Consider the following 72,089-nt stretch of genomic DNA (forward strand, 5'->3'; position numbering starts at 1 on the left):
TTTTTAAAATTAATTTTGAAAATTGTTTTTTACATGTAATTGGGGGAAAATAAAATGCTAAATTAAAAAAGGTAACCTGAAAATACTTGGCACATAGTAGGCACATAATAAATGGTTATTGACTATAACTGGTTAAATGGAAGTTTAATAAAAATTTGTTGACTTGGCTCTAAAAAGAAAATCACAAAATCCAAGGCTGCATCAATGGAAGAAAAGAGATACTACCCCCTCATCCTCCTCAGAGTATTTGAGAATTCTGGGGTGGATGGATGCAGGGAAGCAGAAATGGGGAAGTGATATACCTGGTTCTCAGAGAATGCTACCTGAGTAGATACATGTTGCACTGAAGTAGACAGAAAGATAGAACCTTAAGAGATGAACTCACAAGGTCCATCTCTTTGCTCTTAACCCAATTTTATTATGTATGTCTCAATGTGCATTGTGTTAAGAAAACAAACTGGAAGCTTCCACACAATGGTCCTTTACATATTTTTGGAGGGTTGGGGTAGGTGAGACTCACTTGTGATTCCATCAGAAACTCTAACAATGTATGTTGATTTTTTTTTTTTTTTCCCAAGGCAATGGAGTTAAGTAACTCAAAGCCACACAGTTACTAAGTTTAAGTATCTGAGGTCCTCCTGACTTCAGTGCTGGTGCTCTAGCCACTATGCCATCTAGTTGCCCCAATCATAACTTCTTTTGCAATGAAATGTTTCAAGATTATTTTCCTTTGTGCTTACAAATTCAATAACATTAACATTTTAAAAATAAGAAATAACAATTTCAGATTCTCTTGCAGTTCTCATCCCTGCTTTTATATTTCATGCACATGAGGCTTGACATAAGGAAAAGCTGAATAATTAGAGCTCCCCCTGTTTTACATGAGTTGATACAAGGATATAGATTTCCCCTTCCAGCAGGTGACCCAACAAGACTACATGACCACTTACTGGGTGGGTTGGAGTGGGGATTTCTTATTCAGGTATAATTTGGACCAATAGTTTCTGAGATTCCCTCCAATTTGGAGCTCCTGTAAGCCTGTAAATATGCAGTCTGTCATTTGTCAGATATCCCTTGGCTCCAATTTTGTCAAGATAATTCCACTCCAGAGACCAGGCAGCCCTCCTGGACATAACCTTTTGTACATTCCACAACCAGTGAAAGGAGTCTTTGTCTCCAGCCCGGAAACAAATGACAAAGGCAATTGTGTATTTCCCCAGCAGGAGCTGAACCAGGGACAGGGAAAAGTCATTTCCCCAAGAATCCAGTTTTGCAAGATTGCTGTAGCTAACTCTCGCAAAGAAGGCTTTGGAGTGGTATTGATTTAGCTGAATGTCTCATACCAACACTGAGATAATTATGCCCAAATTAATGTTACCATGAATTATAAAGCAGGGAAGGAGCTAAAGCCCTCTTTTCCTCTGCTTCAGGAAGTATTATTAACCCCATTTTCCAGATGAGGCAATTGAGGCTCATAAGAGATTAAGTGGATTGAGTAAACTCAGCGCCACACAGCTAATAAGAATGGATATGTTCTAGTTCAAAGTTGTTTCTACTTCATCAAAATGGACCAGCTGCTATCTTGTGCCCAGCCTCTTGATAAGCACATTGGCTGGGAGTCCCCAAGAATGACAGAAAAGCGGAGGGAATTAGTGTCCCCCAAGACAAAATTCTGATATTGAAAAGTGCTTTCTTATTGGCCATATCTGTAGTTCTAGACTGGCTGGAATTATTCACTTTATTCTGTCAAATTGTCTGAAATATCACCACCTTGAGCTATATTGTTGGGCAATACTGGACAGCTACATGTGACAGTGGATAAAGTGCTGATCCTCAAGTCAGACAGATTCCTCTTCCTGAGTTCAAATCCAGTCTCCAGACACTTACTAGCTGGGTAACTCTGGGCAAATAAATTATCCCTGTTTGCCTCAGTTTCCTCATTCTGTAAAATGGAGCTGGAGAAGGAAATGGCAAATCATTTCAGTATCTTTGCCAAGAAAACCTCAATATGAGGTCACAGAGAATCAGACAGGACTGAAACAACTGAAAAACAACAACTTGGATGGTGAAGAAAGCATTAAATTAGAAAGCAGGAGAACAGCTTTTAGTTCTAACTCTATCATTAACAGAGTGACTTTGAGCAGATTCTTTTACCTCAGCTTTCTACAAATGCCCTTAGGGGGTAAGGGGAGTGGGAGGTAGAAGCTAGCCATGTAAATTAGTTTAATTTTCCTTTGCTGGCTTACCAAAGCATAATGAAGTTTCACTTGGGAAAGAAAATTTTGATTTAGGTGAAAGGACTGGAAAGAGAACTAATATGAGAATTTAGGAAACTAGGAGCAAGGACAAGCTTACTCTGTCTTTCTGTCTGTTGTCTTCATTTCTCTTTCTTAAATTCCTGTCCCCCAAAATGCCACCACGGCCCCTCTCCCCATTTTCCCTTCCCTTTATTTTTTCCCTGTTAACTAATTATATGGAGCTGAAGGATATTTTAAATTCTTTATATTAATAAAGGAGCAATTGCTATTGATTATTTTTGAAATATAAAAAGCAAATGAATGAATTTTTTTCTTTTAAGAGTAATAATTCACTTAATCGGTGCTTTAAGGTTTTCAAAGTTTCTCTACCCGCTTAATAGAATTTTGGATAATGTTTTGTCTTTCTGTGTATAACCCCACAGCCTAATACATAAGGAGAGTCTACTATGTTGATTGGTTGATTAATTAAATCACCTCACATTAATTAAATGGTTTCACAGCTAGTGAGTAAAAGCCTGTCTTTTCTTAGTAGAAATCAGTCTTCCTGATTCCAAGCCCAGCATTCTTTCTACTACACCTTGGTGTTAAATTCAGTTCTTTACTCTTATGCTCCTAGAATCTAGGACCTAGATGAAATGTTTATGTAAATCAGCAAGCAAGGATAAAGCTTCCCAGTCCTGTCTCATCTGAGCAACTTTGCCCCCTACCTGAAGGACCTGAAAATGCAGAAAAAATATCCTTGGCTTCTGTGATCTCTTACTTCTACAATGTGGAAAGGTTTATAGGAAGAGGAGGGAAAGAGAGGGAAAGTATTAGTAATCTATGTAGTTTAAAAGAAAACGTTGGGAGGTAATTCAGGGCAAGTCCAATAGCCTTGTGATGGAAAAAGGTATCTGCATCCAGAGAGAGGATTATGGGGACTTATGTGGATTACAATATAGTATTTTCACCTTTTTTTAGTGTTGTTTTTGCTTGCTTTTTTTTCTCATTTTTTCCCCTCTTGATTTGATTTTTCTTGTGCAGCATGACAAATGTGGAAATACCTTTAGAAGAACTGCACATGTTTAATCTCTATTGGATTGTTTGCTGTCTAGGAGAAGGGGGAAGTGGAGAGGGAGGAAGAAAAATTTGTAATAAAAGGTTTTCCAAGAGTGTTTAAATGAGGTGATTCAGGCCAGTTCTTGTGATGGAGAGAGTCATCTGCACCAGAGAGAGGACTGTGGGTACTGAGTGTGGATCACAACATAGTATTTTCATTTTTTATTGTTGTTTGCTTACATTTTGCTTTCTCATTTCATTTCTCTTCTTTTTTCCTTTTTTATCTGATTTTCCTTGTGAAATATGATAATTGTGGAAATATGTATAGAAGAATTACGCATGTTTAACATATTGGATTACTTGCTATCAAAGGGAAGGGATGGGAAGAAGAAAAGGAAAAAAATTTGAAGCGTAAGGTGAATGTTGAAAATTATCTATGCATATGTTTTGAAAATCAAAAACTTTTTAAAAAGTGAATGTTGAAAACTATCTTTGTATGTATTTTGAGAAATAAAAGCTATATTATAAAAAAAGAGGGGAAAAAAGAAAAAATATCAATCTAAGAATTAGGAAATCTGAAGCTCAAAACCTAGCTTGAATTCCTGGTATATACTTTGAAATTCTGGGTAGAACATTCCCTTCTAGGGCATTACAAAACAAGGGGGGAAAAGCAGGATAATCAATTTGGCTCATTCCCCTGAATGAAATTAGAATTAAGAAGTCTTTGAACTTCTTTGAAGAAAATTACAAAATCTTATACTATGGTATTACCTTAGCCTTTTAATTCACAATATCACACTGTTAAATTATATTGAGTTTGTAGTGCATAAGAAGCCCTCAAATTATTTTTCAGATGAACTGTTGCCTAGTCTCATCTTCTCTATCTTGCATTTTAGAAGTTAATTTTTTAAACACAGTACAGAAGGTGACATTAATGCCTATTAAATTTCTTTGTAAGGGATTTAGGACAAGATTTCTTGGATCAATGTGATAAATTCCTCAACCAATTTGACAAAGTTACAGGCTGTGAATCTGTTTGGAGGCATTTAAGGAGAATCTCTCCATTAAGTGTGATTATACTTACCGGTGTTTTTAAGAGACTGTGAATGTCTTGTAATGATTGGCTTTTTGAGAATCAGCTGATGTTCCCTATAAACAATCAAAGCTAGTTGATTTCTTGAATAAGAATAGACCCTTGGGGTCTCGGCTACCTTACTTCAAAATGACAAGGCATTAATAATTACTCTTTGGAACTAGTCAGGCTACCTGTTGCAAATACACCCAACTTTATTCTCATTTAGCCCTCACCTCTCCATCTTGACTATAAAGATAACATGAGAGACTGTCAAAAGCTTTCCTGAAATCTAGATAACTAATATCTAAAGCATCCATTGGTCTGTCAGTATTAAGAAAGGAAATTAATTTAGTCTGGCATGATTTATTTTTAAAGAAATCATGGGATGGGGGCAGGGGAAGGGAAGGTCTTTGTGATAACTGCTTCCCTTCATTGATGTCTACAGCTATCTCTTTAATAATTTGTTTTAAAATATTGCTAGGAATTGTAGTCAAATGCTTTGGTCTAGAAGTTGCAGATGACTCCCTTTTCTCTTTTTTGAACATTGGTACAATATTTGATTTGCTTTCAGTCCTGTGGATCCTCTTCCATTTTCTATGTTTTTTCAAAGATCATTGACTGGCTCAGCAATCACATTTGCTACTTTTTTTGGTAATTTAGAATACAGTTTCTCTGCGCTTGGCAATTTAATGGAGTTTTATACATTTTTTTTAAATAATCTCCTGACTTACTTTGTATCATCGTTAACCATTTTTGTGCTATCTTTTCCAGTTCAAAGATTATTCTGGTTCACTTATGAAAGTCTGTGCACATGCATGCACACATACACATACACACATACACCAGAAGTTAAAAAAAAAAAAAAATTGACTAATTTAGTTTTCTTTCTGATATTTATTATAGTACCATGACTACAAAGGATATTTATTTCCCTCTTTTCTTTCTTTTTTAAAAAAGTTTTATTGATAGCCTTTAAAAATATATTTTATTTTACCCCATTATAAAAAAAAATTTTAATGTTAAAAAGTTTTGCGTTTCAAATTCTCTCCCTTCCTCCATTCCCTCACATTTTCTTCTTCTTGAAATGGTAAGCAATCTGATATAAGTTGTACATCTGCAATCATGTAAAACATATTTCCATATTAATTTGTGGAAGAAAATTTATACTAAAAAACAAAAGAGAGAGAGAGAGAGAGAGAGAGAGAGAGAGAGAGAGAGAGAGAGAGAGAGAGAGAGAGAGAAATAGTATGCTCCAATCGGTATTCAGACAATATCAATTCTTTCTCTGAAGATGGATAGTATATTTCCTCATGAGTCATTTGGGTTTGTCTTGGATCATTGTATTGCTGAGAATAGCTAGAATTTGTTCATAATTCTTTATTGTACAATATGACTGTTACTATGGACAATGTTCTCCTGGTTCTGTTCACTTGTAAGCTCACATAAGTTTTTCCAGGTTTTTCTGAAATCATCCTGCTTGTTCTTCCTTATAAAACAATAATGTTCCATCACAATCATAAACCACAGCTTATTCAGTCATTCTTCCCCAATTGATGGGCATTTCTTTGATTTCCAGTTCTGAGCCACCACAAAAACAGCTGCTATAAATATTTTTGTACATCTAGGTCCTTCCCCCCTTATTAAAAAAAACAAAAACAAACAATTTTGGGATATAGAGCTAGTAATAATATTGCTGGATTAAAGGGTATGCATAATTTTATATTCCTACAGGCATAGTTCCAAATTGCTCTCTAGGATGGTTAGATTATTGATGGCCATTTAAAAAAAAAAAAAAAAAAAATCAGATATTTCCCAATAGCCCTTCCTACTTTTTTTTTTTTTTTTCTCATCAAAATCCTTTATGGCATCTCTTCATAATTTAATTTTGAAAGTGCACCAACCTTCTTGGGCTAACTTTCCCCACACAATCTTAGGTCATGGAACCTTGGCTTAATTTCCTCAGAACCCTTTAAAACTCAAAGTTCCCAGACCAACTATGAGTCAGACTAAGCATGATTTCCTTCTCTTTAAGAATTCTAAGGTAGAGTAACCACTTTTTCCGAAGGCTTCCATCATTTCTACTTCACCAACCACTTCCTCTTTGTTGAGGAGAATTAGATTCAGAATACCAGTTCCCTTCCTTTGCTTCCCTTACCTTTTGAAGGATGGATTTTTTTAAAAGGAGAATTATTTTTATCAACTACCCTGTTTTCAGTATACAGCAAATATGGGATATCATACATACTTACTTAACTTTATCTTGTAGATATATATCACTTATAATAAAAAATTCCAAGCCCCTGTGACAAACATGTAGTCGTCAAGCAAAACAAATTCCACTGTTGGCCATACTAAAATAATAATAATATGTATCAAAATGTGCTCTGAGTCCAGCACTTACTTTTCTGTCAGGATGTAGGTAATATGTTTATATATATAGATATATTTAGGAAAATACTGAATGCATTTCAAAAAAGAAAAAAAAGTTTTATTTTTATATTGAAATATTAGGAGAGGCAACTCTACCTATAACTAGCAGATTAGACCTGAGATGTTTGCTTCAATAACTACAATATATCCCTATTCAGAAACCTCCAATTTTTTTTATAAAGGGATTTCCAAACTTTTTGATCATATAGCTTTATCAAAAAAAAAAAAAAAAAAAAGTTTAAGCACGCCTATAACATATGTACTTTTATTTGTTTATTAATCATGTATATGTATTACTAATGAGGGAAAGGAAAGAGGGAACCCCATTTCTCGGAGCATAGATAATCCCATGAGGCACAGTGTTCCCTGTAAATGAATTTACAGGCCCGAAAACCTAGATTGATAAATAAAAGGTTTATTACAGAAATTTGGAAGTAAAGCTCAGTTAGAAAGACACCAGGGCCAGAGGTGGCTGCAGGGCAGGCAGGAGCCCTTGCATGGCTGGAAGGATACCACGTGTTGGCTGGGAGGGCTCCTGCAAAGAGCACTCTGGCTGGTTTCTTTTATACCTAAAAGATGATAGGTGGTACCCCTCAAGTTCTTGGTGGGCTTTTCAGTTACTCAGATCAGGTCAGGGCTGGGGGAAGCTGAGCTGATAGTGGGGGCTAGGCCCAGATATTCAAAGGGTGCCTTTGACCAGGATTTGTGAATCAAGGTCAGCCATGGGTTGGGCAATTAGAAAGGAATCTGAAAGGGACCTCAACCCCATCATTACTGTGCTTATATATCATATTCATTATAAAATATCATAAAAAAGAAATTTAAAGAATGAGATAAAATGGAAAAAAAAGTATCATAAAAGTTAAAAAGAGAAAAATTAATGTATGAAGTCAGAATAATCTTCCTAACTAAAGAGTTGTTTGGTTCCAAGGGTGTTAAAATCTTTCTCCTTGAAGGATCTGCAAGCAAAAAGGGATGGATGAATCTCCAGGAATTTTGCAACCTCTTTCAGTTCTGAAATTCTGGGATCCAAGGCAGAGTTTGTAATCCAAGACAGGGAGATTCACTGGAAAGACCACTGAACCAGGAAGTTCAAGGTCAGGTTCCTCAGCTCAAGCTCCTCTATTAATTTGCCTCCATAATCCTTTGATTGTCTGAGATTTAGTTTGCTCATTTCTCAAATGGGGATGATAATACCTGCTCTACTTGATTCTCAAGGTAGTAGAGAAATCAAAGATCATTTGAAAGAACTTGAATGAGTGCTATGCAAATATAAAGTCTTTTGTAAAGTTACTTCCTAATCTTGATTCTGATGGGGGTGGGGATGCAGAGTATTTCTTATCTTTAGTGTGTATACGGTTGCTAGGTGGTGTAGATACTGCACTGGACCAGGAGTCAGGAAGCTCCAAGGTTGTTGTTATTGTTTTTTTTTTTAATTATAGCTTTTTATTTACAAAGCATATGCATGGGTAATTTTTCAACACTGACCCTTGCAAAACCTTCTGTTCCAATTTTTCCCTTCCTTCCCCCCACCTCCACCCCTTGATGGCAGGTAGTCTAATATATGTTTAAAATGTTAAACTATATGTTAAATACAATAAATGTATACATATTTATACAGCTAAATGCTGCACAAGAAAAATTGGATCTAGAAAGAAAGAAAAAAACCCAAAAAGGAAAACAAAAATACAAGCAAACAAAAACGGAAATACTATGTTGTGGCCCACACTCATTTCCCGTAGTTCTCTCTCTGGGTGTAGCTCTCTTCATTACTAAATAATCAGAACTAGTTTGAATCCTCTCATTGTTGAGAAGAGCCATGTCCATCAGAATTGATCATCTTATAGTCTTCTTGTTGCCATGTACAGTGATCTCCAGGTCCTGCTCATTTCACTCAGCATCAGTTGATGTAAGTCTCTCCAGGCCTCTCTGTAATCATCCTGATGGTCATTTCTTACAGAACAATAACATTCATATACCACAACTTATTCAGCCATTCTCCAACTGATGGGCATCCATTCAAATTCCAGCTTCTGGCCACCACAAAGAGGGCTGCCACAAACATTCTTGCACATACAAGTCCCTTTCCCTTCTTTAAGATCTCTTTGGGACATAAGTCCAGTAGAAACACTGCTGAAGCCCCAAGTTCGAATCCTACCTTAGTTCCTAGTGGGATGCTAGGTCAGTCACGTAATTTCAGTTTCCTTAACCATAAAATGGGTATAATAATAGCAAAGTGCTTAGCACCTAACAAGTATTGAATAAGTGTTTCTTCAATCATAATATTTCTACCTCCCAGGATAGTTATGAGGATCAAATGAGATGTGTAAGCTTAATAAATATGTTTCCTTCATGGAAGTCTTTTGCCTTCTAGTTTTAAATACAGAAAGTAAAATATATAGGATTACCAAAAAACCCAAATTTATTGCAATAATTATTTAAATTTTTTTTTTTAATGTTTAAGAGATCTCCGAGGTCTCCTAGTATAAGATCATCACTTTACAGGTGAAGAGATTGAGTCAGAAAGTTTTTATCCTGTTCCCCTAGATCGCACAGGTAAAGGCAGAGACTGCATTTGAACTCCGGTTTTCTGAGCCATTGTCCACCACCCAGATAAATCTTATGAGCCAGGCAACACTTTTGTGAGAATGGGCCATACAGATGTCATGCAAGTCAGTGAACAAGCACAATCAAGACAAATGTACATCAAATAGTGTGGTGACTTTAGAGGAAATAAGCGAACATTGCCGAGCGGTGAGTAAAAGGGAAACCCAGGGAGTGGCCGGTTTAGACCAGGTTGGGCTGGACTGGGGTGGGGAATCGCCTCCCGTTTCCCAATTAGCTCGGGATTCCTTCCTGCAGTGGGTGGAGTTGCCTGGCTCGGAGCCTTTCTCCGAGGACTTTGGATCGAAGAAAGGGGAGGGGACGGGGCAACAGAGATCTTTTTTTTGGTATTGTTCATTCATTCATGCAATTTTGCATTTTAAAACCAAATGACTTAAGGAAGGCTGGGAATAATAACGACACTAATAAAGACAATCAGTTATTGCTTTAGGGGAGCCATCTTGTTCAGTTGTTTGCCTTCTGCAAAATTCCGCAGGAATTACGTGGAATTGAGCACCTGAGTGCTTGCAACCTGAGCACGTGGTCCTCCCAGGAAATGCTATTGGGCAGCTTCGATGGGTCCTGTGGTTTTAAAACGGCCGGCTTCCGCAGCAGCCAGGAGAGAGCTCTGTATTTCTCAGCCTGTTGAGAAATACAGAGCTTTACTCCGCGCACAGTGTTCATTCTGATCTAGGAATGCTTCATTCAAATAACCTGCCCACTCAGCCTGAGTTTCCTTCCTCTGCCATCTCCATTGAAATCAGTAAACAAAGGTGTATATAACACTTATGCATTATTGCTATTATTGAGCGCTTTTATGACCTGCCCAAGCCTGTGCTCATATGCCTAGGTTAGGAAATCTAGATTTTGCCACTTGTTACCTGTGTGATCTTAAGTTACAAAAAAAATATGATACAGGACCCCCGAACTGCATAATCAATACTTTTTTTCTACTGGTGCCTTAGGACCCTAGGATGGTATAGTGGAAAATTTTCCAATTTTCAGGCTTAAAGTCATTAGACCATGTTCTGCTGTACTCCCTTAAGACAAATTATTTAGTCCCTTTAACAGTTACTTCATCTGTAAAATGAAGGTAATACCTGTACTTCTGACCTCATTGAACTTTGGTTATTATTAAATTAAATAATGTTAGTAAATTATATAAGTGACATGAATTTATTGAATTTTTCTATACTGAGTTGAAAAAGACCATCTAGGTTACTTAATTCTATTTCTGGTCTCATTCCATTCCCCCCAGCAAAAGAGTCACGATCCTGTGTTTTCGTGTTAGTAAGATAAGAGGGTTTGTTCTTGTTTTAGGTCTTCTAACAATTTCTAAAATTATAAATTTGATAATAATATTGTGTGGCTCAGAAATGGTGAGTGGTCACTATTTAATAAAAAAAGCTGGAGAGATCTCCAGAAGCAAAGCAAAGTTTATTATACCTTCTGGAGAGAAGGGCATCCTACTTGTGGAGCAGGCTATATGGAAGAGAAGAAGGACCTCCTGTGAGCAAGGTTAACACTTTAATCCCTATCTCAAATGCCCCCTCCCACTACTGACCCTCATCCTCATTGGCTGAGGGTCTCACGTGCAAAGTGTTATATCCAAAGATGTATATAACACTTATGCATTATTGCTATTATTGAGCGCTTTTATGACCTGCCCAAGCCTGTGCTAATATGCCCAGGCTAGGAAATCCAGATTTTGCCACTTGTACATAGTTGCCCATATTTGATTGCAATAGGGAGAAAATGATGTCATGGGAGGATAGCAGGAAGGGGACTCAGGTACGCTCTTGGATCAATGCTCAAAATCCTTCAGGCCTACTCCAACTCTGAAGTAGATGAAGCCTTACTCGATTTTCACAACTGTCTTGAAAGATCTCACCTCATCTCGTTCAATATGAACAATTAATTACCCAATGAAAGAAGAATAACTCTCTAACTAAAACATGGAATTGGAACTATTGACATTTTAATAAAGGCAAAATTTGTTTACCCAAATGACTTGTGATTATATTAGTAAATGGTTTTATCTCTGATTCTTAGACTCTCTAGCTTTCTTTAAATCAATGAAACACTATCCCCTATACAAGATCTTTTCTAACTTCCCAGTTTATTTGCTCTCTCTCCCTCTTGAATTTACCTATTTTACCCTTGTTTTATCCCCTAGTATAATGTCCTTGAAAGCAGGGATTACTTCATTTAGCTTATATTTTCAGCACTTAGCATGGTATCCTGCACATATTAGACAATTAATAAATGTTTGTTAGGGACAGCTAGATGGAGCAGTGGATAGAGTACCAACTCTGAAGTCAGGAAGACTTGATTTCAAATCTAGTCCCAGACACTTTTGACACTTCCTAGCTATGTGACCCTGAGCAAATCACTTAACCCCAATTGCCTCAGCAAAAAATTATTTATTTATTTATTTATTTTTCTGAGGCTGGGGTTAAGTGACTTGCCCAGGGTCACACAGTTAGGATGTGTTAAGTGTCTGAGACCAGATTTGAACTCGGGTCCTCCTGAATTCAGGGCTAGTGCTCTATCCACTGGGCCACCTAGCTGCCCCCCTCAGCAAAAATTTATAAAAAATTTTTTTTCAAACGTTGAATTATATTAAATTTGTTGTTGGTAATATTTTTAGAGACATGACTAGGGCTGCCACTCTCAGAAGCTTCTTCAAGAAAATCCCTAATCTTGCATCACTTTCACTCCAAATATATCTTTCCTGATATCTCTTCCATGGCCTTTTCAACCTCACCCCACTTCCAGGTATAGAAGCTTGCTCCAGTGTTACTGAATGAGGTGTGCCAATCTATTTCCTTGTGGCACTGCTCAGCCCAGTAACTTTCTAGTCCAAAGGACCCTTCCCTAACTAGAATGGTTTTTTATGTATGTTTTTGTTGTTCATTTATGTCGAACTCTTCACAACATGGTGGACCATACTGTTCATGGAGCTTTCTTGGTAAAGATATTGGAGTGGGTTTGCCCTCTCCTTTCTCAGTGCTTAAAGACAATCAGAAGTCAAGTGACTTGCTCAGCATCCCACAGCTAATAAGGGAGGTCACATTTGAATTCAGGCCTTCCATGACTCCAGTCCCAGTGCTCCACTTACTCACTGAGTCATCTAGCTGCCTGGTCTTGTTCCATATTAGAATGTAAATTCCTTGAGGTCAGTGATTGTCTTGCTTTTTAAAAAATATATATATTTGTATCCCAAAGTGCTTAGCATAGTGCTTGGCTTTATTGCTGCTCAGTAGTTTTAGGCTCTTAGAATGGTGCCATTTTGGGTTTTCTTGGGCAAAGACATTGGAGTGGCTTGCCATTTCCTTCTCCAGTTCATTTTACTGATGAAGAAACTGAGGCAAAATTGGGTAAGTGACTTGATCAGGGTCCACAGTAAGTATATGAACCTGGATTTGAAGTCAGGTCTTCCTAATTCCAGGCCCTGAGTTTCTATCCACTGTATGCCTCACGTGGCATTGGGTAATTACTTAATAAATGCTTTTTCTTTCATTCTCCAGTATTAGACTCTTCCTCCTTCTGGAAGAAAACTTGATCCATACAATTGAGGAAAGAGCGATGGCTTTGCTCTCTTATCCCAGCTCTGCTGCTCACTACCTGTGTGATGCTAGAAAAACCATTTAAACATGTCTTCATATCCTCTTCATTAAAATGAAGGAGTTAAATTAGATCAACCAGTAAATATTATTAACCACATATTTCATAAAAGACTTTTTCTATATAAACTTTACTACCATTTCCTTAAGGTAGCAAGTCAAATAAACTAGCTGGAGCTTGCAGAATTTAGCTAAAACTCAAATTTTAGCTCAGCTGATTAATAGATTAGTGATAAAATATTTTCTGACTCAGTTTAATTGCTTATGAGGATGACTAGGTATCACTCTGGTGTTAATGGTTAGTCTGCAAATTCCACTTAGATCCCTATTGCTTACTGACCACTAGGTAATTTTATCTGATATAGATCTACTATCTGTTCTTTGATGTGTAAATCTTTAGCTCTCCCTTCAGCCCTCAGTCAAATTCTTTCCATCCTGCCTTTGAAACTAAAATCTACATAAGGTTGCTGGACCCTGATTATTGCATATTGTGGGTCCATTCTCCAAATAATAAACCACTTATTAAAATGTTTTTGTGTGTTGGTAAGTAGGATTGGCAACTATCTATAAAGGAATTTTGGGGACAATTTTTATGTCATTTACTGTGTGAAAAATGAACTAGTCCCTGCCCTCAAAGGGCCTTCCACTCAGAGAAACAATGCATGTAGACATCCTCTTGGATTTCTTCTCACTCCAAATCTATGATCCAGTTTCTCTCTAGCAATAACAGCATGCCCATGCTCTTTCACCAATAAACCTGGATCTCTTCCTACAGTACAAACAAAGTTAAGTAACTAGGATCAAAAGAAGCTATTGGCACTCTCCTATATCCTGGGAGGATGAGGAACAATGTTGACAATTGTTACAGCTGTCTGATTTTACTTCTCTGTCTCTCTCTCCATTCTCTCTCCCTTCAAACCTAACCAACCTTAGTTCTAGGCTATAAAGTCCATAAGTGCAGAGAAACGTCTTCTCTGAACTTTGGATGTCTCTAGTTAATATATGATTCTGCACATTCAGCATCTATGTGCTAATTGGAATTTTTCTATGCCCAGATCTTTACTTTCTCATCCTTCCTTTCTACATCCACTTTTCTAACTTCACCATTGGACAACAAAACCATGTCATCCTGATCTAAATGAATTGCTTATGTTTGTATAGCATTTTCTTGAGAAAATAAAGTATATAACATAATTTGCAGCTTCTTCCACACATCCTCATCATTATTCTCTAACTTATAATTGAGCCTTTTAAAATGTGATGCTCAAAATGAAGCATGATACTCAAAGTGTGGTTTGACCATAAAATGTGATGTTGTGGTTAGTTGGTCCAGCTCTTCATGACTGGGCCCAACACTATCCATGGTTTTTGTTTGTTTTGTTATTGTTGTTTTGTTTTTTCTTTTCCTTCCTTCTTTCCTTTTCTTCCTCCTTCCTTCCTTCCTTCCTTCCTTCCTTCCTTCCTTCCTTCCTTCCTTCCTTCCTTCCTTCCTTCCTTCCTTCCTTCTTCCTTCCTTCCTTCCTTCCTTCCTTCCTTCCTTCTTTCTTTCTTTCTTTCTTTCCTTTCTTTCTTTCTTTCTTTCTTTCTTTCTTTCTTTCTTTCTTTCTTTCTTTCTTTCTTTCTTTCTTTCTTTTCTTCTTCTTTCTTTCTTTTCTTTCTTTCTTTCTTTCTTTCTTTCTTTCTTTCTTTCTTTCTTTCTTTCTCTTTCTTTCTTCCTTTCCTTCTTCCTTCCCTCCCTCTCCCTCCTCCTCTCCCTCCTCCCTCCCTCCCTCTCCCTCTCTCCCTCTCTCCTCTCCTCTCTCTCTCTCTCTCTCCTCTTCTCTCTCTCTCCTCTCTCTCTCTCTCTCTCCTCTCTCTCTCTCTCTCTCTCTCTCTCTCTCTCTCTCTCTCTTTCTTTCCTTTCTTTCTTTCTTCTAGCTAGTAAGTGTTTCAGGTCATTTGAACTCAGGTCTTCCTGACTCCATTCATTGCCTCCAGAAATAAGATGCTAAAGCACTATTGCCTCCCTAGTTTTGAACTTGGGAAAGAAGGCTTTATTATTCCTTGTTTTGCAGATAAAGACCCTACACAGACTTTTCCTGGCTGCTCACCTCCAACTCTTCTTATCTCCAGATCTCTGGATGTCCTACCTCGCCCTTGGCTCTCTGGATAAAAAAGACACTTCACTTGTTTGCCTCCAAAGTTTCTCTTTGGCCCCTAGGCTAACCTATTCAAACAGACCTTTCAGCTCCTTGCTTCAGGCTTCCTGGAGGTGTCAATGTCTGTGAACCCCTGGAGGTGTTCTGGCTTCTAGCCAGCTATTGTTGAATTAGATTTGCCTAAAACATTTTCATTAGCTACTGGTTCTGTGAAGTTCTAAGATCCCTTTCTCATTATAAAAGTATATAATTCAATTCCATAAACATCTCTTTGTGTAAGTCACCAGGCTCTAGATATACAAAGACAAAACAAAAACAGTCCTTATCATTAAGGAACTTATATAAACATCTACCTGGTTGGGAAAGTGTTTTGCAAAACATTAAAATTGGGGGATGGGATGGGTGGAGGGGAAGCCTCAGATGTAAATGAACCTGCCACCAGAGCTTCTAGTCTCTGAATCTAGTTTCTTTTCCCTATAAAATGAGGAGATGGGCTGCCTCTAAGGTCTCTGCAAGCTCTGACATCATGTGATTCTGTGATCTATTCATTATTCAACGTTCCCTTTTTTTTTTTTTTTTTTTTTTTTCCTGAGGCTGGGGTTAAGTGACTTGCCACGGGTCACACAGCTAGGAAGTGTTAAGTCTCTGAGATCGGATTTGAACTCGGGTCCTCCTGAATTCAAGGCTGGTGCTCTATCCACTGCGCCACCTAGCTGCCCCTCAATGTTCCGTTTCTTAAGATTTCACCTCTGCTCAACTATACCTATTAAATCCTCATCCAAGTCTAGCTCTAGGTTTGCTTTGAATGTGTATAGAGGCAGCTGGGTAGTACAGTGCACAGAGTGCGTTGTAAAACACTTAGCACAGAGCCTAGCACATATAAATGCTACCTATTATTGTTCATTGTAGGCATGTATATATACATATATATATATATATATATGTATATATATATATATACACACACACACACACACATAGAATACATACAATGTAGGTGGTTTATATATTTCTTGTTAATACATCTATGTACACACATATAGACCACATATGTTGGATATAAACACACAAATCAATCCAGACAATTCTCATTTTTCTCATTATCTATCATTTGTCTATCCATCCATGCAAGTATTTATCTATCTTTCTTTCTGTTTATCTGTCTGTCTGTTCAGCCCATCTATCTGTCTGTCCAGTCTGTCAATCTATCTATCTGTCTGTCCATCTATTTATCTGACTGTGTGGTCTGTCAATTTATCTATATCTCCTCAATAGAATGTAAGTTCCCTTACACAGTGTCTGGAATATAATAGGTACTTAAATGATTGTTGATCATCCCTCTAATGAGAAAAAAGGGAATAAGCATTTATATAGTTCCTGCCTAGTGGCAGACACTTCACAAATATCATCTCCTTTGATCCTCCCAAACCAGGGAGGGGAGTGCTATTATTATCCTCATTGTATAATTGAGGAAACTGAGGCAAACAGAGGTTAGATGACTTGGCCAGAGTCACAAAGCTAATAAGTGACTAATGTTGAATTTGTTCTCAGTGCTTTCTCTAGATCAGGTGTTCTATCCACTGAGCCACCTCTAATAGATGTCAGGTTAGAACCAAGTCTTCTTGACTACACTGCCCTGTTCCTAAACTATAATTAGGAAAGTAAATCTGTCATTCCTCTTTTCTGTTCTCATCCAACCTGGCAGCTCTTTCCAATTCATGTATAATAATGTAACTGGAAGCCAAAAGAAAAGTGTATCTATTGTTGAATATCTATTAATATATTATGATAATTAGTGGATAATCGACAACAGACATATTTTCTGTTACATATTAGACCTTGTACATGTTTATGTGAGTATATTACATATAGATACAAGTAACATATAATGAGATGTACTATTGTGTGCATGTGTATATGCACATGTATGTATATGTATATACGTATACGTCTATATACATACACACACTACCAAGTCCTTCTAATTTCACAGATAATTAGATAATTTAGAATTGTTTAAAATAATCTAGAAGGAAGGATTATACTATCAATCAATCAATAAGTATTTATTAAGGTAATAACACTCAGATGCCTTGCTATATACATAACTTGTCCCAGATAAAATTGATTGTTTAAATATTTGATTATCACTACAGGGGAAGTTAGAATTCATTTTCTCCAGGCTCCATTTGGCTCTTTCTGCCAGCCTGCTTGGTCTTCTCTGAGGAGTGCTACTGACCTTCAGTGGGTGAATAAGGAATCACAGGTTTCTAGAAGGAACCCTCTCTGATGAATGATGCAGTCATATCGAGACTATATCCTTCTCAGTGGTAATCATTACCACCAGCCATAGCCCCTATAACTTACCTTTAGCTCCTCGCACTGTCACACTAGAGAGGAGGTAATGAGGATGCTTTGTCTCTGCCTAATCCTGGCAGATTCTAAATTAGGTGAGTTTTTATTTGTTCAGCTATGAGCAAAAGCCATGCTCAGAGAGTTTGGAAACAGAGATCCAGTCTTTTTTCATTCATACTAGGAATACTGTCATCTGTGTTCCTAGAACCTTAGAGGACAGGTTCCCTGAAATCCAGAAAGCTTAGTACTCTAAACCAAAGTAGGACTGGCACTTGGTAAAATTGCAAAAGAAATACCATTTGTCTTCAGGTCCTTAAATATCTCCTTTCTGCATCCTTACTCCCAGCTGTCCCTTACTTTAGACTCCCCACTCTGGCTTTTCTCTGGCTCATTTTTTTTTTTCTTTTATGTCCATCCATCCATTGGCAAACATTAATTAAGCACTTTCTGTATACCTACCAATGTTAGTTAGGGGATGTAGTGGTAGATGAGGATTTTGACTTATAAAACCAAGAGTTCAAGTACTCTCTCAAATGTTTGCTAGTCATGGAACTTTAAGTAGAAATCATTTAAATTTCTCTTCAACTTTATTTTCTGCCTGGATAAAATGGGGATAATAGCACTTGACTCCCAGAGTGGTCATAAGGAGGAAATTAGATAATATATGTAAAGCCTATTGCAAATCTGAAAGAGCCATATAGATGCCAGCTATCATTATTGACATGTGCTAAGCATGGGGATGCAAATACAAGAATGAAACTATCTCTTATGACAAGAAACTTAAAAAAAAAATCTATTTATATACTTAATTTTAACATTCTGACTTTTAAATTCTGAGTTGCAAATTCTCTCTTCCATCCCAGCCTTTCCCCCTCCCAGGTGAGAAGGCAAACAATGATCAATTTACATGTGAAATCATGCAAAAGATATTTCCATATTTGCCATGTTGGTATGGAGGGGGCGGGGCAAGAAAAATGAAGTGTACAAAAATTATGCTTCAGTTTGCACTCCGAGTGTCTCTCTAGAGATGGATAACATCATTCATCATAAGTTCTTCAGAATTATCTTAGATCATGGTCTTGATTACAGTAATTATGTCTTTCATAGGTGATCATTGTCACAAAATTGCTATTACTGTGTATAATGTTCTCCTGGTTCTGCTCAGTTCATTTTTGTTCACATTCATCTTCCTAGGTTTAAGAAGCTTACATTCTAATGGAGAAGACAGAAACAAGTATATTTACACTAGGAAATGCAGGTTAAAGATAAGGGAAATAAATACAAAGTCATTGTTAAATAGGAGATAATTTGGAAGAGAGGGCAGCTGCAGATAAGGGGATCACAAAACATTTCAAGCTGAACTTTTTTGTGACTTTGGCATTCTGATGAAATCTACAAACCCCTTCTTATAACTATATTTTAAATGCATAAAATAAAATTCTTAGGATTAAAAAGGAAATCAATAATATTGAATAACAGTTATTAAAACACTTTAAAAATATTAACTCTAAGGATTCCAAGTTAAGATGGTGGTTCTTGGTAAGAAAGACAATGAATTCAGGTTTGGACATATTGAGTTTTGGATGTCTCCAGGACATCCACTTTGAAATATCAACTTGGCAATGGATGATACAGATCTGAAGCTCAGGAGAAATACTAGAGCTGGATATATAGATTTTGGAGTCCACGATGTAGAGATAATAATTAAATGCATGGGAGCTAAAGAGTTCACAGAGAGTATATAGAGAGAGTTGGGAGAGAAAAGGGGAGCACAGTGCAGGACTTTAGCAAACACCCACAATCAGGGAACATAATATGGATGATGAATCAGCAAAAGAAACCCAGAAAGAAGGGTCAGACCCGTAGGAACCAGGAAAAAATCTTCCTATCAGAATCTGCCATCTTTTTCTTTGTTTTGTGAGGCAACTGGGGTTGTGACTTGCCCAAATGTTACACGGCTAATAAGTGTTAAGCAGCTGAGGTTATATTTGAACTTAGGTCCTCCTGACTCCAGGGCTGGTGCTCTATTTATGTGCCATCTAGCTGCTCCTATCATAATTTCCTTTTATGTAGTTCTTAGAATATACTAGGCTGTGCTCAGTCCTGGGTACACAAAGACAAAAGTGAAACAGTCCCAGTCCTCAAAGAGCTTACATTCTAATGCAAGAGAAAAGTCAAAAAATATATAAAAATATGCATGATGTTTACAAAATGAAAAGGTGGTAGTTAGCAGCTGGGGATTGAGAGAGGGGAGTCCCGGAATCAGGAAAAGCTTTATGTAGAAAGTGATCTGGGTCTTAAAAGGTCCTGGTTGTGAAGAAACTTAAAGACAAAATAGTTTCTATTTTAACCTAGAAAAGATAGGAAACCTTGTCAAATACTACCTGTATGATGTAAATATCTGATCTCTAGATTTTTCCCCTCCCCAAACTCTCCCAAGCTATGAGGAAATGGACATGCTTTGCTGTTGATGAGAAAGCACAGATGGGATGTAACAAACCTTATGGGAGCATCAAAGAAGCCTGAGCCCAAGTGTCTTGGGAATAACAATCCCCACATAAGTATCCCAAATGTAAGTTCTTCCAATCCAGCCATGATTGAGAGTAGAAATCATTCTCTCCTCTCAATCACCAGCAACAGCTAAACAACTGCCATCAATTAGCAGAGAGGCAAAGAAAAGCATCGTTCTGGCCCCCTTTTCCAAAGTATCCCTCACAGCCATCATCCAAGGAAGCATCTCTTGTGGAAAAGGGACCAATAATCCCTAGCAACTGCCAACCAACTGCCAAACACAGAGCAGGAAAACCAGCCTAACTAAAAAGAGTATTCAGGATCAAAGTTGATTTTGATTAGGGAAATGCATAACAGTCATCCCCTAGATTGTAAGTGGTTGATGTGTCAGAGAGATGGAGCTTTGGGGATAAAAGAGTTGAAAAATAAAGGGCTCAGCCCTTCTGTAGAACCTCTTCTCAAATGCTTATCACTACCCAGTGATCAGGAGACAGGATGGAATAGGATGTAGGTACTGGCAAACAGTGTTGTTTGGTTGTGGGAAATTAATAAACTGAAATTATCTGCTCTTAAAGTGAGGGACAAGTTACTTCCCACCTCCTAGCCTTTGTTTCTAAAGCTATGGCTTCTAAACCTTCTGGGTACAGCCTGCCATCTCACCTCCTCCTCCTCCAAGGCTTAGTCATTTACAGTCACTACCTCCCTTTCCCCATCCTTTCTGCCATGCTTGGACTGCCAGAACGGGATGCATTAGTTCTTGCCAAGGGAGCTCTTTGAAGTGTAAGGTAAAATATAATTATCAAAAAGCAGGAAGGAAAAAAGGATGTTCAGCCAACCTTTCATTTTAATTTCAAATCATGCAGATTAATGTGCAAATGAGATACTGCTCCCTGCTTCTCCTCCTTATTGCAGTTCAATCCCAGAAGCAAACAAAGCAAAGATCCATGGGCCTGTACTAAAAGTCCTAGCAGCAGCCACTTTCTTTAAATATATATATATATATATATATATATATATATTTCTTTTTGTCCTTACATCAGAGTCACTTTAATTCCCTTTCCAGAATGAGCCATCCCTCAAGACAAAGACATGCAGTTAAGCAAAAACCTTTAAAAGTGACCACATGTGCAAGTATACATAATAGTCACTCTTCCTAGTCTCTTGCTTCTCTGCAGTGAAGGGAAAGCTGTTTTTACCTAGACCTTCATTACTTCCTTTAGTGAAATTTTCAAATACATTGTTATAGTTATTACATATCTTGTTCTCTTGGTTTGTTTATATTTACCTGCATCAATTCATACAAATCTTCATGTGTTTCTCTACATCCCTCAAACCTGGAATTTTTTTTTTTTTTAAACCATCATTACCTTTATAGATGGCAGGGTTTCCCCACACCCCTAGTCATTCCCCTATTAATGGGCACCTTCCTTGTTTCCAGTTCTTTACAGCCACAGAGTCTCAGCATCTACTTTCTTAAAGGGAAAATTTTATTTCCAACTTGACTTTTTTATTCCTTAGGACACAGTGGTAAACTCATTTTTTGGCGATGGATTGCACACTGGAAAAGACAAAGTAGTGTTTTCTCCTTCTTGCAATTATACTGTTCTAGACACCCAGAAGATTTGTCACCCAAAAGGCCTTCCTTTAATAAAAAAGAAATGGCAGGCCCAAGTTTCACAGGAAATCCAGGCTACAGCCCCAGAATAATCCATCTAGCTTTCAGCTCAGGGAGAGGAGCTGTTTGTCCTGAGCTATTGGAACATGTTGAAAATGCCACCTCGCTCCAGGCTGCCTCTGCCATATCCGGTTAAGCTGGTGTGACAACCATACCAGTACAGGGGCTCCCGGCCCAGAACTTTTTTTCCATTAATAAAAAAAGAAAACAAAGGGCAGTCAGTTCCCCTATGCAACTGATCCTTCACAATCTTTTAGAAACAGAACAAGAGCAATGCACAGATAACCTTTCCTAGATCCCTTCCCCTACCCCAGTCACTATGAAAAATAGATTATCACCTCTGAGAGAAATAATGGCACTGGGAAATGAGTAAAGCAAAATCCACATTTATAGGCTGTTGAAAGATAGAGGAATTAAGCTACAAAATGTAATTGTAACAAACATATTGTATCTGGGGCTCTCCAGATTGGCTCTCTGTTCCCATAGATGAGGGCAAATTCAGGTTAATGGTTGGTGTGTCTCCTGGAATCAGTTTTTTCTTCTGTTTATTCTGTGCAGTGCTCCATATTTGAGACCAATGACCTTGTATTTGAAATATAATAATAACATGTAGTCCTTTCGGCATAAAGATAATGCTATTATCGGTAGTGTTAGCCAAGCATTTGCTCTGAATTATTTTTCTCCAGCTGAATTTTTCTAAAGTACTACCTTTCATCATGTCAAACTACTCTGATTAAAAACATACAATAGCAACTAACTCCTCTGCCTGGCTGTTCAAGATCTTCCCCAATCATAAGAACATAAATCTAGAACTGGAATTAATCTTAGAGATCATATAGAGTCCAAGAGTCCTTAACATTTTTTGGTGGACAATCTGGGGGACCACCTCTATGAACCAGCCTTTCTAAAAACCATGTTTGTCAAATACACACAAAAAGTGCACAGGATTGGAATGGGCCCCAGCAGGACCTAGCAGGAATTAGGAGCAGGAGGAGGAAAAAAAAAGTTGATGTTGCCCCTCAGGACAGGTGCAAGGATTTGGGGTTATCATAAATAGGACATGGTTAACTATGCACTCAGGTGCAAGGAGCTTGAGTCCTAGTTAACAGGATATTAGGAAGCTTGGATCCTGCTACTTTTTTTCTATTCCTTGTTTTTCTCAAAATCTGGCCAATGGTTAAGATGTAAACATTTCTCTTGAGAGGACCTAACCAATAAGCAAACATCTCTCCCTGAGTCCTACCTTTATCTACCCTGAAATTCCCTCCTTAGACCAACTAGTCTTCTGATGCTGCTTGGTCTCAATTCCACTTTACACTTTTCCTTTGAGAAACCAGTCAGGTCTCCAGGTCTCTTCAAACCTGCTCTTCCATTGCAATTAAGATTAAATTGAAATAAAAATGCATTTTTTTTATCCTTTCCAAGTTCATGGGTCCCTCCCCTGAAATCTATCCTCAAATCTACATGTGGGGACCCCAGGTTAAGAACTTCAGAAATTAGCTAAACCCTTCATTTTATAGAAAACAGAAATTAATGGTTAGAAATTCCATGAAGAGTTACAAAGTGGGTAAAATTAAAATTTGAAACTAAATCCATTACACTGCCTTTCTGAGTGCATACCTTCCTGACTGCTGACTTACAGACTTCCCTTTCCTTCAGCTTAGTCTCCATTATGTTCTGTACAGGTCTTATGCATTCCTCTTTCTTTCTGTTCCCCCACACTTTGTTTTTCCGGAATTCTCTCACTCTCTCCTCTCTGACTTGCCAAATGTCCTGCTCATCCTTCAAGGACAAGCTTCCTCCAATGCAGGCTTCCTGAGGTCCTTTTGTTAATGCCTTGAGCACTCAGTTAACTTTCCTGTACTCACTTGGAACAGATTTAGCTGCCTTGCATTCTTATGCTCTTTTATATTATATTATTAATATAGTAATATTTTATTCATTCTTGTTTTTCCAATTAGGTGAAAGGCTTCTTGAGAACAGGTAGCCTTCATTTGGGGGCCATACTGGGCAGATAAGAGGCACAGTGGATAGAGCACCAGACCAGGGAATCAGAAGCCTCATCTTCCTGAATTCAAATCTGGCCTCAGACACTTACTAGCTGTGTGGTCTTGGGCAATTTACTTCATCCTGTTTACCTCAATTTTCTCATCTGTAAAATGAACTGGAGAAGGAAATGGCAAACTCTAGTATCTTTGCCAAGAAAAGCTCAAATAGGATCACAAACAGTTGGACACAGTTGAAACAACTCAACAACTTAGCCTACAAGGGAAAAAAATACAAAATAAATGTTAAATTAGGACCACTCATATCATCTTTTCTAGGATGCAGTTTTAAGAAGCCTTCTCTTTGTGAATTCCAAGAGCTTAATAATGAAACTTGATCAGTTTTTCCTATCCATTTAAATTTTTATGTGTGATGGTTGAAGGCATCTCAAATGATTAGAGTGACAGTAGGAAAATTGAAAATTATCCAACCCAAGTATGAAATTTACATATTGGAATGGGAATTATTAAAGTAAGAATTCTTTACCTTTTTTTAATACTTGCCTGAATTTATTTCCTTTTTTGTTTTATGTCTCTTTTTTTGCTTTAAAAAATTACTGTTTATTTATTTTTAGCATTTAAAAAATTTTTTTTGAGTTTCAAATTTTCTTCCTCCTTTCATTTCTCTCTGACCCACTGAAAAAGCAAGAAATATATTGTCAATTGTATATGTGAAGTCATACAAAATATATTTTTATATTAGGCATATTTTTAAAAGCAAGAAAAATAAAATGAGAAAATTATACCTCATTTTCTGGAGATGGATAGCATATTTTCATCATGAGTCTTTTGGAATTGTTTAGCATCACTGTATTAATCCATATAGCCACATCTTTCATAGTTGATCATCATTACAATATTATCCTTATTGTATACAATGATTTCCTGGTTTTTCTTATTTTACTTTGTATCATTTCATATTGATCCGGCCATCATTTTTTCATAGCACAATAGTATTCCTTCACAATCATATTCCACAACTTGTTAAGCCATTCCCCAATTGATGAACATCCCTTGATTTTGAATTCTTTGCCACCACCAAAAGAGTTGCTAAAAATATTTTTGTACAAATAGATTCTTTTATTAGATTTCTTTGGGATACAGACCTAATAGTGATATTATTGGGTCAAAGTATATGAACAGTTTTATAGGCCTTTGGGTCTAATTTCAATTTTTCTCCAAAATGGTTGGACTAATTCACTCCTTTACCAGTAGTTTATTAGTATCTCTGTTTTTCCCTCATCCCCTCTAGCATTTGTCATTTTTGATAAATATGAGGTGGTGCCTCAGAATTGTTTTAATTTGCATTCCTTTAATCAATAATGATTTAGAGCATTTTTTCATATGGCTATAGATAGCTTTGATTTCTTCTTTTAAAAACTTCCTGGTGATATTCTCTGACCATTTTTTTAACCATTGGAGAATGATTCTTATTTTTATAAATTTGGCTCAGTTCTATTTTTAATATATAGTTGAGAAAGGAGGCCTTTATCAGAGAAATTTACTGTAAAATTTTTTGTTATTACTTCATTGTCTATGGTACTTTTACCTCTTTTGATTAGGTTTATTTTTGCTTTTGCTTTGTCTGAGATCATGATTGCTATTTCTGCCTTTTTTACTTCAACTAAAGCATATTAAATTCTTCTTCAGGAGTTCTTTTCTTCAGTGAATTTTTCTAACTCCTTTTCCATTTGGCCTATTCTGTTTCTTAAGGAATTTGTTCTTCAGTGAAATTTTGTACCTCTTTTACCATTAGGACAATTATATTTTTTAAGGTATTGTTTTCTTCAGTAGCTTTGTTGTTGTTATTGGTGAGGCAATTGAAGTAAATAACTTGCCCGGCGTCACACTAGTAAAGCTTGATTTGAACTCCAGGTCTCCTAATTTTAGGACTGGTGCTCTATCCATTATGCTATCTAGCTGTCCCTCCTCAATAGTTTTTTTTGGTGTTTTTTTTTTGTTTTGTTTTGTTTTTTTGTTTTGTTTTTACCAACCTGTTGTTAATCTTTTCTTAATTTTTTTGCATGTCTCATTTCTTTTCTAATTTTTTTTTTCCTCTACCCTTCTTATTTCTTTTTTTTAACTCTTCCCAGAATTCTTGTCGAGTTTAGGTTAATTAAGGTTTTTTTTTTTTCCCTAGCAGTTTTTACATTCTTATCTTTTTCTCAATTATGTTTTGGTCTTCCCTGCCACTATAGAAGCTTTTTAATGATCAGGTTTTCTTTTTTGTTGTTTGTTCATTTTATTTCTTAATTTTGAATTTTATGTTAAAATTGGGTTCTGCTCCCTTCAGGTTGGTGAAGGCACCATGCCTTTAGACTTTTTCAGGCTACTGTTTTCAGAGTTAGTGGTAAAGGTCTGCAAATTTCTGGTGTATGTAGTATAGTCCTGGAAAGGGGTGGTCACTGCTTTCTAGAGCTGCACTCTGATCTTTAGCAAGGTGATACTGGTGAACTACAACTACAAGTGCTAGCATTCCTGGTTACCTTGGAAATATAACCAAGGCCCTTGCTCCCTTGTGATTCATCACCAGCATTCCTCTCTGCCCTCCAACTGCAACCTAGAACTGCACTGGGGCAATAGTATTGCCATTCCGCATCCATTCCACCCAGTGCCATCAAAGGATCCCCTGTAATCTCTTTCTGACCAGTTATCCTAACCCTTTACCTTATCTGGGTTGAGAACTACTAAAACTTCTGTTGCTGCTGTAACTGGAGAGCTTCAGACGGAATTCTAACCCTGTGTCACAAACTTCTCCTCTTGACCTCTTAAGTTTTCTGTGCTGGAAAAATGTTTCACCTTAAATTTTGTTGGCTCTGCCACTTCAAAATTTGATTTAAGGTGTCATTTTTAAAGTTATTTGGAAGGGAATGTTGGGAGAGGTCAGCTGGATGGCTGTCCTAACCTTGGCTCTGCCAATTCTTAAAACTTTTTAATGTCATGAACCTTTCCAGTGGTTCAGGGAAGCCTATAGACCCTTTCTGAGAATAATTATATAAAATAAAATACATGACATTACCCCCCCAAAAAAATAAATAAATAAATGCAATTTTCAGACTTTTATTTTAAATATCATGGATCTAGACTAAGAATCTGTGTACAAAAGGATTTTCCATATAATCTCCTTAGAGGAACTTCAGATAGGAGGAAAAGGGTTACAGTCCTCCAAAACTGCATCTAAATTAGTGGTGGTAATGTGAGAATTCCCAAGATGGTTTCCCAGTTTTCCCCTTTTGTATAAGAATAGTTCCATCTCTGACATATGCTAGGGATGCTCCCTCCTTTTAGGGGTTTCCACGGTGATGACTCGTGGGAGCTCTGTTACTTCATTTCTAGATTTATAATCTGGTATTCTATACTGTTCTCCCATTTATGTAAGGTCAATTAGCATGATAGATGTAAAGGATCTTATCTATGATCCAGATGTCCAGGAAGCATATGGGTAGAGACAGAAGGAGACTTTCTCAGCTTGTTTTAGAGTATAAAGAAAAAGAAAAGGAGAAGTAATTAAAATTACTTAGGTAAACCTGATGGTAGCTAATTAGTATATGTTTAAGTCTTTCCCTCCTTTCACCTCCCACTATTACTCCTCTGCATTTCAGCCTCTCATTGTAATGCCGGAGAAACTGAGCAAGATAGAGATTAGAGAGCAATTTTACAATTTATTAAATGGAAAGATTTACTGGGACCAAATGGATCCATGGAAAAAGACCTTTATCCCATCAAACATTAAGAGGGAATGGCAGAGTACTCCTGAGGCAGAGTAACTGAATAGGACAATTAGGGAAACTGGATCAAGACTTTAAAAGAGAACTGTGGCACAACATCTTCTGGCTGCTGAGGTTGGGGTCCCAGACTGGTGTTGTGAGGTGTCTCAAAAAAATTTGTAGGCTTGAATAATCTCTTAGTCAAGAGGCAAAGCTTTATTGCAATATATGCATTAGGCGAACTGAATTGTAAGGGATTTTAATAAAGAAATAGAAGCAAGGAGATACACTTATACAGCTTTCAATTATAGATAAGCTAATTCTATGGCTCTTAGGTAGGAAGAAGTGGTCTGGGGAGGAGTGGTTCTCAGATTGTTACCCACAATATCAATCAGCTGATCAGCTGAGGAGTGGTCTTTTGTCTCAGGAGTTTGATCAGTGGGAGTTTCCCGAGGCCAGAAGCTATTTGACTAAGGAGTGGTCAGAATCAGATTGAGTGTGGGAGTTTCCTGAGGTAGATTCCAAAACTAGAAGATTTAGGACTATTGACTTATTGTAGGACAGAAACCCTCCCTAAGATCAGGGGACCCCAAAATTATTGCTATATTTCCTTAGAAGCAATAACATATCACAACCATGTTTCCAAGAAAATGGTTTTGAGTTGTTCTGTCAAATGCATAGTAGGGGTCTTCTGATAGAGGAGCTTTGTAGCTTTTTTTCTCTGGGAGATTCTTATGAATTTTAACCCATATTTTATGAGGGTAGGGAGTGAATATAAACTTCCAATATACAAAAGTCCTATTATGGGGTGAGGGAAATACTAATATGTGAATATTAGTTTAAAATGGTGTATTCATGGATGTATTATTCTCTGGCAAAGCAATATCAGCCTATTTGCAGAATTCTGAAGACAATACATACCATAGAGCATTCTAATTAAATATTAAAGTGCTCTAAGGCGAGAGCTCTTCAGTCAATTGTTGCTCCTTGAATTTTAAAACTGGGAGGAATACTGGCTTATGTCAGTGCCTTTATGTCTTCTTCAAACCTTGCCTTTACCCTTACCAAAGACTTCACAAAATAGTACGAAATTCATCTCAAGCACCAACATTACTGCTTGAGCCAGAAAGCCAAAATAGACAGGGAAGTTTTAATGAACAAAGCTATTTGGAAAGACTAGGTCATTGGTGTGGTATTTCAGGGGCATGGGAAAGGCCCCTCTCTAATATCCTCTGCCAAAAAAACTGTCCTCTCTTCCTCACTCACTGATACTTTAGATTAAGGCTTTATCTCCCTTTAGAATGCAGATCCTCTAGGTGAGTCACGTATCAAGTATCTTCAATCATCTACACCTTTCTGGGAACTTAGTCCAAAAACAAACATTTATTAAATCTCTACCCATATAAGGCATTGTGCTAGGCAATAGATTAAAAAGCTTGAAAATGACACAGTCCCTGCTCCCCAGGACCTTCCATACTACTAGAATGAGAGGAAAAAGAGGGATCTAGGACAAATTCAGACCCAGTGCTCTAGAAGAAGAAAGAGCATTTTTAGCTAGGAAGATAAGAGGAGACTTTATAGAAGACATGCCATAGGAGTTGAGTCCTAAAGGAAATTCTTTACAATATATCCCCTTCCTCTTTTTCTCAGCTTTTTTCTCTTCTTTTTTTATTTTTTATAATAATAGCTTTTTATTTTTCAAAATGCATGCAAACTTAAGTTTTCAGCATTCACCCTTGAAAAATCTTGTGTTCCAAATTTGTCTTCCTCCCTTCCTGCAGGCCCCCTCCCCTAGATAGCAAGTAATCCAATATAGGTTAAACATGTGCAGTTCTTCTATACATATTTCCACATTTATCATCTGCACAAGAAAAATCAGATCAAAAGGTAAAAAAAAAAAAAATGAGAAAGAAAAACAAGCTAGCAAACAATAACAAAAAAGGTGAAACTACTATGCTATGATTCACACTTAATCCTATAGACCTTTCTCCTCTATCACAAATCTATTGGAATTGTCCTGAATTATCTCATTGTTGAAAAGAACCAAGTCCATCACAGATGATTATCATGTAATCTTCTTGTTATTATGTATAATGTTCTCTTGGTTCTACTCCACTCCACTTAAGTCTCTCTAGGTCTTTCTGAAATCAAACTGCTGATTATTTCTTGTAGAACAATAATATTCCATTGTATTCATATACCATAACTTACTTATTCATCCATTCCCCAACTGATAGACATCCACTCAGTTTCCAGTTCCTTGCCACTAAAAAAAGGGCTGCTATAAACATTTTTGCACATGTGGGTTTTTTCTCAGTTTCTTACATAGTATTCTCCATCCATCCATTTTACAATTTAGTCAAACTGACTTATTTGCTGTTCTTCACACATGATGCCTTTGTATTCAATGTCCCCATGCTTCTCCTCCTCACTTCTTTGAATCTTTGGCTTTGTGCAAAACTCAGTTTATACCTCATTCTCTGCAGAATATCTTTTTCAGCCCACCCCACCTACATCCCTCCACCCCCAAGCAACTAATGATCTCCCCAGTAAAGACATTTTCCATCCACTGTTCTATCCTTGTATATATCTTGTCTCTGCTTAGAATGTAAACTCTTTCCCCAAAGAGACTGGTTTTTACTTGGTGTACTTAGCACTTAGCACAGTTCTTGGCACAGTCCTGGAGCACAGTTTCTGGCTTAAAAAATGCTTATAGATTGATTAAAAAATGGAAATGAGGAAGAGGTATATTTCAGGCCTGGGGAATGCCTATTTGAATGTGGGATACTTTGTAAGTAGAGGTCAGGGAAACAGCTACTAGTCCAGTCTACTAAGAACAAATAATGTTAAATAAAGCTAAAAAGATAAGCTGGAACCAGATTGTGGAGGGTCTTAAATGTTACTCTAAGGAGTTTCTGCCCACAAAATGCTCCAGGCTCTGTTGGAAGCCTAGTTACATGTATAATAAGCCTGGAAAAGTAGGTTGGAGCCAGATTGTGAAGGATTTTAAATGCCAAATAAAGGAGTTTGTGTTGGATCCTGACAGGCAATGGAAATCCACTAGAGTTTAGTGAGCAGGAAAGTAAAATGATCATATCTGCATTTTAGTAATATCTCTTTGGCAACTCTGTGAAGGATGGATTAAACAAGAGGAAGAAATGAGGCAGAAGCCAACTAGGGATCTATTGCAATGATCCAGGAAAAAGGTGATGAGTGACTGAGCAAAGGTAGTGCTTATATAAGTGGAGAAAGGGATTAACAAGAAGAAATGATGTGAAGGTGGAAATGTCAAAGTATGTAAGGTAAGGGGCAATGAGGAGCCAATGAGTTACAATATAGGGACCTGGAAGGATGTGAGAAGGTTGATGGGAAAAAGTCCAGTGAGTCACAAGTAAAATCAGTAGCATTGGAAAAGGAATAAAAGACTGAATAAGAGGAGAAAATAGTGTCATAAAAACTCAGAGAGGATAGAATGCTCCGGAGGAGATAGTGGTAGATAGGTGGGAAGGAGAATAGATACGATGACTGAAAACAAGAAGGAGGGGAATGATTGATGGGATAAACTCCCAAAGGAGAATAAATAGATGTCTTGATCTTAGAAAAGAAAGAGATGTGTAACAAGATCTAGATATTTTATGGCACAGGGGAGGGGAAATGAAGGAAGCAAGGAGGGATGGTTGCAATCTTCACAGTAAGGGTAGGTCATTTGCAGAGAGACAGAGACAGAAAGAGAGGGGAGAGAAAGGAGAGAAATCGATATTTAAAGAGAAAGACAGAGAGAGATAGAGAGAGAAAGGGGAGAGAGAAGGGGGAGGGATGCAGGGAGGGAAAGAGAGATCGGGAGAGATAAAGGGAAAGAAAGATATGTTAAGTTAAGGGATTCTCTTTTCTAGGTTATAAATATCCCAATTCCTTCCTTCAACTAAAAGTCTGGAATAGAAACTTTGAAGAGTATGATTAAAAAGTCCATCAGAGATAAATAAAAAGATTGCTTTGTGCTAATGAAGACCCAGTTGAAATGAGATGACATGAAATTGTAGTTTGTTTGCTCTACATGATTTCATGACTTCTATCAGAGGCATTGAATGGCTTGGGAGCCAGAATAGAAAAAAACAAAAGGTAAAAGTTCCTGAGGGATGAGATTAGACAGGTCTGAACTACAGAAGGATGGGAGGGTAAAGGATTCCAGGATAAAGGAAAGTGCTTTGTTGATGTGGATGCCTCTAGGGTCAATATTCTGAAGAGGAGAAAATGCGGTCTGATCAGGGATGGAGAACAAGGAAAGCAATATGAGGGTAATATGAGTTGACAGTGCAAAGAGCAGTTTTGGGAGGAATGAAGCAGGAAGAGAGATAGAACTATAGAAAATTGTGTTAAAAGAAAAGAACAGAGCTCAATATCTTGAACATGACACAATTTTCAGTGGTGGTAAGATCTAAGGTACAACAATCCTGGACCTTCCTTTAGTTGGTTGGTTGCTGTTCAGGACCAAAATGACATTACTATGTTAGAGTCAAGATTGTATGTCCAGCTGTGGCTGATTAGATCAATACAAGCTCAGAATGCTCTACCACAGGTCAAGCAAAATAGTTCCTATAATCACTGGTCTCTAACTTTGAGCATCATGCATTTCTTCTGAACTAATTCAGTTCTGTTTTGCTCATAGATGCTCTTTAATGAGGGCAGTCATGCTGGGAAGTCCTGTGTCAATATTTCCCATGTCATATAATTGATTCTAAAGTTCTTAAAAGAGACCTTGAGAGTATCTTTGTATCATTCTCTTTAGCGTATCCTTGTATCGTTTTTCCAAACCACCTTGTGAGTGCTTGCCAATGAGTTCTCCATAAAATAATCTTTTTGGTTAAGAGTACATTTGGCATTTGAACAATGTGTCCATTCCAATGGAGTTGTGCTTTCTGCAACAACAGTTTACATGCCTGACAGTATTTTTATCTTGCCTGGTGATCTTCAGAATCTTTCTAAGACAATTCAAATGGAAGGAATACAATTTCCTGGCATGTTTGATTGTTGCATTGTCCAGGTTTCAAAGGCATATAATAATGAGGTCAGCAAAATGACTCTGTAGAATTTCAATTTGGTAGCCAATCTGCTCCTTTCCCACATATTAAATATTGTCATTTCTCTCTCTTCTCTTTCTGTCTCTCTGTCTGTCTTTCTGAATGACTACTTTGTGTGAATATTTCTCACATATTCCCACCTATTGGAGGCTCCCAAACACTGAGTTAGCTCTGGCAATGAGTAGGTAAACCTCATTATATCCCTGTGTATAGAAAGTATATTGCCAGGATAAGTGAACGTATCCACAGTATTCAAAACCTCTCCTTTTGCTGTAACTGATGGTTTCATGTATGGATGGTGTAGTACTGGCTGATGGAGTACCTGTGTTTTCTTGGTGTTAATTGTTAGGCCAAAATTAGTATAACCTACAGAGAATCTGCTTTGTTGCATTTTAACTTCAGAGGCTACACTGAGCACACACTCATCTGCAAACAAAGAATCGTGCACCAAACATTCTCTCCACTTTGGTTTTAACTTGTAATCTTTTCAAGTTGAAGAATTTAACATCAGTGCAGTAGCTAAGTTTGATAGCATGTATTCCCTTAGTGAAGGCATTTGAAAACACCATGTTTAAAGGCACAAGAGCAAACACACAGCTTTGTTTCACCCCATCCACGATGGGAAAAGCATGAGAGCATTGCTTGTTGTCTAGAACCCAGATAAGCACACCATCATGGAACTGACATACTATACTGATGAACTTCTCTAATCAATCAAATTTTGACATAATTTTCCAAAAATCTTCACAACTGACAGTATCAGGCCTTGGTCAGACCTACAAATGCTGTATACAGATTTCTGTTCTGCTCTTAGCATTTCTCCTGGCATTATTAGGCAGCAAACACCATATCACCTTTAGGTTTAAGGTAGAGTCTTCTATGGATGGCTAAGGTTATATGGAAGAAAAGGCCATGAAATTTGATGAACTGGAAATCTCTAGTATTCAAAAAGTTATAAATGAGAATATTTGTCACCAAAAAAATGAGGTCAGGGGTTAGAGTGGAAAACAAGACTGTGAACTTTTCTTTAAGTCACAACTCAGGTAGAAGTAGAAGTGGAAGTAGACCATTGGAATTTTCTCCATTCTCTAAATATAGTTTCCTACCTACTTTCCTATGCAGCACCTCATCTCCAGGAGAATATGAGTCAGGGACTATCATTTCCTCCAGAATCTAGAACATTATCTTCCATGTAGCAAGTGCTTAATAAATTGAATAAATCAAAGGAATCAATAAATAAAGGACTGAACTCCTAGAGAAATGAAGGAGAGCAACCTAGACCTACATACTAGTAAATAAAAAGCACAAAGATCTAGAGAGGATTAGGGTAAACTTAAAAGGAGAAGCTGCTGAATCATGGTGGCAGAAGGAATATATAGAAATTGTGTTAAGGAGCAAGAAATATGGCAATTCCTCTTGCTCCTGTGCATTGAAGTGCATGAGAGAAGGATCACTTACTATTACAAAGAACAGTGAGGGATGAGGTATCTTTAGGAGAAAACCAATTTTCAGTTAGTACTAGTACATGAAAGCTGTGTGAGAAGATATCTGGAAGCAAGCAAATTATTAACAGTAGAAGCATATAACTAAGGAGAAGAAACAAAGCTAAGACCTAAGCAGGGAAAGGGCTGAGCTGGATAGGGATAAAAATAAAGGAAGAGGCTTTCCTTCACCATCACCATCTTCCAGTGGCTAACAAAATGGCTAAAGAAGAAAAGGACAAACTACATGTTCTCCAGACTATTTCACAAACATAGAGTTTTCCCTTTGACTATATAAATGTGAAATTATAAGAAGAGTAGTATTATAGGTATCAAAGTTATAACACAGTTTAGCAAGGATTACCCCGTAATAAATGTTAGGACAGGAAGACTGGAAAAGTTAATGATGTTACTTAGATGCTGTGGGCACTGTTGTCAATAAACTAAGATTCTCAGCGAGAGAATTAATATGTTCAACAAGCATATCTCTTAGAGCTATGAGAGCTTCTTGAAGTGCATGAAGAATGATCAGAAGAAGGAGGAAGCCAAAAAGAAAAGCACTTGGATTCATCTGGCATGTCAGCCTGCCCTGCTCAGAGAAGCACACTTTGTTAAGAACAAAGAAGGATGATCTTGAGCAGTTGGAACCAATCACCAATGAATGGATGATGACATAAGAAACTGTAAAACAAAGAATAATGAATGTTTTAAATTATGAAAACAAAGAAAGATAATGGAGGGAGGGACAATAGGGAACAAGGATTCTTGCCTTGACAGATGATGCCTCTAAATTACAGGGATTAGAAGAGCAAAAGGTAGGAATCTGGGCAAGAGCAGTATCAGGTAGAGAGAAATTTGAGGACTAAATTGACTCTCCCAAAGTTTTAATTAGGATGTTGATATGAAAGTAATATTAATAATTATTATAACTACTAATATTTGCCTATCACACTAAGATTTAGAAAGCACTATCTAGCTATCATCTATTATCTCATTTGATCCTCAGAACAACCCTGTGAAATAAGTGCTGTTGTTTATTCTATTATATATACAAAGGGGGAAAATGAGGCTGAAAGGCTAAGTTGAGTTACCCATAGTCACACAACTGATAAATGTCTGAGTCTTCCTAACTCTAATTTCAGTACACTGTCCAATATACCATTTGACTGTCTTTAATTCTTGTGGATTAGCAATAAATACCATGAGTATAACATTTTAAAGCTTGCAAAATATTTAGCCTCCATTTTATTTTATTCTCACAACAGTTTTGAGAGATAGGTATCCTAAGTATTATTATCTTCATTATCAATCAGAAAGATTAAATGATTCACTTATGATCACAAAACTAATGTCCAAAGTGGATCACAAAACTACAGAAATACAAAATCTCAGAAACAATGGGGCCAAACCCACCCTTAACCAAGGATTCCCTTTAAACTAACAAATAGTTATCTAGTCTTTGCTTGAAGATTTCTAATGAAGGGAAATTTCATACCTACAAAGGAGCCCATTCTTCTTTAGCAAAGCTATAATTGGTAGGAAGTTCTGCGTGTCAAAATTAAATTTGTCTTTGTACAACTTCCACCCATTTCTTCTAGTTCTAGGGTCAAGCAAAAGTCAAAACTCTCCTCCAAATGACATCCCTTTATATGTTTGAAAATAGCTATCATGGCTTCCCTTGTCCAGACTAAATTTTATAAGTTCCTTCAACAATGTCTCATATTTCTTGAATTTGAAGTCCATTACCATCCCATTTGCTCTCTGGACATTCTTAGGTTTCTCAGTGTTCTTTCTAATGAAAAGTATCCAGATCTAAGCACAGTACTCAAAATGAGATCTGAACATGGCAGAGGGGAGGGAGACTTTCACTTCTCTAGACATGTATACTATATTTCTCAAGTTAGCCATTAGTTGTTATGACTATCATATCACAACACTTACTCATTTTGAATTTACCATGCAGCCAAACCATCAGACATTTTTCAAGATTGAAGCAAACTACTTCCTAGTCTGCCTCTCTCATATCACATATGTGAAGTTGATTTTTAAAAAAACCCAAATGAAAGACATTATGTGAATGCCAATCATAATCTATGGGTCTTTCATGATGGTAGATCTATCAGGCTTATCTCTGACTGCAAAGAAGGCAGTTTGATGCAAATGGAGGGGGAGGGTCAGAAAAGGGGAGATCCCTTGAGGAGGAGTGGGAAAAAAATTTTGAATAAAGAACCTGATATCATCAAGGATGAATAAATATTGATAGTTTCACAGTTTTATGGAATCCCAGATATTTGATAATTTTTCATCCTGTTTCCTCAATATGTGCATATTTATGTGTGTGTGTGTATGTGTGTGTGTATTAAACAGAATACATTCTCAAATCTCTGAGATGGTTTAGTTGCTGTCTCAACGAGACAGAGGAATAGACTAAATAACCTCCTATAATTTTTTTCAACTGATTTATTCTAGAAGTTATTTATTTGGAATAGTTGGCTCTCGGTCTCCTCCTTCTGGCCACTTTCTGTATTTCTTAAACCTGAGAACTGACTTCATTATTATAAAGCAGGAAATATCTTATCAGTCATAAAGACTAGATTAGGGGCTTCAGTGCCCCTGTTGCTGTGCAAACAAAACTATAACTGCTCCATCCTGGTCTTTTGTGAGCTTTTTAATATTCTTCCCTCCAAACATCCCTCATTTCTCTTCCTATTTCAGCAAAGTCACAATTCTGTTGGAACTTCCTACCACTGCAATGGAATTTTCAGTCATTCTGGCAATGAGAAATGAAGCTGCTTCCAATGTCAGCCTTTACCCAGTGGTGCAGTAATGAAAGTGTCTGTTTAGGGAAGTTATCATTGCCCAGTTGCAGCATTGTAGATTTTTAATTCACATCCTTGCCACTCACTATTTTCTCCTAGATGTTTTAAAGCCAAACTAAAGGAATTAGATTGGGTTTTTTTATGCCTATTTTTTTTTTTCCACAAGAATTGCTTACATTTTATTTGCTCTTAGGAACTTTAAAAGCACTTGGTAGCAGCAAATGAAGTTGGTGCCAAATTGCATGTTTGCCACTTTATATTCCTAATATACTTTTTAAAAAAAATCTGCATAGACTAGATTTTTCTCCTAACTAATGGAATGGAATGGGGAGGGGGGTAATTACTGGACAAAAAATAAAGAGCTCTGTCTCTTCCACCTCTTCTAAACTATGGAATTTAAGGGCAGTTATTTGAGTTTTGTCTTTTTATCTATAAAATGGGAACAATAGCTGCCTGACTAACTCACAAGATTGCTATGAAAATCAAATAAGTGGTCTTGCTGTTGTTGTTGTTGTTTTTATTAAAGCTTTTTATTTTCAAAACATAACCATGGACAATTATTTACCATTGACCCTTGCAAAACTTCTGTGTTCCAAATTTTATCCCCCTTTCCCTCACCTCCTCCCCCAGACAGCAAGTAATCCAATATATGTTAAACATGGTAAAAAATATATATTAAATCCAATATATGCATACATATTTTCACATTTGTTATGCTGCCCAAGAAACATCAGATCAAAAAGGGAAAAAATGAGAAAGAAAATAAAATGCAAGCAAACAACAACAGAAAGAGTGAGAATGCTATGTTGTGATCCACACGGGTTCCACAGTCCTTTCTCTGGGTGCAGATAGCTCTCCCCATCACAAGACCACTAGAACTGGTCTGAATCATCTCATTGTTGAAAAGAGCGGCTTCCATCCGAATTGATCATGTGATAGTGTTTTTAACAAATAATAATATAGCACATCATTACCACCATGCTCCTACTTTGCTACTGAACTCTGCTGGAGAAATTGTATTTTTGGGTCCACTACAATAATGATAATTACCACTTATATAGCACTTAAAAATTTGTGAAACACTTTACAATATTTTCTCATTTTATTCTCAAAATAATTTTGGAAGGCAAGTGCTAGGATTATCCTCAGTTTACAGATGAGGAAACAGGCTGATCAATGTTAAGTGGTTTGCTCAGGGTCACATAGCTAAAAAAGTTTCAAGGGCTGAATTGGAACTCAGATCTTTAGACTTCCCACGGAAGCATAAAAACTCCTTTATTCTTCCATGATCAACTATCACACTCACTATGGACTCTATTCTGGGGTTCTCTTCTTTCCTCAAGCCTCATATACAATCTGTATATATCTTTCCTTTATTCAGAAAACCTTATCTTCAATGTGACTGAGGACATTGAGACCATCCTACAATGAGTTTCCTATTCCCTCTACTCCACACCTCAGAATCCCTCGACATGGCCCCATTTTCTGTGCTTTGTTTCACTCTCTGGGCAAAATACCACCACCACCACCACCACCACCACCCACACACACACACACACACACACACACACACACACACACACACACATACACACATCCCCCCCCAAACAAACAAACAAAAAACAAATAGCCTTTCTTTCTATCAAGAATGGTCCAGAAGAGACATAACCTGATGCTAAGTGAAGTGAGTAGAATCAAGAGATCATTGTCCACAGCAACAAGATTATGTAATGATCAACTGTGATGGACTTGGCTCTTTTCACTTTGAGGTGATTCAAGGCAATTCCAATAGACTTGTGATGGAGAGAGCCATCTATCTCCAGAAAGAGCACTATGGGGACTGAATGTGGATCACAATATAGGATTTATCCCTTTTTTGTTGTTGTTTGCTTGCTTTTTTATTTCTTCCTCATTTTTTCCTTTTGATCTGATTTTTCTTGTGCTGCATGATAAATGTAGAAATATCTATAGAAGCACTGCACATGTTTGAGCTATATTGGATTACTTGCTATTTAGAGGAGGGGGGAGGGGGAAGTAAGAGAGAAAAATTTGGAACACAAGGTTTTACAAGGGTATGTGTTGAAAACTATCTTTGCATATATTTTGAAAATAAAAACCTTTTAATAAAAAAAATAGAGAGAGAGAGAGTTGTCCAGAGTACCTGGGATTTGAATCCTCATGGTTACTACCTGGTGATCTGGAAAGTCAGTCTTAATTTGTAAAACAAAGGAGCTCAACTACAAGGTCTCAGAGATCCCATCTAACTATAAAGCCATACTCCTTTTACCATCTGCTTGTGCTTATGATTTTGTTCCTTCCCATCTCTTTCAGAAACTTGTCTCTTTGATAATTCTCCCTCCAATCTTTAATTTTGTCCTCCTTATATACTAGTTTCCTTCCTGCTGGTCACAGACATATCCAGCCCTCCTCTATCCATCATTTGATCCTGCCACACCTCCCAGATTTTATATCACTTCTTTTTCTCAGCCAAACTTCTAGACAAAGTCATCTATCCTGGTTGCCACTCACTTTTCTTTCTTTATTAATTTTTTAAATTTTATAAATATAAAATTTTTTTGACAGTATATATGCATGAGTAATTTTTTTTATAACATTATCCCTTGTAATCATTTTTCCAAATTATCCCCTCCCTCCCTCTACTCCCTCCCCTAGATGACAGGCAATCCCATACACTTTACATGTATTACAGTATAACCTAGATACAATATATGTGTGTAAATACCATTTTCTTGTTGCATGTTAAGTATTAGATTCCGAAGGTATAAGTAACCTGGGTAGATAGACAGTAATGCTAACAATTTACATTCACTTCCCAGTGTTCCTTCTCTGGGTGTAGTTGTTTCTGTCCATCATTGATCAACTGGAAGTGAGTTGGATCTTCTTTATGTTGAAGATTTCCACTTCCATCAGAATACCTTTTCATACAGCATTGAAGTGTACAGCGATCTTCTGGTTCTATTCATTTCACTCAGCATCAGTTCATGTAAGTCTCTCCAAACCTCTCTGTATTTGTCCTACTGGTCATTTCTTACAGAGCAATAATATTCCATAACCTTCATATAACATAATTTACCCAACCATTCTCCAATTGATGGACATCCATTCATCTTCCAGTTTCTAGCCACTATGAAAAAAGCTACCACAAACATTTTGGCACATACAGGTCCCTTTCCCTTCTTTAGTATTTCCTTGGGATATAAGCCCAACAGCAGCACTGCTGGATCAAAGGGTATGCACAGTTTGATAGCTTTTTGGGCATAGTTCCAGATTGCTCTCCAGAATGGTTGGATTCTTTCACAACTCCACCAACAATGCATCAGTGTCCCAGTTTTCCCACAGGCCCTCCAACATTCATCATTATTTGTTTCTGTCATCTTAGCCAATCTGACAGGTGTGTAGTCACTCACTTTTCAAAGTATTATAAAGTGTCTTCCAAAGACACTTAATCTGCTCTCTCAGGTTACCAAGGGCCTATTTCTTCATTTCTATGTCACACAAGATAACAGAGCTCCATAATCATAGGGTTGGAAAGGATCTCAGAAGCCATTCTCTCTATTCCATATCTAAACAAGATTCTGTTTTTCAATACATCACACAAATGGCCCTGTAGTGTTTACTTGAAGACAACTTGAGAAAGAGAATCTACTATATCCCAAAGTGGCTCATTCTATTTTAGAAAGCTTTAATTTATAATTAAAGTTTTCTTTATATAAAGATATATTATATATATTATATATGTGTATCATAAAATATAATATGTAAAGGAAGATTTTCTTTACATTAAGACTAAATCTACCATGTTGCAACTCCCACTCATTGCTCCCAATTTTATCTTCTGGAGTCAAGAAGTATAAGTTTAATAGTTTCCCCCTATGATATCCCTCCAAATATTTGATGGCAATCATTTTGTACCCCCTAAATATCTTCTCAAAACATTTCTTCAATTGATTGTCATAGTTAGAGGCTTGAGTTTTTTCTCCATCTTGTTGCCCTCTTTTGAGTATTCTCTATCTCATTCCTAAGATATTCATGGCTGCCTATGGTACCAGAACTGAATATAATACTCTAAATGTGTTCTGAATAGGATTATCATCGTCCTAGTCATGAATGCCTTAATTTTCTTACTGTAGCTTAAGATGACTTTAGCTTACTTGGTTGCCATCCGGCTTTACTGAATCATATTAAAGTTAGTACACTAAAGCACATAGTTTTGGTTTTTTTTCAAAAACTTTCTATGTGTCTTCCCTATCTTGCACTTGTAAAGTCATTTTTTTAATGAGTGCAAGATAACATTTAAGACTAGAAAATTTCATTTTATTAGATAAAGTGCATCATTCTAGTCAGTTTAATTTTTTCATCAGATTTTAAATTCTATAATGTTAAATTTAAATTTCATATGTTGGCTACAGCTCTCATCTTTACATCATCTGCAAATTTGATAAACATGCCATTTATACCTTTATCTAAATCATTAGTAAAAATGCTTAAAAAAAAATAAGGAACAGTACAGATTCCTTGGACATTCTACTTCCAAGTTGGCATTGAACTACTAATGATTGTTTTAATGGGCCAGACATTAAGCAAATTTGAATTCACTTACCTGTACTATTGTCTAATTGATGTCTTCACTTTGTCTACAAAAATAGCATGACTATGTCAAAACTTTGCTAAAATCTAGGGAAAACAGGTGTGTGGTCTTGAGAAATAATAGACTTTCTTTGGAGGTGCCAAAGTAAAGGCTGGATAGATTTTTTTTTTAAATATATGTTGGTATGGGATGGTCATTGAAGTTCCTCTTACCTCTCAAATTTTGTGATTATGTATCTGTGGAATTCCTCTGCACTTGCAATTTCCCCAAACAATCTAGCCTGCTCTGTCTCTCCTTTTCAGCTCTGAGTCCAGCCCTTTGTCCATTTATAATATGTGTTGTCTTTATACATATTGAACAAACCCTATAAGCTATCATGTTGAAATCTGGGCAATAGACATTCTTTATCCATTTGGTCTTTCCTATATGAATAGACAGGTCAAATCCTTTTGAATGATTATCAGTCTTTTCAAATGGGGTCATGAAGAGTCAGACATGACTGAAAGTCTAAACTGAAAGATGTGGTCAAAGACTGAATTTCACCTATGGAAGCCTACTTGTTTCCTATGAAAATTATCATTAAAAATATCCTCCATTTATATATAAATGACCTTCATGAGTTTTTTATATAAATTAGAGAGCAGGGATATAAGGCAGCATATACCAATATTCTTTCAATTACTTTTTTGGGGGAAGGGAGGCAGTTGGGGTATCTAGAGTCATACAGTCAGGAATTGGTAAGTGTCTGAGGCTGGATTTGAACTCAGGTCCTCCTGACTTCAGGGCCAGGGCTCTATTAATTGTGCCCTCTAGCTGCCCCTTTCATTTATCTTTTTCTCCATTATTAAAAAGGTTCAAGATTTTTCCCATGCATGTAATATTTCCCTTTCCTTTAGATACTTGTATATTAGTCTCTAGTATTCTTTCCATAACAGTATTGTCTCCAATATTGCATCTCTTTAATATTTATAGAGGTAGATTAGTGGTTTAGTGAATAGAGCACTCAAACTGGACTTAGGAAGACCTGAATTCAAATCCAGCCTCAGACAATCACTAGCTGTGCGATTCACTTAACATCTGTCTGCCTCAGTTTTCTTATCTGTAAAATGGGGACAATAATACCACTTACTTTTCAAAGTTATGAAGATAAAATGAGATATTTGTAAAGTGGTTTATAAACCTGAAAAACACTAGTTAAATAATAGCTTTTATTGCTATCATATGATCTAAGATCAGTCTAATTGCTTTTCTCATCTTTCTAGTTTCATTTTTATTTGTATCACTATCACTGAAGAATATACAAGAGAAAGAATAATAATAAAAAAGATATAGCATGCAATTTAAAATATTTAATCTAAATTATATTAGTTTTTAAGAATAAAAATGAGAATAAATATATAATAAAAATGGAAATAAAATAAATAAATGGGAATAAGTAAAATGGGAAATTGACAACAAAAACACTGACATTGACTATAATAAATTCATTAAAAGGAACAAAAGGTCAAGAATATCAAGAGGAAATAATAGGAAAAAATGGAAAGGGAAAGGACTTATTAGTACCAAATCTCAAACTATACTATCTCAATAGTAAGGTTTATGTAGCATTTTGAGTCTTGTAAAGAACTTTAAATGTATTACCTCATTTGATTTCAAAGCAGAAATTATCAAAATTATTTGATACTGGTTAAAATGGGGGAAAATTGGTTGATAGAATATATTAGGTAAAGAAGGCATGAAAGAAACATTGAACACAAGAGTATATTGTTTGATAAAGCCAGCTTTTTGGGTTAAGGTTTGCCATTTGACATAAACTTCTGGGAAAACTGAAGAATAATCTGACAGAAATTAAGTTTAGACTGAAAGCTCACAATATATGCTATGCTAAATTCCAAACGAATACATGAAATATATAGAGAAGTCAGTATAAAAAAATTAGAGGAGCCAGAATCAAAATTAATTAGCCAGAGGAGATAAGATCATAAAGTTGATATATCATGTTCCCAGAGCTTCTATCAAATCAATCACCTTAAGCTTATGAAGGGTGAAACCTGCAAAATTAGGGTCTAGGTTTTAACCCACCATGATGAATCATAATGATGGAGTCATGTTGCCTTGATAGATATGAGCTGTTTGAAGTGGTGATGAGAATGGGGAATGAGATTCTGAGGACATAAATACACTTCACAATAACAGAGAGGGGAAAGAATTCTTGAACAAACAAAGGATAGAGATGATCAAAGGAAATAAAATGGGCATACTTATACAAACTAAGGCAGAATAAAGTGAGCAAAACCAGGAGAACAATTTTTATAATGATCACAACACTGTAAATAAAAACAACTGTTGGTAGAGTTGTGAACTAATCCAAACATTCTGGAAAACAATTTTAAACTACTCCCCAAGTGCTATAAAACTGTGCATACCTTTTAATCCAGTAGTTTCATTACCAGGTCTGTATCCCAAAGAGATCATGAAAAGGGGAAAATATTTGTAGCAGCTCTTTTAGTAGTGGAAGAGAAATGTTTGACAAGAATAAATATTTATTGTAAATTTCTCTGCTAAAAATCTAATATCTAAGATAGATAAGGAATTGTTTCAAATATATAAAAAAATTAGCTATTCCTTAATAGATAAATCTTTAAAAGATGTGAACAAAAAGTTCTCAAAGGAAGAAATCCAAGCTATAAATAACCATAAGAAAATGTTCCAAATAACTAATAAAAATACAAATTAAAATAGTTCTTAGGGGGTCCTACCTCAGTAACAAACATGATAGAAAAGAAAAATGATTACTGTTGGAGCTAATATTGGACTACATCCTAATCCACTACTATAGGAATTATGAATTGGTTTAGTAATTTTGAAAGGCAAAAGTCATTAAACTGAATGCTATTTAGTCCAACAATACAATTATCAGGCATATATCACAAAGAATTCAATGAAAAAGCCCATATGTACACAAATATTTACAGCAATACTTTTGTTGTATCAAAAAAAAAAACAAAAAACAATATCAGTGTCCATCAATTGGAGAATGGCTGAATAAATTATGATATGTGAATTAACTGAATATTATTTTGTTGTTTTATTTAGTTGTTTTTTGGTCACCTCTAATTTTTTAGCGGTTTTCTTGGCAAAAATACTGGAGCATTTTGCCATTTCCTCCTTCAGGTAATTTTACAGAGGTTAAATGGAGTTAAATGAATTGCCTGGAGTCACATAGCTAGTAAGTGTCTGAGATCAAATTTAAACTGGGCTTATTGACTCTATTCATTGTGTCACATAGGTGTGCCAATGGAATATTATTATACCATAAGAATGGGAATTAAAATTATCTTACCTGCAATAAAAAAATCTGAGGAAGAGCTCTGAGTCAATGGCCCTTATTAAAGAGTCCATGCTTCCCTCCAATGACATGGACTTATATCTTCCTCACTCTGAAATGCCTCTTTCTTCCAAAACCCTATTTTTATAGGGTTAGATGCCCAGTGATTCAAGAACAGCTATACTATTCCATTGATTGACATATGATGCATAAGCTAAAATAAGCAAAATAATATGTCAGCACAATTACAAGTTGGGTAAAGTAACGATTATCTCCATGTAAGATGGGTAGTCTTCTCCTTAGGTTGGACAAGAGAAAATCATACAAGCTATCACAGTCAGCGATCTAAGCAAATATGAGCTGGTCACCTGCTCCTAATGGACAAGACATTGGTACAGAGATGCAAAAACATTTTGGGGGGATTTTCATTGTAGTTGTCACCTCTACCACAATGGTCTTGGTTACCATGACAAGGAAAAACAAGGATGGAAAGCCTCTAATCAACTTCTTATAATTAAGCAAGTGAATTTAGGATTTGCAGCTCACAGCTCTGGGGCCTAATATATTGAATTTTGATATGATTTTGTCAAATTGCTTAATACTTATTGAAATAGAATAGGGGTCTAAATGATTCATCTCTCACGGACCAAATGGACAGATTCAGAAAAACCTGGGCATATTCATATGAACTGATGCAGAATAAAGTGAGCAAAACCAGGAGAACAATTTTTATAATGATCACAACACTGTAAATAAAAACAACTGTTGGTGGAGTTGTGAACTAATTCAAACATTCTGGAAAACAATTTTAAACTATTCCTCAAGTGTTATAAAACTGTACACACCTTTTAATCCAACATTTCATTACTGGGTCTGTATCACAAAGAGATCGTGAAAAAGGTAAAATATTTGTGGCAGCCTTTTTTGTAAGTGGCAAGGAATTTGAAATTGAGTGGATGTCCATCAGTTGGGGAATGGCTGAATAAATTATGGTATGTGAATATAATGGAATATTATTGTTTTATAAGAAGTGACGAGCAAGCTGAATTCAGAAAAGCCTAGAAAGATTTACATGAATTGAAATGAGTAGAATCAAGAAAACATTGTACATGGCAACAATAAGATTATGTGATGACCAACTGTGATGGACTTAGATCTTTCCAACAATGAAGTGATTCAGAGCAATTCCAATACACTTGTGATGGAAAGAGCCACCTGCATCTAGAGAAAGAACCATGGAGACTGAATGTGAATCAAAGAAATGTATTTTCACCTTCTTTGTTATTTTTTCTGTTTGCTTGTTTTCTTTTTCTTTCTCATGTTTTATTTCCCTTTTGGTCTGATTTTTCTTGTATAGGATAATGAATATGAAAATATATTTAGAAGAATTCCATATGTTTAACCTATAATGGATTGTTTGTTGTCTAGGGGAGGAGAAGGGAGGGCAGAGAGGGAGAAAAACTCAGAAAACAAGATTTTGGAAAGATGAATGTTGAAAACTATCTTTGCATGTATTTGGAAAAATAAAAAGCTATCATAATAACTTAAAAATTAAAGATAAATAACTGGGCAAGTCCTAAAAATTATGACCAATACAATGACCAATCATGGCTCCCACAACAGTAATGGTGCTTACCACTTCTTGATACACAGTTGGCAATGGCTCCATGAGGATCTAGATTAGGCTTCTCTTATCTTCCATCCATAATAATAAGACCAAGAACTCAGATCTATTTACCTCTTAACAATTTACAAAGTACTTTCCTTATAACAATCTTGTCAGATATAATTGAAGCCAGTATTATTCCTCTCACAGATGAGCAAATTGAAATTCAGAAAGTTTATGACATGACTGAAGTCATGCAGCCAATAAGGATCAGAGCCAGACCCTAGATTCAGGTTCAGGTCTTTTGACTTCAAATACTCTTTCATTACTGCAGCTTCACAGTTCCCATGGGAGTGTTAGGTTAGACTAATAAAGGAATCCTAGACCAAGCCAGGATTCCACATTAAGCTTGATGTTGAACTTTAGGCATGGTGGCTAATGTGTCCTACTGTACTTTTAATGGTTCATCTGATTACCCAAACATCTTTTTTTTCTATCTATCTTAATCACTTTTTAAATATCGGTTCACAAAAATGCAAATATAAACAACAATCACTTTCACTTCTGATCCTGCAAAAATTGGCAAAAGTGGTCATAGTCAATGTTTATGGGATTGCAGATAATACTATTACTAACATTATTACATTGTTAGTGAAGCTATAAAATGGGATAAACATTTTGGAAAGCAATTTGGAATTGTGCAAATAAAATTACTAAAATCTTAAAAATAAATAAATAAGTACCAGTTCACCTTCTATTTCTTCCATGAAGTCTTCCTCATCACTCTATCCCTTACTGATCTTCTTCTCTGAGATCCTGGAAAAAAAAAAAAAAAGACAACCAATACTTATACATGGATATCTGTTGTTTAAGATTATTAACCAGTTATTCAAAACTTCCAGATTGAATGAAATGAATTTATAAAGAGAAATTAGGTCTATTAGTACTCGGATAAGTGGGTAGATAATTGGCCAAAAGGTGTCACTGAAGATTTCTGATATTAAGATGAGATGTAGGGGGCAGCTAGGTAGGGCAGTGGATAGAGCACCAGCCCTGAATTCAGGAGGACCCGAGTTCAAATCTGGTCTCAGACACTTAACACTTCCTAGCTGTGTGACCCTGGGCAAGTCACTTAACCCCAGCCTGGGGGGGGGGAGGAATGAGAATTTATTAATTAGTTTATTGAAAAATAAAAATTATATTGGTCTCTTGGCCTCATTCAGTGACTCCTTTGCTTACTATATCTGGTGAGAAACAATGATATAAAAAGAGAGGCCATGGAATCTTCTGTTTCTCTTATTTTTTTCAATGGGATAAAGGGGATAACCAGCCAGGCAAAGATAGATAATATTTTTTGCCATTAATTTTCAAAGAGGGCAAATAATATTACACCTTGCGGGTCATCCTTTTTTTAGTTGTTTATTCTAAACTTAACAAATACTAAATAAAATTAGTATTTCCAAAAAGTAAATTTTTTAAAAGAGTGTTGTTTTGTTTTGGTTTTGGTTTTTTGTTTGAGACTTTTGAATTAATTGGATTTAAGGGAGACAGAGTTGCACAAAATCACAGTAGCCTCATTGTCTCTTCCAGAGTCATTGAAATCCAGTCAGGATGACCCATGATACCTGGGATGCAGTTGAGGAATGGTGTCTTGGACATCTAAGTTCTAAGTGTTCTATAATTATTGCTTCAGTGCCTTCATGGCTGTTGGAATGAATTACTCTCACCTGCCCTTTCTGCCTGAGGAAGTTTTCACATATTTGGAGTATATTCTTCCCTAGCCCACTGATGGGTTTGAAGCCTCTCAGTTAACTTCAATCTGGGTTACTGTACTCCTGAGGTGGTTTTACTGGAGTGTGGCCACTGCATGTACTAAAGCTTCTTGGAGCCATAGATGAGAGTTGAGTGCCAGGAAGACACCAAAGGTAGATGAGCACCTCTAAAAAGGACTCAGCAAGCCCTTTGATCAGAGTTGCTACTCCTCCTTGAACACCCTCATAGATAGATAGATAGATAGACAGACAGACTGTTAGACAGATAGATTGACAAATAGATATAGATAGATGGATAGGTAGGTAGATAGAAGGGTAGATAGATATAGATAGATGGATAGGTGAGTAGATAGATAGATAGACAGGCAGGCATGCAGGTAGGCAAATAATTGGATAGGAAAAATAAGCATTTTTATAGCTCTTATTTTATTATATTATTTAGTTTTATTTTTTGCTGAGGCAATTGGGGTTAAGTGACTTGCCTAGGGTCACAGAGCTAGGAAGTATTAAGTGTCTGAGACCAGATTTGAAATCAGGTTCTCCTGACTTCAGGGCACTGTGCTAACATTTAGAGGTATACATACCAGCAAAGATAGTCCATGCTCTCTTGGAGTTTATATTCTAATGGCAGAAGACAACTTATAAAAAGGAGTTGAAAATGGGTGAAAGGAGGTTGCAAATGGTGAGGAAGTGTTGTGAAAGCCTAAACTTGTGCAAGATAAAGCCAAAGATAGCTTCTCAAAGTCCAGAGAGTTTCTTTTTTTTGTTTGTTTTTTTTTCCCTGAGGCTGGGGTTAAGTGACTTGCCAAGGTCACACAGCTAGGAAGTGTTAAGTGTCTGAGACCAGATTTGAACTCTGATCCTCTTGAATTCAAGGCTGGTGCTCTATCCACTGCGCCACCTAGCTGCCCCCAGAGAGTTTCTAAGAGCAAAGTCTAAGATTACCATAGAGAGAGATGAAGATAATGGTCTAATCAGGAAACAGGAAAAGGGAACTAGCAGTAGGAAGGAAAAAGGAAGGATAGAAGGAAAAGAAAGAAAAAAAGAAGGAAGGGAAAAAGAGCTAAAGAAAGAAAAAAGGTTTGTTGAAGTATTTTTAAAAATAGAAAAAACAACAACAACAACAACAATGTAACATAAAAGAAAGAAGACCAGAAAGAAACACAAATAGGGCAGCCTTGAATGTTACATGTTGAATTTATTACATACTTAAAAACAAGGTATCCATAATAGAAAATTGCAGTTCTATGTGTAACACACTTTTAAAAATTTTACTTTGTATCTTGAAATGCTCATTTTATTTGGTATTTGTTAAGTTTAGAATAAACAATTAAAAAAAAAAAAAAAAAGAATGGTCAGCAAGGTAGGAGAAACAGCATCAGGAAAGCCAAAACAAAAAAGATTCTGGTGTTGATAGTGTTAAAATCTGCCTGGAGCTAGGATAGAAAGCTGTGTTGAGCTCTGTCTCCTCAGGGTAGGGCCTGTGTTTTCTTTATCCCCCACAGTTACTTGTCACTTGATGGATTATTTTTAGTTATCCTTCTTCATTTTGCAGCTAATTCCCCTTTTCTGGGTGTAACGCAGACTCCTGTCAATATCATTTTTGCAATAACTGAATGTCACCTTAAAAGTCAGAAACTGGATGTAACAGCAATGAGCTAACTATATACCCATCAGTAAAGCTGTGGAACTAAGTCCTGAGACATTTTCTTCCACAATAGTTCTCTGTTCTCCTCTAGCCAAGGGTAAAGCTATAGAAGATAGGAGCCACAAGTCAGTAACAAAAGACTTGAAAATTGTTCCTGATGAACTGAAGCCAATAGGGGGCAGCCTTGCTATTCAGAGATTAGCAATTGATTCCATATGGAATTGTTGGCTTGGTCAGTCACACAGCCAGAATGTGTCAGAGGAGAAATTTGAATCTACATTTTCTTGACTCCAAAAGCAGTTTTCTATTTACAGTAATCCACTCACCTGCCTTTTGTTTGTTGATCAGTGAAAATATATGTTAATAATAATGAGTTCACAAGTGAATTGGGCAGAAACTACAAGAATATTATACACAGTAACAAGGGGATTATGTGATGACCAACTGCAATAGACTTGTTCTTCTAAGGCTATACAATGATCCAAGACAATTCCAACATATTTGGGGTGGAAAATGCCATCTGCTGAGAACCATGGAGACTGAATGTGGATCAAAGCATACTATTTTCACCTTCTTTTTTGTTTTTTCTTTCTTGTGGCTTTCTCCTTTCATTTTGATTTTTTTTTACAGCCTAATAAGAAAATATGTTTTAATTGGTTGTACATATTTATTATATACCATGTTGCTTGCTTTCTTGGGGACGGGGAAGACAAGAGAGAGAAGGAGAAACAATTTGGAACTCAAACTCTTACAAAAATGAATATTGAAAACTAAAATAATAATAATAAATTCAGCATACCAAGCAATCAATAAGTATTTATTAAGCACTGGCTACCTGCCAGGCATTGCACCAGGTACTGAGGAAACAAAATCAAACCAAAAATGAATTAAGTTTTTTGTAAGGAAAAAGGATGAAAAAGATCATTAACTGGGCAGCCAATGTGGTGAGGATGTTTTCTAAACCTGACTGACTCAAGAGGCATGCACCTGTCAAAGGTGGCAATCCACTGGCATAGCTTTGGGAAGCCAAGGTCACCACCATGGCATGATGAGGCATGTTGGTAGGATTTCACCTGAGACAACAATGAATAATAATAATATGTCCCATTCAGAAATCATCACGCATTTTACCAAGAGCTTTTGTCACAGCAACATTATTCAATGGGTAGGGGGCATGCTAAAATCCAAGCTATTTCACCTGATTGGTAAAATCAATTGCCTCAAAGCAGATCTGTTTCAAAAGTGACACGTCATTAAATAACATTGCCTGACTACCAGTACTGCCCACACCTGCCTTGTTGCCCAGATGTAAAGGCTTCTGTCAGAGGAACAGAAAAGTGACTGACTCATAGACATCCCCTCTTTAGTTCTCACAGGAGTCCTGGAAGTAGGGACTCCTGCAATGGGGTATAAAATCAGGCAGCTAGAAGATCAGGTTAAATCCTATCCCAGATATATGTGCTAACTGTGTGACCCTACGTTCTTAACCTTTGTTTGCTTCAGTTTCCTCAATTGTAAGATGGGGATAATAATTGTACCTACCTTCCAGGGAGATTGTGAGGATATAAGGAGATTATATTTCTAAATCATTTTGCAAACCTTATAGCACCATATAACAGTGAACCACTAATTCTAATCATTCCTTTTGAACTCTGCTCAAAGGACTATAAAACCATGCATACCCTTTGACCCAGTAATATCACTACTAGATCTGTAACCCAAAGACATTTTTTAAAAAAGAAAGAAAAGGCTCTACATATGCAAAAATATTTATAGCAACCCTTTTTGTGATAGCTAAGAACTGGAAATTGAAGGGATGCCATCAATAGGGGCAAGTTGTGGTACATGAGTGTAATGGAATTCTATTGTTTTATATGATGAGCATAATAGTTTCAGAAAAACCTGGGAAGATATATGTATACCAAATGAAGCGAGCAGAACCAAGAGAACATTGTACACAGTAACAGCCATACTGTACGATGATCAACTGTGAATTACTTAGCTCTTCTCAACAATACAAAAATCCAAAACAATTCTGAAAGGCTTAGGATGAAAACATAATGCTGTTTACTTCAGACAAAGAACTGATGGACTCTGAATGCAGATCAAAGCATCTTTAAAAAAAAAAAAAAACACAAAAAACTTTATTTTCCTTGGGGTTTGTGGTCTGTTTTCTTTTTACAATATGACTAATATGGATATGTTTTGCATGACTACATATGTATAAGCTATACCAAATTGCTTGCTTTCTTCGTAAGAGAAGAAGGAGGTTGGGAGAGTGTAATTAGAAAAATACATTTTAACATGTATTTTTTTTGGGGGGTAATTCTAATCTTTATGTCACTCCATGAGAATACAGTATCACTCACAAGAGATCAATTACATTCCACTTGAAGATCTTCAATGTGAACGAATTATCTATCTCCATTACATTCATATACCACAGGGAACTGATTACCTCTAAGGAAGCCCATTTCACTTTTGTGTACTCTCTGTCTCTCTGTCTCTCTGTCTCTCTCTCTCTGTCTCTCTCTGTCTCTGTGTCTCTGTGTCTCTCTGTCTCTCTCTCTCTCTCTGTCTCTCTGTCTCTCTCTGTCTCTCTCTGTCTCGCTGTCTCTCTCGCTGTCTCTGTCTCTGTCTCTCTCTCTGTCTCTCTTTCTTTCTCTCTCTCTCTCTCCCTCACCCCCTCTTTCTCTTCTTCCCTCCCTCTTCTTTCCCTCCCTCCCTCCCTCTCTTTCATATTCTCTCTGTCTCACTCTTTCTGCTTTCCTATCTCTTTCATGATGGGATATATCTTTATTTTGTCGGTACTGTGGAAAGCTAATAAGACAACAATACTAGCCAGAATTGTACCGCAGCACCCTCTCCTGTTCAGAGTTTGGTTCACAGTGCAGCAAACACTGCTCAGAAAAGGTTTTGCATTTATTTCAAAGCTGGTACTTGAATATAGCACAAATCTCCATACAAAAGAGGAATCATCTCATTCTCACATATTGGGTGGGGCTTTGAGTTATGTTTGAACTCTGTCCCATGAATAGCGCTCATTGTCGTGAAGTTAGGCTAAAGGTGAACACGGCAGCGGGTCTCATGACAACCATCTTCAAAGCCCTTAGTTTGGGACAACAATATTCTCTGAGGCTGAGATCACTTGCCCTGTCCCCCAGTCGGTCCCCTTGAAGGCAAATAAAGCCCTTCATCATACTCCCACCCACAGACCATCTTCTTTGCTGTGTCTTTTATTGAACAATGTTTGTAGTTTGTGCAGCAGTGTCTGTGACCTTTTGTTTTCGTTTTTGAACCTTTCAGGGCTACAAGAGTTATAGACAAGTGACTGATTTTTGTGCTTTTATTGTTGTCCAGTCATTTCAAATGCAAACTGTTGATTAGAATTCAATCTTTCACTGTGCTGGATTTAGGCAAATTGATTAGGTAAAGCAGGGCTTATTTTGCCTCTAGGCAAATTGGGAAGCTGTAGAGTACATGTAATTTTAAGGAAGTTGCTTTTACAACTATTCCTCACATTCTCACCTAGTTCTGATTACTGCTAGAAATGACAGTTTTTGAATTTTATCCCTTTAGCTGAAGGTATTGAGCCCCATAAAAATAAAAATAGCTCAAAGTTGGAAAGCAAGTTAGGCTTATAAAGTGTTCCCCGTGCACCCCTATGAGGTAAGAAGTGTATTGTTACTTCCATCTTATACTCAAGGAAAGGCTTTCATTGGTTAAATGACTATGAACAGCTCTCACTGTTGTGAAGTCAGTGTTGTGAACACTGGGAATGAGTCTTATTACAACCACAGGACTCATGCACAGATGATTTGGGTTAATGCTGTATATATTTAAATTTCTTTTCTGCATATAACCCCAGAATAGATCTATTATAGAGACAGCTAGGTGGTAGAGAAGAGTATGAAAACCAGAGTCAGAAAGACCTGAGTAGTAATCAAGCTCCAGATGCGTACTAGCAGTGCCATCTTGTGCAAGTAACTTAACCTCTGTTTGCCTGTTTCCTTATCTATAAAATAGGTCATTTAGCATCAGCCTAGAATTCTGAGCAGAACTAATTTCTGCTGGATGTCATTATTCTCAGAACCAGAATCAAACAAATGGGATACAGAGGGTCAGGAGAGAGTCAGATCCAAGTATCCACTCTCCTTTGCAACCAGATTGGTTTATGTATTATCAATAAACTCCAGAGTTACTATAGATCAACTGAATAGGAGTTCTGATTCTGTGAATTTTTGTTAAAATGATGGTCTTTGGCAGCAAAAAAACAGTTCAGGGTATCTGAAAGGAACATGCATTTATTAAGCACTACAATGTGCTAGGCACTGTGCTAAGCATTTTACAGATATACCTCATTTAATTCTCACAATAGCCGGATGAGAAAGGTACTATTTCCATTTTAAAATTGAGAAAACTGAGTCAGGCAGATATCTAGTGATTTGCTTAGGGTCACATAGCTAGCAAGTGTCTAGCTCAGATTTTCCTTACTCCAAGCCCAACATTGTGTCTATTGTACCACCTAGCTGTCTAAAATAAAACAACAAAGCACTGCAATTTCCCAAATGTGATCCAACCCACCCTCTTTTCCTTAAATTTTATTATTTCTCTTTAACAATTACATAAAACTGGGCAAATAGAAATGAAACTCTAAGCTACATCCTTTCTGCTCTTTTTAGGGTTAGGCTTAGGTCACTGATCCATCTTGTAGTCTCTATGTAAGAAATAATGACTGAGGAACCAGCACAAAGGACTGACCATTGGAATTTCCATTTCCTTTTATAAAGTATATCCCATCTCCAACAGGAAACATTCATCGGTGATATCCCTTCTCATTATATGAAACAAGATTTCCCCCTGTTTCTCCCCTTTAAAAACCTTCCCTTTGCCTCTTCCCTTATTCTCCTATGGGATCTTTTCTTCCCCAAAGAGTTATTTTCTAATTGTTAACTGGACTTCATTAAGGTAAACCACATATTCCCTCTATTTTTTTTCCCTTTCCTTTCTTTTATGCACTATCTCATTCTGCAATTTAGTACCCTAAAAACTATTGATTCACCTAGAGACAGAGTGTTATGAGATTTAATCCATGATCTTTCAGGTTTACTACTCCACCATCATTTCTATTTAACTTCTGTTTTCATACATGTTTCCACATATACATTTAGAAAGAAATCAATAAATGATTTCTATGTTCCCATTTTGTTTACCCTTTTTACCTTTTTATATTTCTGTTGTCTAGAATATTTGGGATAGTTTTTTCAGGTCTAGTTTTCTTCCTGAGAATGTTTTGAATTACTTTTAAATTGAATATTCATCTTTTTTTCATTTGTGATTAGGCTTCCGTTTATAGGGTGTCATCTTGGGCTTTATCTTGAACTATTTTGTTCTTCAGAACACAATCCATTCCCTCCTGGGGATTCTGGTGCAATTGTCTTCCCCCATGTCAAAATGCACATGTACAAGGTATTTCTGACCACTATCTCCTTCAAGCTAGTAGCATACACACCCAAAATTTAAGAAAGGTTTAACATGAGGGTCACTTTGACTGACTGAACAAATGCTTTACTTTGCACAATCTTTCCTTTGCTGTATATTTAGCCTATATCAGATTGCTTGCTGTTTTGGAACACAAACTCTTAAAAAAACCAAAAACAAATGCTGAAAACTATCTTTATATATATTCAGAAAAATAAAATACTTTTGAGGAAAAAAGAAAACCATTGATAAAGAATAAAATTATATAAATGATAATTGACAAAAAAAGAAAGTAACTTGAATGGTCAGATACATGCTCTGTGAACATATATTAGGAGACAGGACTATTGTGGGTTGAAAGTCAAAGAACATCCTCCTCCAATTCACATCTGCCTGTTCAATTTGAGAGGAGCAAGTAACTTTTGAAAAAATTATATAAGAAATATTATTATTAGTAGTATCCTAAAAAATCCACTTGTGCTTGTATAGCCCCCTGGCTTTCTCAGGTCATTCTCCTTCTAAATACTCACATTACATTTAAGCATATGATTACATCTCAATTATCATCCCATTTTCTGACCTTGTATCCTGTTTTGTTCATAAGAGAGTGCATGTGGCCTGACAATATGTTGCAAGCTCGAGTCAAAAATTATGAAACATTTGTGATATTTTCCCAATCAAAGTGAATGAGGGGGAGGTCTTATTTTTCTAATCTATAGCAGTGCAATTTGGTATTGGGTTTAAGTTTGTCTTGTTTATTGCAAACAAAGAATCATCACAAGTCCTAGATATCTGACTCTACACTGAGCAGAGTATCCCTTCTTCTAAGGACAAAGAAGCATGTGAACATATCCAGCAGTTAGTCCATTTAAAGTCACATCTGGCATGTTGGATCAGACACACATAAGTGTTGGGCTTTGCTGTTACTCCAGTACAAAGGACACACATACAAAAATGCATGGTTGATGGTAAGTGATAGTAGATTGATAGCAGGTTTATAGTTAGGTCTTAACTATCAAAGTCAAACAAACCAGCAGCTAAAGACTACCGGTCGGTTTTGGGATCCTTTACCAGCTTAACTGGGCCCAGGGGCTGATCCCGAGTTGCTTCCTTTGCTGGGTTGAAGTCAGGCCCATTCCAAGAGGGATATATGTCTTCCTGAAGTTGCAGATCCACACATAGTCTCCTGGCTGAACAAGATGTACTGTCTCTTTCAAAAGAACAAAGAAGGCAGAAAGAGGAAATATGTGTTGTTCTTTGAACTTTGAAGACTTTCTGCTTTTCTCTCCAATCTCGAGTTAACAAAAATCAGCAATAGTCAATATTGGAAGGTCTATGGAAAGATAGGCACACTAACAAAATTTTTCTTATGCAAGAAAAATAAGAACTGGTTATAACCTTTGACCCATTAATCCCATTACTGAAATATCCCAAAATCAAAAAGAAAACAATTGTCTTATACACAAATATTATAAACATATAAACATGCACACATATATAAATATACATATTGCTCATAACAGTTCTTTTATAAAGGCAAAGTATATAAACAAAGCAAGTATCCCTTGATTGGGGAACAAAATGTGCTATATATAAATGTAATGGAATAATTTTGTACAGTAAGAAATGAACAACTATAAGGAATTCAAAGAAACATGGAGAGATTTTTATGAATTTATGCAGAATGAAATAACCCAAAGAGACAATATTCATGGTGAATAGTACAATGTAAATAAAAAGATCTCTCAAAGGAATCTGAACTTCGAATAACAAGAAATGGATAATGGGTCTAGAAAATTGATATGGATACACATTTACCTCCCAACAGAAAGGTGGGAATTTTCTTGGGCAGAATAAATACATAATCAGATATGGTTTCTGTACTCTATTTTTTTGATTCCCTATTTTTCTTTGTTGCAAGGGATATTTCAATTTTGAGGCAGTGGAGAGAGAGTATTATCAGAAACAATGGATTTTCTTCTTTGTTAGTCACCAACAAAACTTTTTAAAATTTTGAAATCCTCAGATTTATTTTTTATTATGTCACTTCTGGAAATATACCTCTGCTCTAAAATAAAATTAACCTCATATTACTAGGGAGTGGTGTGACTTTGACTTGCCTTTATGAGGTACCTTCGTTCACCTAGAGACCTTTATGGGCTTTTGTCAATGTTTAACTTCTTCCTCTGTGTAGATAAATAGTGAACATTCACACTCACAACCTCTGTCAAATTTAGAAGGAAACTGACAAAAGAGGCAGTTATATTCTATCATCTTCCTTTTCCTCTTTTTGTTTCTACATCTCTACTCTTTGTCCCTCTTCTCTTTGTCTCAGGACAGCAAAGAAAAATCACACAGTACACGTGGGACAAGGAACAGGGATAGTGTCCTTATTGGTTACCATGCTGCTGATTTTCTCTTCTTGCCTCAGAAATACTATACTCCTACCATTTTGGGGTTTCATATCAAGAGATCTCCAGTTTTGTTAGGCTCATTTGTTTGGGATGCCATTTATATTTACTCCCCACCTCAAATAATAAGTTAATACATTGCTAGAGCAAAATGGAGGCTTTACTCCATTTTAGTTCTTCAATCCTACTCTTTGAGCAGCCCTCAGTGGAGAGAAAACTGAACCTAGAATCAGTCAGGAACACCTGTGTTCATATCCGGCCTCAGACACTAACTGTGTGACTCTCGGCAAATCACTTAACTCCTATTTGTCCCAGTTTCTGTAAAAGAGGAATAACAATAATAAGTGCCTCCCAGGACTGTTGTGAGAATCAATTAAAAAAATTTTAAAGTTCTTAGCACAGTGCCTGGCACATGATAAGCACTATACACATGTTAGCTATTATTATTATTTGCAGGAAATATCCCAATTAGATGCTATTTTAATCATTTTCTACTCCAAAACTGTAGCATCCCATTTCCTACCCATCTAAGGGAAAAAGAAAGGAAGGAAGAAAGGAAGGAAAGAAAGGAGGGAGGGAGGGAGCAAGGAAGGAAAGAGGGAAGGAAGGAAAGAAGGAAGGGGAAAGGGGGAAAGGCAGGAGGGGGGAAAAGCAGGAGGGTGGGGAAAAGGGAGGGAAGGCAGGAGGGAAGGAAGGAGGGAGAAGAAAAGAAGAGAGGGAGGGAAGGAGAGAGAGAGAGAGAGAGAGAGAGAGAGAGAGAGAGAGAGAGAGAGAGAGAGAGAGAGAGAGAGAGAGAGAGAGAGTAGATTAGCAGATAAAAGAAACCTTAGAGATCATTTAATTTAACTCCTTCATTGTACAGATAAGAAAATTGAAGCCAGGAAAGTTAAGTGATTTCTCCTAAGCCACTTAGAAAAAAACAGAGGTAGAGCAAAGATATAATCTCCTGAGTTTGGACACAGTCTTCTTAGCTTTATTCTCCATTCTCTCTCTCTCTTTTGAAATCAGGATCTCATAGAATATTGCAGACTCCTTGAAGTAGGAAGGACCTAAGAAATCATAGTAATATAATGAAAACAACACCAAACTTAAAGCTGGAAGAGATCTAGATTGGAATCTTGGCTCTGAAACTTATTAGCTATTAGCTCTTACTTCTCCCAAGATTCTTTCCCATCACCCCATGACCCCCAAAGCCCTCCCTTAAAATAAATACAATCTTAGATGCCATTTCCTTTTCCAGTTCATTTTACAGAAGAGGAAACATAGGCAAACAGGGTTAGAGTCACACAACTAGTAAATGTTGGAGGTCACATTTGAACTCAGGAAGATGAGCCTTCTAGACTTCAGAGCCCATCACTCTATCCACTGTGTCATCTAGCTGCCCTTCATTAACAATAATACCACATAAACAATTGGACTGATTCGTGTTCATTGTGCACATTTGTATGCCCTTTCTGGTTTTCTCATTTCTAAAATGAGAGGATCAATTATATAATATCTAAGATTTTTTCCAGTTCTAATATTGTATAATTTTATGATTTTATACATCATCTAGTATATAAGAAATTGTTGTAAATGGAGAAAGGTATAGACCAAGCCTATTCTTATCTTGTTCCTCATTAACAAAGTCCCCAAAATTGTTAAAATAAGCATAGAGAGAAATACTAGGTTATGATTAAAGTATCATAAATTTAGAGCTATCAGAAATATCAGAGGCCATCACCACCAACTCCCTCATTTTTACAGATGAGGAAAAGTAAGCGCAGGGTCACATAGCTACTAAGAGTCTGAGCCAGGATTTGAATTTATATCTTCCTCCAAATCCTGTGCTTTTTCCACTATACTAGGCTGCCTCTATTATAAGAGGAGGGATTTTGAGTATATGATTTAATAAAGAGTATGAGACTCCTTTGATATAGTCATCTAGTGATTGTTTTATATTATAGAAATAATCTATTCACGTCATAGAAGTAATCAGGAAATTCTCCTGAAATCTGCTAAATGGAGTTGGGTGTGCACTCTGGCCTTTTCAGTGTGATCTGTACTCTGTCCCCTTATTAAAAGCCAGGTGGAGCCTAGTGCCTCCTAATTTGGTTCTATGAGTGACATTGAAGATCCTGGGCAACAGAACAAGGAGTTACTTCCTCCCACAGAAAGCCGTGAAAGCTATAGGAAGACTTCACCCACTTTCTTTTTTGAGCTTTTCTGCCCTATCCCTTTAACATTCTGCAAACTATTCCGAATGTCATGAGCTTAGTATGACTCCGGCCCATCTGTGGTCCATAAGATCTGAAACTGAATGAAGCGACACTCATAATTCATCTAATAGTTAACAATAGAAAGTTTACTTAGCCAAAGCAGAGGAAGGACAATGAGATCAGGGAAGGGATGTGCATCCTGGAAGAAGTGATTATAGTTGAACCTAAGTTCCCCATGTTGTCCATGCTAATGGAGTGTGATCTCAAAACTCAAAGAGAAGCTCTACCCCTTGAGTCCTAAGTGCATTGTATTCAGGTGACCAGGAAGCTATTTCCCCTGAGTTAATTAAAATCTCAAACAGTTTCAATATCTTTAAAGGAAATAAAATTCACGGTAACCTAAATTTCAAAGAGGGTGGAATCTTCTAGAGAACTTTCTACTACTTAAATGACATTAAGGCCATTAGTAAGAAATTCTGACTTTGGAGATATAAGAAATATGACAGACAGCCTTAAAGAAGAAAAAGAAAAGCTAAAACAGAATGATCAGAACGATAACAGAAACAAAATGAAAAAGCATTAAAATTGTCCCCTGATGGAATGACAAAAAGTAGAACAAACACAGAAATCCTAGGTTTCATTTTCCTTCTTCTAAAGGAAGCTTTTAGGGGTATTTCCATCGCTGAGCTCTCTGACCTCTCCAGGTCAGGACTGGCTAGTTCTAGATCCCAGGACCAGGGAGATAGCTGGAATATACAGTTTCTTGCTCATGTGCCCACTATTTATTTGATACCAAGAAAGTTTAGAAGTTTCAGGATTCTGTTCGGTGCTTCATTCCCTTGAGTTTCTAACCATCTCATTGTATAGCATTACATAGGATTTTCTCTGTCTTGTGGCTTGTTTGTTTGTTTGTTTTAACATCTAAACTTCTCTATATCTGAGAATCACTATAGTCTTATCTCATCTAGTCTGTCTGCAAATTTTGGTCTACCCACACCTTCTTTGGAATTTCCCATTTCATTCTATGAGTTCCCCTTTTATATCCTTCTTGAGGACAATTGCATCACTCATCACTGGCAGACCAAAAAATGATCACTACTACCTCAGCCTAAGCTTGATTTTTACCTCATTAGCATTGGTCTCTAAATTTAAATACTAGACAAAACTCTGAATGACAGTCGTCAATCCAGTCTTCCAAAGACATGGACACTCCAAAGAAAATAATTGTCTACTTGACAGAACTATTTGATATTATAATGCGACTGAGTAGAAATATTTAAGAAAATAAACATATAAGGGACACTGGCAGCAATGAGGACAAGTGACATTAATCAAAATCTAATTACTATCCAGATAGCTAAGATGATTTAATATACTCTAGGTTTTTTTGTTTTGTTTTTCTAAGAATTGAGACATTATTAAACCCTGATAATAATTCAGAAAATTACATTTGGGACCATCTGTCATATAACCTATGGATTTTTAGCTCACCAAAACACAAGTAAAATATAGTTGATTAATGTACAGATTATTATAATTAATTAGGATTGAACTAGCATTAAAAATAAAAATAAAATAAGAATTATGTTCTATAAATCATATACTCCCTGACAGCAAATTGCTTATGAGAAATCCATGAAATTCTTTAAGGAATCATAAAGTTCTTTTGTTTCCTGGGAAAGATTTCTAGACAAATGAAGCCCTGGAGCAATTTTAAAAATTTAATCTCACTAGTATATATGTAGTATATAATCTCACTAGTATGTGGAGATTGTTTTATTCATTCCATCTCACTTTAAGACTAGATCTGTTGCAGCACCTGAATTTTTTATATGAAAATTATGAAAAGTTGAGTGTGATGTGCTTAATATTGTCTTGGATTGTTATTTAATTCTTGTAGCATTATTCATTTAAGCCATCTTTCCCAAACTTAATAATGTATTGATTGAGGAAGGGATAATGCCGTTCAATACATATTTGTGGATTCGAGGAATCAATCTACAATAAGCCGGTATCATTCCCATGCATAAGTAAAACCAATCAATCTGTCAATCAGTATTTATTAAGCACTTCCTATGTGCCAGGCATTGTGCTAAATGCTGAGGATACTGAAAAAGAGAAAAAAACAGGCCCTGCTAATGGGGAAAGACAATATGCAAACAATGATCACATACAAGATACAGACAAGATAGATAGATGAGAGATAAAGCACTAATATTAAGGGAAATCAGGAAAGGCTTCTTGTAGAAGGTAAGATTTTAACTGAAACTTGAAGGAAACCAAGGAAGGATAGAGATAAGAAAATAAGAATTCAGGCATATGTGACAACCAGTGAAAATGCTTAGAACCAGAGATGAATTGAGCTATGCAAGGACTGGTGAGGAGGCCAGTGCCACTGTGTTACAGAGTATGTGGTGGGGAATAAAGTATTAAAAAGACTGGAAAAGTAGGAGAGGGCCAGATCATAGGGATCTTTGAATAAGAAGTGGAAGATTTTCTATTAGACCCAGGATTATTAGTGTTAATTGAACTGGGATGGAGGTGATTAAGAAGATGTATTGTGATCTGATGGACTGAGAAAAGAAATACTATGCTTCCTCTCTACTTACCCACTCTGCTACCTCTTCCTGACCCTATAGGTCTTCCTATCTTGACTACACAATCGAAATTTCTATCATTAGTTACTTTTGGGGATATTAAATTAGTATTACCTCCAGAATGCCCTACCTTTAAAATACAAAATCTAATCTGAAAGATACAGCTCATTAATACACTTTTAATCCACTTGCAAAGTATCAGTTCTCTAGTACAAAGCAGAAGGGACCTAGTAACAGGTGATTTCTGATGAAAGATAGGGCCTGTGAAGGAAAGGTTTGTACAGTAGAGTACCACATGAGGAAGACAGTTGTGGTGAGGAACCCTGGGCAAAGTCTCAAAGCACCTGTATATGTGGCTTTTTATAGAGAATGGAGAGAGATAAAAGGGAAAAAGGAAGGCTGTGTCTTAATGATAGCAGAGGGGAGAACACTTCAAACAAACTTTTAAGTTTTGTCCAGGGCTAGCTTAAGGTTGATTTATAATCAATTCCTATTCTATCAAGGTGGAAGTTGAGACACAGGGAAGTTACACTTATCCCAAGGTCACACTGAGAATCATTGTCAGATGCGTAACCAGAAACTTCACCAGCATCCTTTTCATGCTGCCCTACTTTCAGAAACACACCTGCTGGACTCACACACCTTGAGAGTGAGCTCATAGGGAAGAGAGATGATCCAGGAGATAAGCCGAGGACTTGCTCACTTTCCTCACACACTAACACTCATAATTTCCCTCAGAAGGGGCTGGAGGTCAATGTAAGTGATGAATCAATAATGTGTATTCCTGCAGCTCATACCTAATAAGTATATATGTATATAATATATATGTGTATATATATATCGAATAAGTATAACCTGTGATTTCTCTTTAGACATAATAAAGGGTGAAGACACGTCAATATCATACATTTTTGCTGCATTAATTTTCTGATTTCCTATCATATCTCTCTCAAACACAAGGGTTTGAAGGGTTTATTTGCCATGGGGGAAATATGTTGCTCTTTATATATTATATGCCTGTTTCTTTACAAAAGCTGTCACCTTTGCCTAGAATGCTTTCCTTCCTAGCCTCTATCCTCTGAATCTTCTCTTTAAAACTCCAGCCAGTTGTGAACTGATCCAGCCATTCTGGAGAGTAATTTGGAGTCATGTCCAAAGGACTATAAAACTGGGCATACCCTTTGATACAGCAGTGGCACTATTGGGTGTATATCCCAAGAGATCATAAAAGAGGGAAAAGGACCTACATATGCAAAAAAACATTTGTAAGCAGCTCTATTTGTAAGTGTCCAAGAATTGAAAATGAATGGATGCCCATCAAATGAAGAATGACTGAATAAGTTGTAGTATATGCAAATAATGGAATATTATAGCTCTATAAGAAATGATGAACAAACTGATTTCAGAAAAGCTTGGAAAGATTTGCATGAACTGATGTTGAGTGAAGAGAATAGAACCAGGAGAACATTGTAACAATAAAAGCAAGATTGTGTGATGATGAACTATGATATACTTAGCTCTTCTCAGCAATACGGTAATCCAAGACAATTCCAATAGAATTGGAATGGAAAATGCCATACAAGTCTAGAGAAAGAACTATGGAGACTTAAGACAGATCAAAGCATACTATTTTCACTTTAAAAAAATTTTTCTTTTTCATGGTTTTTCTCTTTTATTCTGATTTTTCTTTCACAACATGACTAATAGAAATATATTTTAAATGATTGTACACATATAACCTACATCAGAGTGCTTACTGTCTTGGGAATAAGGGAGATAAGGGAAAGAGGAGGGATAATTGGGACTCAAAATTTTACAAAGATAAATGTTCAGACCTATCTTTACATATAATTGGGCAAAAAACTATTAAGTAAAAGCAAAAAAAACAAACAAAACAAAACAAAACTCCACTTTAGTGCCATCTCTTTTAGAAGACCTGTCCTGCTTCCTTCCATTGTTAGGACCATTACTAGTCATCCTAAACTTTTTTTTTGCTACTGGATTCAGTTGACTGGAGGAGAGAGTGAGGCCTTTGCATGGCCCTGCCTCACTTAAATCCAATTCACTTGCAAGTTAAGATATCACATCCTAATGTCATTGATCCTCTTTAAGAAAGAAGATAAAAAATAATAGTGTCACCCCTCTCCCATAATTTTTTTTTAATTTGGGGCTGATTCAGACTGGTCTTTTTCTTCAGAGTTAGGATTGCAAAGACCCTCAAACACCATCTAACAAGTGACAAAAAGAGTTTTACCTATCCATGATGTGGCAAAGGTTTTCAGTAGAGATATAATAACAGGTTCAGTTAGACTTGGTCTCCATTGCCTCCGTTTGGAAATGTGTGATTCATTGTGGTGTTAATTTGCAAGGTAGTAGGATAGCCACTAAGTCTGAAGGGCACTGATTTCTCCTGGGTTGGCATTTTATGCCTAGGCAAGCAGGAAGCCAAGTCAATAGCTCATCTTGGATTCCTAAAACAATCAAGTATCAGAAGTAATTTTCCTGCCTTTTAGATATATCAGCCCAGCTAAGGGTAGATATTGCTCCTTCCACATCCTATCTTTTAACCCATTTAGAAAACCTTCCAAAACTTACATGTGTTATTGGAGAACCTTGACCTTGGGAACACAAGAAGCATGGCACAGGCAACACTGGAGATATTAGCCTAGATAAAAGAAAAAACAAGAAAAAAAAAAAAAAAAGAAATATGAAGAGAGCATAGCCAGAAAGAAAACACCATGACAGGTCTGTGACACAGAATGACCAAAAATAGATGGGAAGTAAAGACCCAAAATCTCAGGCTTTGCCTCCCTCCAGAAGAAGGATTAAATTCCAGCTGTCATGTGGTGGGTGATATTGGGGAAATTCACAGTAGAGCTCCTGATATAAATTGATAGTTACAATTATTGATATTATTGATATTATTATCATTATCTGCTTCTATGAAGCCTGTCCCAGGTACCTAAAATATGAAGGGCAGGAGGCCAATATAGAATTTTGTTCTATATCGATGGTTCTCAAACTTTTGTTCTCATTATCTTTATAGTATTAAAAATCCATTTATTTATTATTTATGATCCTCTTATTGAGAATGTGTCCAAAGAGTTTTTGTTTATGTGTATTATATTTATAGATATTTATCATATTAGAATTAAAAACCTATTTTGAATTTGCAAACTTTCTAAGAAGGATTTCAAAAAAGCCCTCAGGATTCTCTGGACCACACTTTGAGAACCATTGTCCTATATCACACACCCCTCTCCCCTTCAATGTTTCCTATCATTCCAGCCAAGACATTCTTTTCTGACTGGGAATCATATGGAGAGAGGTTCATATCAAATTTTTGCTTCTTTTAGATGCCTCTGCTAAAGACCCTTCTTCAGTAGAGTCTGGATAAGGATTCTTCTTCACCTTCATTCAGTTACTCTTCTCTCTCTCTCTCTCTCTCTCTCTCTCTCTCTAGAACCATTGATGAACCAAGAAAAATGTGATTCTAGTGAAAGAGAGGGGTAAGGAGATGGCAAGTGGATAGGGTGCTAGGCCTGAAGTCAGGCAGTGTCTCAGTTTCCTCATCTGTAAAATGAGATGGAGAAAAAAAAAATGAGGCTCTAGTATCTTTGCCAAGAAAACCCCAAATGGGATCACAAAGAGTCAGACATAACTGAAAAATAACTGGACAAAAATTAAAGATCATCTAACAGTTAACAAAAGAAGGTTTTCTTAGCCATAACATAAAAATAATATAGCATTGGTTCTTATAATGTCGGATTAGCTCTCTGGAGGGCCTCAGGATCAATCAGAGTCAGGATGAAAGTTCTTGGTCTTTAGGAGAAGTGAAGGAGACAGGCAGGCTGCTCATCAAAGATGAATCCTGAGCTCTGGAGTTTGGAGCCTGAAATCTTCCCTACTGAGATGGCTGTGGCAGAGAGACTCTGACTCTCTCCTCAGTCCTCCAATCCTTCCCTATGATTACCTCACCACAACACATTCAGCAAGCACCAATCTTGAGGAGAGCCATCATATCACCATATCATCTAAGTATATGTTTATAGAACCATTATCTCACAGTGAGTAGGTAATAGCCTTAACCCAGCCTCTACAGGTTCAGGTGGATATGACTTCTGTCAACTCAAAATGGAAGATGGCTGATCAGTAAAGTGTAAAGAAATAGGACATCTACCAAATTTGGGGAATACTGATTCCTTGTGAGTTAGATTATATCCCAAGGGAGCCATGTTAATAACTCATCAGCATCCTAAACCAATAAAGTTTCAGTTTTCAGTTTTACCTTTAGGGAAACTAGCAGATCTATATTTGGTTTTTTTATATGTAATATTTGGGAAACCTCCACACACACACAAAGCCCTAGAACAATTGCCCCAGGTTCAAGGTACCCCAAGGTGAATCCACTCAAAATAATAGCTCACAAGTCATGACTAATGGTTTTTTTTTTCTTTTAGTCAGTCAGAGGACAAAATTTTGTTCAAAGCAAAGATCTTTAATAAAATAGCAATGTAAGAAAAGCCAATAGTAGTTTGCGCCCCCCCAAATCTATTACACTCTCCCACAAATATGTATACCTTTACTGGGAAGAGTGGAAATGCATACAGATTCCCACTTTCCACCCCTACATCCAAAGGCTAGGGTACATAAATAGAACTCATATAGGTCCAGAGCCTCACCATGGAGATGGTTATTAATCTGATCTCCCTAAACCATTTCCCTGGATTCATTGCTCTTCCCTTTTGGTCCCCAGTGGTCTCATGGTGATTCTTGGGCACATAGTCTTAGTTAAGTATGGCTTTGGTAGTTATTTGGTAGTCTCTAATAGACAAATAGAAAAAAAGAGCAAATACAAAATATTCTGCTTGCCATTCAAAACCCTTTATAATTTAATCCCCTATTTATCTTTCCAATCTTCTTATATCTTATTCCCTAACACATCCTCTTTTATCCAGGGACATTGACCTCCTAGTTTTTTCACAAACAAGACACTCCATCTCTCAGCTCTGGGTATTTTATCTGAATGTCCTGGAACTCTCTACCTCCTGTACTTTATTTACTGACCCCTCTCCCTTCCTTCAAGTTCAAAATATAATCCCATTTTCTATAGAAAGTTTCTAATCCCTCTCAATTCCAGTACTTCCTTCTTTTAATCATCAACCATCTTCTATTTTTTTTAATTAAAGTTTTATTTTCAAAACACATGCATGGATAATTTTTCAACATTGATTTTTGCAAAACCTTGTGTTCCAAATTTTCCCTCTCTTCTCCCACTCCCTTCCCTAGATGGCAAGTAATCTAATATGAGATAAATTTTTTTTTTTTTTTTTTTTTTTTGAGGCTGGGATTAAGTGACTTGCCCAGGGTCACACAGCTAGGAAGTGTTAAGTGTCTGAGACCAGATTTGAACTCTGGTCCTCCTGAATTCAAGGCTGGTGTTCTATCCACTGTGCCACCTAGCTGCCCCTAATATGTGATAAACTTGCTAAACTATATATTAAATCCAATATATGTATATACATTTATATAATTATCTTGTTGCACAAGGAAAATCAAATCAAAATGGAAAAACATGAGAAAGAAAACAAAATGCAAGCAAAAAAGAACAGAAAGAGTGAAAATTCTATGTTGTGATCCACACTCAATTCCCATAGTTCTCTCTCTAGGTGCAGATGGCTCTCTCCATCACAAGACCATTTGAACTGGTCTCAATCATCTCATTGTTGAAAAAAGCCACGTCTATCAGAATTGATCATCATATAATCTTCTTGTTGCCATAATCAATGATCTCCTGGTTCTATTCACTTCACTTAGCATCAGTTCATGTGAGTCCAGGACTCTCTAAAATCATTCTGCAGATCATTTCTTATAGAACAATAATATTTTATAACACTGATATACCAAAACTTATTCAGTCATTCTCCAAATCCATCATTCATTTTCAGATGACAGAGACCATATCTACCTGAACCAATGCTATATCCTTTCCACTTTATGGCTAAGTACCTCTTAGCCTCTTTTTGTTAACTGTTAGTCTTCTCCATTGGGATGCAGTTTTGCTTGCTCACCACTTTACAAGACAAGAAGGAGGCATGAGAACTTGAAGAAGGTAGAGGGAGAATCCTTACCCAGGATTCATAACCTCAATTTATTTTTTAAAATGTTTTGTAAACCATTTATTTGATATTTGTTTCATTTGCAATCTTATGTGTTTTACTTTTAAAAAACATTCTAATAAGAGGTTCATAGGCTTTACCAAATAGCCAAATGGATATATGATAATGAAAAAAAAACAAGTTAAAACTTCTTGTAGAGTAGTAAGATCCTTTCCCTGATAAGGGCAATCAGATAACTCTTTTGTCATACCAACGGAGTGAGTTAAAAAATGCCCAGAATAAAATTGTTTTTCCAAACAGTTCTAAATCATACTGCTTGTACCTTAGTTATCTTTAATATCTTCATACCTGCATGTGTACTCTACCCCAGATCCCCAGTTCTGATGAGTGAGAATTCACCATATCTTTTTTAGAACCAGGTTTCTAGGCCATTTCCAAACCATGACATCATGTTCAGAACTGAATCCTCCCTTCCCCACTTCAAACTACTCTTTAAGTATGATATGTCCCCATTGGAATGTAAATTCAGTGAAGGCTGGGACTATCTACTGGCTGGCATTTTCATTCTTGGAGCCAAGCACAGTGACTGATAAATACTTCATAAATGCTTTTTTCATTTATTTATGTAATTTTCAACCTCTGGAGGGAAACAAAGCCTTCAGTTAAAAATAAGTAGTTAATTTATTGTTGTATAGGCACAAAATCTTCCTAGATGCAAAAGAATCTGAGCTAGAACAAAGTATAATTTAAGGATACAAAGTCCTTTTTCTCCACTCACCTATAACCACATTCCTGCTTTTATCATACTGGCAGCAAAACATACTGGTAGATGGCAACAAAACAGTTGCTTTGATGCCTTTTTTTTTTTTTTTTGGCCATCAAAAAACCTGTCAGAGCATATATATCTATTTTGTATTTACTTATCTGTGTATATTTTTTCTTATCTCTCTCTCAGAATGTAAGCTCCTTGAGAAAAGAGAAAATTTTACTGTTGTTTATGTATACCCAATACTTTTCACTGAACCTCTGTATGATAGGGGCTTAATAAATATTTAAAGAGTTAAATGGAATTGAAATTTTATCAATAACTGAATTACTTATCATTTATTTCTTCCTACATCTACTTTCTGAACTAAAAATGTGAGCTATCCAAGTACCATATTATACACTCTTTAAAACAGACTGTACAATCTGGAATCATGCAAAGAAAGTGACTAAACTGTCTATATATTTTGACCCAGAGATTCTGTTAAGCATATATTCCAAGAAGGTCTATAACAATAAGGAAAGAACTCACATACACCAAGATATTTAAAGCGGCACTCTGTGGTAGCAAAGAACTAGAAACAAATATCCTACTGCTTTCATATCCCTCAATTTGTTTAGTCATCTGACAATAAAACGCTAATTTATTTACAGATTTTTGCCAAACCAAAGAGTGTTGTAATAAATAATGAATATTTTCATGTATATGTGTTAAGCAATGTTATTACTCCACTAATTACTCTCCTAAAGCTTATGAAAGGTTTACTTTGTCTCTAACATAATTCCAAATTGTTTTCCAAAATGGTTAGACTCACAGGGAGGTTCTCATACTTTTTTCATTCTCTTTCTCCACTAGTTCACTCATAAGTGGCTACAAACTCAGTTCTCCCCTAAAACCAACCAAAAAAGGGCAAAAACAAAGAAAGGCTACCTTTGATTCTATATCTCTTCTAGCACTATCTTATCTCTTACTTTCAGTAAGGGGAAAAGCTGTACCTCCAGTTCTTCATCAGTCACCATGTCCTCAACACTTTCCAGTCTCTTTCCTGTCTTAATTTATGAAATTATTTTTAAAAGTCACTTATTCAAATTATGTTTAAAAGTATTCCATAGTTGGAATTCTCTTTCTCCTCATAACTACTTTCTGGTTCTCCTGGCTTTCTTTGAATATCATCTAAAATCTTACCTTCTATAAGAAGCTTTTCTTAACCCCCCCCTTAATTCTAGTGACTTTTTTTTTGTTGATTATGTCACATTTATCTTGGTCATAACCTGTTTCTACCTAGCAATTTGCATATTATCTCTCCATTAGACTGTGAGCTTCTAAAGAGCCTCCTGTGTATCACCAGGACTTATTTAGCATAGTGTCTGTCATGGTTGCTCAATAATTGTTGATTGAAATGAATTGGATAATAGCTAAACACATTGTGGTATATGAATGTAATGGAATATTACCTATCATAAGAAACTATAAACATTATGAAAAAAGAAAAAATATTGCTTTATATGAGTTGATGCAAAATGAAGTAAACAGAACTAAGAAAGCAATGTAGACAATGACTGTAACAATGTAAATGAAAAGCATAAAAAAAAAAAATTGAAACTGAATCTTGTGAAATTATAATAACATAGTTTGGCTCCAAAGAAGAGAGATGAGAAGATGCAGAAATTAAATGTGTAGGAGTAGGGTGAGAGATATGTGTGGAATACTGTATATAATATGTCACCAGACTTTTTTTATTTATTACTTAGATTTATGGGCTTCCTTCTTCCTCTTTCTCACTCTTTCTTCTTCCTTCCTTCCTTCCTTCCTTCCTTCTTTCCCTCCCTCTCTCCCTCCTTCTTTCTCTTCCTCTTTCTCTCCTTCCCTCCCTCCCTCTCTTTCTCCCTCTCTCTCTCTGTCTCTCTGTCTCTGTCTCTGTCACTTTTTTTTTTTCTCTCTCTTTCTTAATATTTCTTTCTGGGATTTTAAAATAAAATATATCAATAAAACTTACTTTTCAAAAGAAAAAAATAGACCACACATATGTAGAGTTTGAAGGGTCTTTAAGACTATCCCAACTCCTTCATTTTATAGGTGAGGAAACTCAGTGATTTATTCAAAGTCACACTATCAAGTGCCACTAGAACTTCTGATTCTAAATATGCTTCTCATGTTACTGAACCACTTTCAGAGTCTTAGTTACCAAGGGAGTATCTCACAGATGTTTGGGGCTTATATGTGAATTATATATTCTATATATAGCAAAGCAGTATAAAATAGGCTTCCCTCCCCCCTTTCTCTTCTTTCTCTAACCCAGCCCTGCACATACCAACCAATAGAACATGGTTCATATCAATGAAAGTTTCCATGTTTTAAAAATATTTTACCTAGGATTGTTGCTTATAATGTTAATCACCTATCATAAATGTCCCACCCTTCCTTAGTTCTGTTAAAACAAAGGTTAAAGTCTATGTCTTCCTAGACTAGATTCAACTCTTGGAATTCTATCTCATCTGTCTCTGTCCTAACCAAAAGAACTTTGTATACTCTCTGCAGTGTTGAATGATTCATTCATGATAACAGTATTTGCTCAGTTAATTGTGATTGATAATAATGAAGTCACTCACAATTTAGCTTAGTAGATAGAAATAGAACTTAAATGAGAGTTTCAGAGAAACAAAGAGACCTAACTTTCTAATCTGGAAAATACATACACACACATTGATAGTATA

Source organism: Sminthopsis crassicaudata, chromosome 2 (genome assembly GCF_048593235.1).
Source record: "Sminthopsis crassicaudata isolate SCR6 chromosome 2, ASM4859323v1, whole genome shotgun sequence".
NCBI classification, from domain to species: Eukaryota; Metazoa; Chordata; class Mammalia; order Dasyuromorphia; family Dasyuridae; genus Sminthopsis; species Sminthopsis crassicaudata.